The 62,039-nt window shown below is 32.1% G+C and overlaps 8 protein-coding genes across 15 annotated transcripts; 6 read left to right on the plus strand and 2 right to left on the minus strand.

Annotated features, from left to right (window-relative positions):
- Nucleotides 1–11,063: 11,063 nt before the first annotated feature.
- LOC113858599 lies at nt 11,064–16,279 on the plus strand. 4 transcript variants are annotated; one of them, XM_027491301.1, is made up of 3 exons: nt 11,064–11,285; nt 12,204–12,362; nt 13,682–16,279. In XM_027491301.1, exon 3 carries the CDS (start codon nt 14,024–14,026, stop codon nt 15,944–15,946), a length of 1,923 nt encoding a protein of 640 aa, XP_027347102.1. In that variant the 5' UTR covers nt 11,064–11,285; nt 12,204–12,362; nt 13,682–14,023; the 3' UTR covers nt 15,947–16,279. The 4 variants fall into 4 exon arrangements, with proteins under 4 accessions (XP_027347102.1, XP_027347103.1, XP_027347104.1 ...); XM_027491302.1 differs by having other exon boundaries at nt 11,127–11,293; XM_027491303.1 differs by lacking the exon at nt 12,204–12,362 and having other exon boundaries at nt 11,128–11,285.
- A 142-nt stretch (nt 16,280–16,421) lies between these two features.
- Nucleotides 16,422–19,336, plus strand: LOC113858602. 2 transcript variants are annotated; one of them, XM_027491307.1, is made up of 5 exons: nt 16,422–16,629; nt 16,763–17,386; nt 18,652–18,711; nt 18,801–19,254; nt 19,318–19,336. In XM_027491307.1, the coding sequence occupies exons 2-4, from the start codon at nt 16,772–16,774 to the stop codon at nt 19,137–19,139; spliced, it is 1,014 nt and encodes a 337-aa protein (XP_027347108.1). In that variant the 5' UTR covers nt 16,422–16,629; nt 16,763–16,771; the 3' UTR covers nt 19,140–19,254; nt 19,318–19,336. The 2 variants fall into 2 exon arrangements, with proteins under 2 accessions (XP_027347108.1, XP_027347107.1); XM_027491306.1 differs by having other exon boundaries at nt 16,422–17,386.
- A 569-nt stretch (nt 19,337–19,905) lies between these two features.
- Nucleotides 19,906–21,514, plus strand: LOC113858601 (15-cis-phytoene desaturase, chloroplastic/chromoplastic). Its single transcript, XM_027491305.1, has one exon. The coding sequence runs from the start codon at nt 19,932–19,934 to the stop codon at nt 21,360–21,362; it is 1,431 nt and encodes a 476-aa protein (XP_027347106.1). The 5' UTR covers nt 19,906–19,931; the 3' UTR covers nt 21,363–21,514.
- A 411-nt stretch (nt 21,515–21,925) lies between these two features.
- Nucleotides 21,926–29,182, plus strand: LOC113857464 (dynamin-like protein ARC5). Of its 3 annotated transcripts, XM_027489392.1 has the most exons (15): nt 21,961–22,867; nt 23,557–23,690; nt 23,777–23,869; nt 24,017–24,080; nt 24,365–24,413; nt 24,579–24,661; nt 24,932–25,089; nt 25,173–25,233; nt 25,621–25,683; nt 26,095–26,195; nt 27,222–27,279; nt 27,427–27,479; nt 27,588–27,759; nt 28,458–28,622; nt 28,728–28,800. In XM_027489392.1, exons 1-15 carry the CDS (start codon nt 22,013–22,015, stop codon nt 28,791–28,793), a joined length of 2,175 nt encoding a protein of 724 aa, XP_027345193.1. In that variant the 5' UTR covers nt 21,961–22,012; the 3' UTR covers nt 28,794–28,800. The 3 variants fall into 3 exon arrangements, with proteins under 3 accessions (XP_027345192.1, XP_027345191.1, XP_027345193.1); XM_027489391.1 differs by having other exon boundaries at nt 21,926–22,867; nt 27,427–27,759; nt 28,728–29,182; XM_027489390.1 differs by having other exon boundaries at nt 21,955–22,867; nt 23,539–23,690; nt 27,427–27,759; nt 28,728–29,116.
- Nucleotides 29,183–40,877: 11,695 nt separating this feature from the next.
- Nucleotides 40,878–41,739, plus strand: LOC113859604 (NAC domain-containing protein 104-like). Its single transcript, XM_027492333.1, has 3 exons — nt 40,878–41,040; nt 41,202–41,473; nt 41,602–41,739. The coding sequence occupies exons 1-3, from the start codon at nt 40,878–40,880 to the stop codon at nt 41,737–41,739; spliced, it is 573 nt and encodes a 190-aa protein (XP_027348134.1).
- Nucleotides 41,740–46,319: 4,580 nt separating this feature from the next.
- Nucleotides 46,320–49,926, minus strand: LOC113858705 (mitochondrial arginine transporter BAC2). Of its 2 annotated transcripts, XM_027491440.1 has the most exons (7): nt 49,834–49,926; nt 49,632–49,756; nt 49,480–49,555; nt 49,199–49,294; nt 48,333–48,849; nt 47,666–47,801; nt 46,320–46,854 (listed from the first exon to the last, which is right to left on the minus strand). In XM_027491440.1, the coding sequence occupies exons 2-7, from the start codon at nt 49,746–49,748 to the stop codon at nt 46,654–46,656; spliced, it is 1,143 nt and encodes a 380-aa protein (XP_027347241.1). In that variant the 5' UTR covers nt 49,749–49,756; nt 49,834–49,926; the 3' UTR covers nt 46,320–46,653. The 2 variants fall into 2 exon arrangements, with proteins under 2 accessions (XP_027347241.1, XP_027347242.1); XM_027491441.1 differs by lacking the exon at nt 49,834–49,926 and having other exon boundaries at nt 46,411–46,854; nt 49,480–49,544; nt 49,632–49,740.
- A 2,863-nt stretch (nt 49,927–52,789) lies between these two features.
- LOC113858313 (60S ribosomal protein L44) lies at nt 52,790–53,472 on the plus strand. The gene is made up of 2 exons (XM_027490886.1): nt 52,790–52,913; nt 52,986–53,472. Exons 1-2 carry the CDS (start codon nt 52,911–52,913, stop codon nt 53,298–53,300), a joined length of 318 nt encoding a protein of 105 aa, XP_027346687.1. The 5' UTR covers nt 52,790–52,910; the 3' UTR covers nt 53,301–53,472.
- Nucleotides 53,473–53,526: 54 nt separating this feature from the next.
- Nucleotides 53,527–56,075, minus strand: LOC113858312 (putative clathrin assembly protein At1g03050). The gene is made up of 2 exons (XM_027490885.1): nt 55,379–56,075; nt 53,527–54,909 (listed from the first exon to the last, which is right to left on the minus strand). The coding sequence occupies exons 1-2, from the start codon at nt 56,073–56,075 to the stop codon at nt 53,801–53,803; spliced, it is 1,806 nt and encodes a 601-aa protein (XP_027346686.1). The 3' UTR covers nt 53,527–53,800.
- Between the last annotated feature and the right edge of the window lie 5,964 nt (nt 56,076–62,039).

The raw sequence follows: 62,039 nt of genomic DNA on the forward strand, positions 1-62,039 counted from the left end.
ATATATGACTTATTGCTGCCATTATTGTTTTTTAATTCTTTTCATTTTGAATGAAAAAAATCAGTAAAAATGGAATGAATAAAATGGGGCAAAATATCATACAAGATATTTAAATTAAAAAAATTTATATTGCATTGTGATTCAAAATGAAATATAGTTCAAAATTTTTATATTACTTAATAATTATTGTAATACATTAATCGGAATAATTTTTTTTATAATTTTATTTTAATTTATCAACTTTTAATATTTTTTTCTCACTTTAACTTAAAAATAGAAGAGTAAAGTGCAAGCAAATTTATTTATTTTTTTAAAAAGTTTTACGTGCAAAACTTCTTTAAAAACTTTTTAAACAATTTTAATAATTAACTGTAAAAAATATTAAAAAACGACTTATTTTCCTAAAGACTAGAATTTTTCCTTTATTAGATGAAAATTCAATCAAAGCCTAAATTTTATTAATACGGTGAATCTCTTTTCAATGCTTATTTGTATTTTTAATTGTTCTCAACAGTTAATTCTCATTCTCTCAACTTAACTTTTGCTGTAAGAATATATTTATTTCAACTTTTTGCACAAAGTTATTTTTAAGAATACAAACTTGAGAATATAATATTCTCATATTTTGTCATAAGTTCTTTTATTATTATTATTATTCCTAAGCACAGTTGATTCTACAAATATGATTTTCATATTCTTCTTGACTTCTATTATCATGTTGATTGAGTGAGAATATTTTATTTCCATAAAAAGTATTAGAAAGTATCGTACACTTGATCATTAACTTTAATTTCTACCTTTTGTCCTGATTATTTAGATTTTAAAAATCATGTTCAGGAATATTAATTTATTCAGGGTATCATTTCTGATAATAGTTTTATTGAAAATAGTATTTTAAAAAATAATTACAATAAAAGCCACCTAAAATCCAATAAAACTGGTAGTAACTCACTTCATTAAACAAGGAAAACTATCTTTCTGCATCGAGGATCTTTCAAATTTATTATTCTCCCATCTGCCACCTTTGTATGTGAAAAATCAAGAAGACAGGTTAGTATAAGAATATTAAAGTTTAAACTTGTGCAAGGAAAAATGCATTTTAATGAAATTAAAAAATATATTATATTTTATTTTTAATTGAAGATTACATTTTAATATTATATCATTTTGCAATATCTCATTATATTATTGTGAAATTAAGGAAATAATTAATATTGTTGCGTGATTCCTTATTTAATTTATAAAGCTTGGCTAAAACTAATAACAGGACTTCCTTTGTCAGAGATGGTGATTAGTGACTATAATACGCTTAGTAATATAAATATAAAATATGCTCTTAAAGTATAGTAATTATTAGTTACTGGATTTCCTTGCTTATATATGATTAATCGGATGTGTTAGTCCAAAGACATTGAAACAAACCTTGATAAGGTTGAGCTTCCTATAAATAATGTAATTAAACTAAAGTATGCTAGTTCAGTTTCTATAGAATCAAAAAAATTTAATATCATCAACTTGTTTTGTCATATGCCTTCTAAAAAACAAAATTTTCATCAAATTTTGTTTGCATTCGCATCAAGTGCAATTATTTGTTAAAATAATATTTTACTTATATTTTTTAGCACAATACTTTCCAATTACTTCACTTTAAAACATTTTTTGTTTAAAGTAATAAAAAAATCTATCAAATGATTTTAGTTTTAACTTACAAAAATATAATTATATTGTATTATTGTCTTTCTCATTGTTTTAATTTTAATAAAAACGAAGATGTGAAAAAAAATATAAAAACAAAGTTAGTAAATTAAATTAATATTACTAAAAAAATATTAATAACATGCTTGCTAACACATATTTTGTTGTTAGCTAAAATTTATTAAAGATTACAAAAAATTTGTGTTATACTTTTTTCATTCATAATTTATTTTTTTAATCAATAATTAAGAGTGTTTTAGAAAAGTGTGTTACTAACATTTTTCTATTACTAAATTTTATAAAATGATTAGATAAATTGATAATGATAAAAAATTTAAAAGCAAAAATATTTCATAAAGATTGAGGCATTAGCCTGAAGCAATTTTTATTTTTTGATATATATATATATATATAAAGAAATTAAGAGCTTGCTTCTGATGAAATTTAGTGATCGAATTGATAAATTTGCTCTCAAATGAACTTGTCCTTGGATTGGAGTAAGGTGAGAAAAAATGGCTTATGTGAATGCCAAGGGACAATTAGGCTTTTTATATTTTAGTTTTGTCAAGTTTCAGTAAATGAATCCAAGAGGTTCAATGAATAATATAATAAGAACAAAGGCTTGCTTTTGATTAACGCCAAGAGGCAACCCAAGACATACATTGATCATATGCTGACGGTTAACCTAATTTGATTCCTTCGCTATTATCGATTACTTTATCTGACATGACTACATTACATGCATTATTTATTTTCTTTTTCCTCTTTCTTTTCTTCTTTATTAAAAGGGATTAAAATTTTAATTCTATTATATCCTTTTGAATAGTTTAATAATCAATACTAGTGTTTGTAACATCATTTTGCTATCCTTTGCACGATGAATACAAACAAGTTCATATAAATTTATCTGTGATTATATGATAAAGATTCTCATGATAGAGAGTAATTAAGAAGATGTGTTTATCGAATATAACTTCGAAGGGAATGATAGACAAAATCGACGGTGTATTTGCATGGGGAAGATGAATTATATATTTATACGTGTCAAAAGAGTTTCCCTATTTTCTTTAATTTGTCTTAGTTTTACTTTTATTAATTAATATGTGCAAATATTGACTCTTAACTTTACTATTTTACTAATCCATTATTAAATCATATTTATATATTTTAATGTGAATTTTGGTAGTTTATTACACAACTAAGTTATTAATTTTCATGTCAATTTTGTATCATTAGAATATTTAATAAATTTTTATAAAATATGAGATTGACTAATTTAAATATCAAGTTCTTATAAAAAAAATATAAATTTATAAAATTACATACAAAATAAATTTAATACGCAATTTATTATATTACATTATTTAAACAAATATTATATTTTAAAATATAAATAATATTAAATTTTAAATAACATACTCACAAATATTTAAATTGTATCTAATTTAATATATATATATATATATATATAATAAGATAATTTAATTATTTGACTGATAATTTTATATTTTATAAAGAATTATTAAAATGTCTATATATCCAAATTTAATATATTAGCGTCAATTTAGCTTAACTTTTATATATATTATTAAAAAGACACTTGACTATAATTAAAAATATTTAATTTCTTGATCCAATGTTTAAAGAAATGTGGATAATATATATAGTTCTATGAACGTATATTTACTTACATGTGTACTAATACTTAATATAAATTTTGTGATAAATAAAAAAGGATTAAGAACCTCTTTGTATTGTCCAGAGAACTATGTACTCATCAAATTGAAAATTTTTCCCATTCACAATAACTGCCTCAAAAAGTGTGTAAAATCCATTTACATAATTATACAACGTTCTCTAAGAATATGAAGTTGCATAAAAAAAAAAGTTGAGTTAGAATTATGCTGAAAATCAAAAGACGAATTTACAAAGCGTCCAAAATTATCATATTTTTCAATATTGTTTTATATTATGCTAAATTGGTATTTTAGTTTTGAAATATATAGTTGACATAAGTATATATGTTAAAAAAAATTATTGTCAATTTACTCTCCCAATTATAAAAAATGACGATAATTCAATCTTTGATAAATAGCTTCAATACGTAGTCTTCCACCATATAATAAAATTCGACTTTACTTTTTCAAACGAAGAAATTTTGCCTCAACTTATCATGAAAATAACGACTTATATGTAAAAGATAGTTTTATTATCCTATTTTAAGTGAAATGATAAACCAATGTTAATTTTATGTGATCGAAGAATCGAAATAATTCACTTTTTATCTTATTTTTCATTAAAAATACTGTTTTATAATTTATGCTTTTAAAGATAATAATATGATAATTTGATGGATTAATTAATAATGTGAAAGTTTATAATATATATCCATATTAAGTTTAAAAGAATAGTTATGGACAATCGATAAGAAATTGAAAAATGTGTTCATAGTTAATAGTAAACTAATTTGTCCATTCCTTCTCTATACATCATTTTATAAAATATGATAATTTTATATTATATTTTTATCTTTGCACTTATCAACAAAAGGAGACAGAAAAAGTAATGATATAATGCATGGAGTTTGGATATCCCACTATAAAGGGGTGTAATATTTGGCAAAATCGAAGTCCATTAGTTACACTAACTATAATATAAATAATATTTTTAATTTTTATTAATAATTTAATAACTTGATTTACTATTTATGTATATAAAATTTGACTTAACTCATATATATAAAATAAGTGATATACGTTGTTGTATAAAAAAATTGCATGGTTTGAGAAAGAAAAAGAAGAAGAAAATTTGAGTGAAAGTAATAGTTTATTGAGGGAAAGGCGTGGATCTAGATTGAGTCTTGCGCGCATTTCAGATCACAGTTGGGCATGGAAGTACAAGGTAGGTACAAACGACAAAGTTTATTTCATCATCATGACATAGGATTTCATGCGGTTGTTCTCACATTATCATATACCCTTTTTTGTCCACAACCCAAATAGGGAGCCACTGAATCACAATTATTAGAAAATAAATAACTGTTTTTTTCATTTGCATCACAAGATATAAAATAAATACTTAGTTTAGTTTTTAAAATTATAAATTTCAAACCATTTTTTATTTATTTTTTAAATAGTCTTTAATATTTTAAAGTCTCACATTTTAATTAGTTTTTATTATTATGTATTTTAAAAAAGTTTTAAAATTGTCATTTTGCTAAGTAAAATATTAATTTTTATAAAATAATTAACACTTATAATCTGAATAATTAAAATAAATATTTATTCTAAAATAAGATATAAGATAAAAAATTATATATAATATTTTTTATTAAAAATAATATAATTAAATAGATTTTAATTTAAATGTAAACATTATAAAAAAACTAAGTTAGTATTCTATCATAAATTATTACATTAATTATAATGATTTATTTTTACTTTGAAATTATAATAACTAAACTAATTGATAATGAATATTTTAGAGATTATTTTAATAATTTATTAATTATATTTTAATAAAAATAATTTACTATTTATCATTATGTTGAATATTAAAAACCGCATTAACGTCCGGAGAGATTCGTATTGCATAGTGGGGTCCGCGGGTGAGGCTGTGGCGTCACTGATGGATCTCCTTAGAGGCTGTCGCATGGGTGTCACATTTCAATTATTGGCACCTGCGTCAACCACTCCATCGTCGCCACGTGTCAATTGCCTTAGATTTCGACACCCAAATTGGGGCCACCAGCATCTCTAACTTAGTTTGTCGTTTTGGAGAGTGGACCCGTCGGGCATTTACGAGCCGCACACGCGCGTCATACACGCTCGAGACGCAGCGTGCACCGCAAGGGCGGCGTTGCATCTTCTGAGGCTTCAGTCACGTGCTGTTATGGGGATGTTAGGTCCGTTGATTCAGATCTCGTCTTTTCTAGGGAATGTGGAAGCGCCACGTGGCATAGGCTTGCTATAGCGAACTGGCGGTGAAGCTTGGTTTAATCATCCTTGTTTTAGAGAGAGGCTTCCCTTCATCCAATCTTCTCCACCTAATCTCTAAATTATGGTCTCTTCAATGCGACAATCACTTCAATTTTTAATAAATCTACGAAAATAATAAAATGGATTAAATAATTTAATCTCAAACTTTTGTTGAAATACAACGAATTATAATATAATTTAATAACTTTTTTAATCTGTGCTTAATAACACTTGTTGAAAAAATTTTAAAATAATTTTTTATTAAAAATTATCATTTTAATGTTATTTATACTTTAAATTTTATGATATCATATAATTGTTAAATTTATTAATTACATTTTGTAACACATAATTGTATGACCGTTTAAAACTTTATGTTTACACATAAATTAAATTCAATGATTTGTCGATTATTGTTTGCATAAATCTATTTAAGATGAGACATTAGTACGTTTATTTATTTATTTTTATATATTTAATGGAGTTAAAAAAGTAACTCAAAAAATAACAATAAAATTTAACTAATAAATATAGGAAAACAAAGTATTATATCATCCCATTTTTAAAAAAATATAAGTTAAGAAAGTAATACTATAATAAAAGACTATTCTTGTGTGCATATAAGCTTAAATAGTTAAAAAAAAATCAGCATAATAGTTATTTTTCATATATACATACATATATATATACACACACACTATATAAGTTAACTATTTTACAATATTGAATTAAGTTCATAATCTTCTTAACTATATCATATAACTTATGTCTAAAAGAAATATGACAATTAACCAAATGGACAAATAACTTAAAGTTTATTTTCTACCAACATCTTTTTAGATTAAACTTTTTAATAAGTATAAAGCTAAAAAATAAGTATAATGGCTAATTTCTCTAATACACATAATATAAGATAACCCTTCTATAGGATTAAATCAAGTTCTTATCTCCTTAACTATAGGATATAACTTATTGAGAATAAATTAAATTAGATCACAAGATTTGAAAGAAAATAAGACACAACAAGATTTAAATAGGATTAAAAAATTTTATAATTAGGAAAAGATGAATTAAATTATGAAATCTTGGAATAAAAAAATTATCTAGAAGATTGTTTTTAAACCATTTATAGTACCCAAATCAAACCAAATTTAATATTGTTCCATATACTAATGGCTCCTTTTTTTGTTACAAAACAAAATCTATAATGAAACTAACAAATTAATTATCAATATTAAAATTATATTTTGCTAATAATACCTTTACTCAAAGATTATTAGGATTATTTATAACATGCTAATTTTATTTTATTTTATAAGCTAAAAGTTATTTTAATGAATACTCTTGAATCCAAACCCTTCATAAGATTCATCTTTTTACATGACATTAAATGACATTATAGAAGATTTAGCTAGGGTTGCATTATGTGATTTGAAATACTCGTTATGTTAACTTGAATAAAATAATTCTAATAATAAAGAAACTATAAATAAATTTTCAATTAAGTTTTTTATATATTTTATTTATTATATTATAATATAATTCTCTCTTGAAAAAACCTCTGCTACAGTACTACATATTGGAATTCTCAAATAGAAATTCAAATTATCGTACCATCTAATTTTTAATTAATTATTTATAATACTTTTTTATATATAAGTTAGTTTAATTTTGATATATTATTACTACATAAAATATATGTTATTATTTAATAATTAATATAATGTTCCTTTATAAAATAAAAATATCAAGTTAGTCAAAGATAAAGCATTATGCACTTAATCCAATTCTTGAGGAGGAGTTAAATGACCCAATGACTATATTCTCTCATAATGGTTCGTGGAACTGATATAAGATAAAGTCTTTGCTCTCTGAGCATATTTGTGCTTTTATTAGTTAAATCATTCTCTCTTATTATGCAAAAAAACATGATTTTTTTACTAGATTTATAATAATAATAGTATATTTTTCGTCAAATCTGCATATAACTTAATCTCCCATTCTGATTAACACTAGGACCTGCTCCCAAATTTGTTTGATTTGGTCTGGATCCCCCTCCCCCAAATTAGTATTTTCTTTAGAAAATAGTCTATGAGAAACTCCTTATTAATATTGAAAGATATTATCAAAATATGTCTTTATCTGCTGTTTGTTTCAGGTGTAATGATACTGCTGAATATGTCATTCATTCTCTCAGAGATGCTATTTTACCAGACAAATTTGAAATCAGATAATCTTTCTTGATTACTAGGTTTCTTTCTTTAGTAGAGGGTTGTCTACCTGACTATTCCTCAATCTTTAAAAAAATAGTTTTCTCCTTATCCCTATTATTTTGGATAACTGTGTGGAATCTATAGAATAATAGGAACAAAGTATTTTTTCAGGATTCTCTCCTGAATTGTGAGTCATTTTTTTAATAAATAAAAGCCTGAGTTTAACTACCTTATTTTCTATGGCAGATCTAATCATATGCAGGGAGATGATTGGTATGGGGTTGTGAGCTTTACTATATGACAACCTCCCTTTCACCCTCAAACTAAGCTCAATGTTGATGGAACTGTCTTCTATTCTACAAGATTTCCTAATTGTGGTGGGCTTCTCAGGGATAGCCTTGGCAGATTCATTTTTAGCTTCCATAGATCCTTAACGTTGTGCTCTCCCTTAGCTGCTGAACTTTAGGAGGTCTATTAGAGTTTAAAACTTGTCATCTCTAAGAAATTTTAACATGTTTAGATTGAATATGATTCCAAAGAGATTATATCTTTACTTTTGACTATTCAAAGTAGTAACTATTTTTTTTTATTTTGTAATATAGGAGATTAGGAAGTTATTAAAAGGGATTAGATTTATTAGATTTAATCATATATTGAGAGAGGCCAATCAATGTGTCGATTAATTGGCTAAATTTGAGCTGGAGTGTGAAGACTCTCCTTTTGCTTTGAGGAGACCCTTCCCTCTTTAATATCCTTCTTAAGACTAGATTTTTTAAATTTCTGAGTTTCTAGACTGTTAATCTAGTTCTGTGTGTTTCTTTTAAGCGTTTATTAGCAAAAAAATAAAAAAAACATCAATTTAGTTATACACCAATAATAATACACAAAAGTTAAATTATTACTATATGTAAATTTAATTAAAACTGTCATACATAGAAATAAAAAAATGTACCATATTGAAACAATTATAATTAATTTACTATTTATACAATATTTATTCGATATGATTAGTTGATTTCACGTTTGGTGATGTTGCTTAATCAGTTAATGTGTTTGTTTTAAATTTGAAAAATATATATATATATATATATATATATATATATATATAATAAATGAGAAAGGTAACTTATTATTTAATATATTTTTTAATTATATTTACATTATTAGTTAAAATTTATTACAAATCACATAATTTTGTAAATTTTATATTAATTTAATGAATTATATTAATATTTTTTCATAAATTTTAACTAATAATAATGTATTAAAAAATTTGTTGTTATCAATCTTTAAAATAATATATTTATTAATTAAAATTAATAAAAATATACGCCATAAATTTATATTTTAATAATATATTATACATTGAAAATAAATTAATATAATAAAATATTTATTAATTTTAATTTTATATAAATTTTATAATATTTTATTTGATAAAAAATATAAATTAACTATTAAATTAATGAATCTCACGTAGAATGCATGCTAACTTCGTTATGTTGAATATATAAATTCAATTATGAGTTTTTGTCCAGTACTTTAAGCTTCTAAAAGTCTAATTATTAATTTAATAGCTTTCCATGATTAGCCGATTAAAATTAATTTCAACGGGTATGAAGGATTTTTTTTATTATTGAAATTGGTTTAAATGATATATGTTTGAACATTTCAAAGTAAAATTTGAAGTTTAAAATACGTGTATTAAAAAATTTATTTTAAAAGAGTTAGTTTCACTGTATTGTGTATATTCTTAGAGAAATTATGTATAAAAAATAGTTGTGATTTAAATAAAAATGTGAAATTATTTATAAATGAAAAATGTCGAGCAATACTAGTAGAATTATTTTGTATAACTTTTAGTAAAATTTATATAGTGTTTATTATTTAAAATTAGACTTTGTAAATATAGTCATGAGACATACATTGATGGAACTTATATAAATTTAACCTAATAATTAGAAGAATGTTGATCGAGTTTTGAAATGAAAAACAAAATGGCAACCAATGGCTCATTTTGGATTATGAATCTTACGAAGTATTTTGTGCAAGGCTAGCTTCTTCCAAGTTCGAATACATGGCCACCATTGGTCTTGTTCAGTTGTTCTCCACGGCCTGAACAAAACTCAACCAAATAGTTGCATGCATGAAAAGAGTCATGCACTCGTGAGGAGGCGACTCTAACATATGTATTATAGAAGAAAAAGAATGAGAGAAATTAACTAATCAATCCTTATTTTATCAGCTTCTCTATACGTGTGAGAGTATTAGCACAAATTCAGCATCTTCTGGAGAATATTAGCCCAACAATCTGTCTCCAGAAGATTTTTTGAAATCTAAACAGCATTAAAGCTAAATTTTTGGAAATAAGAAATCTCATATAACTAGTAAGATCTTGTTAACCACTATTTTAAAAATATCAATTAAGAAATTTAATATATATATATATTTTACTAACAAATAATGTTATGTTGAAATATATTAAAATTATGAAAATGAATGTTTTTACCCTAGTTGCTCTTAGCATATGTCAAATAATAATAATTTTTTAATTAATATGTTAGAAATATTGATTGAAAAATAATAATAATAATTTACATAAAAAATATTTTAGAAACACATTAAAAAAATGTTAATAGTATTTTTAATAAAATATTTTTATTATGAGATATTGTCTGGCAGAGATAAACCCAAATGAGCTTAGCTAAGCTGCCTGACCCGAAGCCGAAGCTGATGTTGCGTCATCGTGCCAAACTTACACCAAAGTCGTGGATTGGCCGCTTTCATGAAATCGTTGACTTGACTTCACTGGGCATACATCAACGGTCAAAACTATGGTGGCGTGTAGCCACATCTACCGTAGGGGATTAAATCTCCAAAATTTGTTCGACTTTGGTAGACACGAGCATGCCACGACAGCTCCTGCTTCCACTAACCAAAGACAAAACACAAACCCCACGGTGGACAAAAAATTGAAGAGACGAAAACACCCTTCACTCTGTCCGCACAAATCGCTGACCCAGGGACCGTAAAGGAATTCCACACGGTATCCTTTTCGACCAAAAGTGTGCGTGCCCCGCCAGCATGTGACGCTTGTTGCCAAGAAGGGTACTTTTGTCATTCTTAAATCCTCGATATTTTTCTAGCTACGCATTAGTACCAGCCAAAGAAAATATTCATAATTAAAAAAAAATAAAAATAGAGCCGCCCCTGATTTATTTATTAGCTGGGCTTTATTACGTAATGAATTTCTATCTCTCTTTCAGGCTTGTGTTCCTCTTTCCTTCCGTGGTTTTTTCTTCAATATTTCCCGTCTTTCCTTCGTCTTCTTATTCGTTACTGGTTTTGAAGACTTGAAGGGTTTCGAGTGTTTCTCAGATCTGGATTTTTCATCGTCGCGGTATAACTGTAATTCGATTCAGATTTTTTTTGCCCGAATTTCTTGTTTCTTTAATCGAATTGCCCTGTTATTCGTTGATTTATCTGATTCTTATGGCTTTTTCTTCTTAATATGTGGTGAATTGCAACTAGCTGGCTTCTTATGGCCTTTTCTTTGTTATGCTTGCTTTGGTTGATGTTGCTGGTATTTTTAATTGGGGTGTGTGTGTGTGTTGGAATTCAGGATATGGATTTTGAGTTGGGGATTTCTTTGTTTGTGAGAATACAGTATTTTCTGTTACTCTTTTATGCTTTTGGTTGGGGAATTTACTAGATTTGGTCGTGGGGGTTGTGCTCTGTTGTTGTTTGTGTTTCACTGGTAAATTCTGATGGCAGGCTTTTGGGAAAATATGGTAACCTGCGATCTACTAGTGTTAATCTTTGTTTTGTCTTGTTTTCTGATGTGGTGTGGGTGTGATGCAGGCAAGTGGTTATTCTTCCAGTAGATTAGTTTTCTCTGGATGTTCCCTTGGCTTTATTTTTCATTTTTCATTTTTTTAAAGGTGTTTTTCTTCTTTTTAATATCTTTAATTAAGATTATAAACAATGCGCGAATTTGGTGCTTTTTTAATAGGATGTACTGCTTTGTTGCATAGAAGTTGCAAATTTTACTTTGCTATTCCTGATTCTCTTATAGTCATAACGTGTGTATTTTTTAATGTTAATATTTTTGTGAGTGCGATATATGACAAACATGTGTACTGGTTACTGCTTTGTATACCTATCTTATTGTTAAGTTATCCTGATTGAATGGTTGAAACCTTGAAGATATGTAGCATAGCATGCTTTGTTGCTTATCTGCTGAAGATGAGAATTCCTATTTTGCCTTTTCTTCCTAGCTTGAGGCTTGAATAGCTTGTTATGCTCAAATTTCATGCAGGAGCAACTCAACAGATCTTTAGCCTTCTATTGTATGGTTGGAAAGCTGGTTTCTGTGGGAAACATTGCAAATTAAATCATATACTGAAAGGACTTTGTGATTATGAAGTTCCATACAAACAAAATGAGATTGGATCCTAGCCCTATTAAATTGGCGAAGGTCAGAGAACTCCTTATGATGTTTTCAGTTTCACTTTTCCCCCCTTGTTCAAAGCTTTATTTTTATTTATTTTTCTCTTGGTTCTGTTTCAATTAAAAGCTATTTTTCAACATTCTCTTCCAAAAAGATTTGAGGATCTTTCTTCATGAAATGGATAATCTTTGTCTTCTATTTTCTTATCTATTCCCATCTTCTCGGCTTTTATTTTCGACCTGTTGAGTAAAACTTTTCACTGTCAATGTTAGGTATGGCATTTAGATACCCTTTCTAGGTTTATGAAGGTTGAATTCTTGAAAGATGCATAATCAATCTTTGAATCCTGTTTTGTGATGTGTACCTGGTCACTTTTGTGCTCAGCTTACTGAAATGTACTCTACATCTGTTTTGTTTGTTTAGGTTTGATTTTTCATGTAATAATTTCATATTGTTTATGATAATTTTTTTTTTTTGAATTTTTTCAATGATTGGAAAATTTATACTAATATTTAGCATGAATATTGATTTTAAGGGTAACTAGTTTCTAAGTAATCATTTGAGGTAGAGGATGTATCACAATTTCCTAAACTAAAATGAAAAACTCCATCTTTTGCATTCAATTTACATCAAGATAGCAGCCAAAGAAATTTTAGAAATTAGCAGTGACTAGGCTTATGCAGACTATTCAGGCTGCAAATATGAAAAATTGATTTTGTGGGAGAGAACAACATTTATTTCAATAATTTCTTGTCTCCATATTTTTGTTAAAATATTTCATGGAAAAATGTTATTCTCTGCTATTTCTTATGTTTCTATTTATGAGCCTTCACACTGTCATGCTTTATGGATCTATCTTTCTTAAATAGTCAGGAAGCATTCACTTACTATTTTGAGCAGACAGGACAAAGTAGTATGGAAACTTGTCTTTCATGTTGCAATGCCTTAGTGTAATTTAAAATATGTAGCTACAAAACTAAAAATACATGTGTAAGTTTGTTTGAACCCTTGGATAATTCAGACTGTAATTCTTGCTTTGATGAGATACTTGTCATTTGAAATTCTGTGCCAATATGTTTTTAGGTTTTTCTAGGCCTTTACTCACTAATATATTTGTAAATTTGTATCTTTGTATCCTTTTAATGTGTCATTTTATTAAATTGGAATGTTTTTCTGCTTGTGTTTGGGGTGAGATGTGAAAACTTGACATTTCCTTTTCTAATCACTTGAAACCACTGGCAGTATTGTGTTTTATATAGGTGTGTTGTGCTTGTAGGTTAAAAAAAAGAATCTTCCATTAGTATTGATTCATAATTTAAAGACTTATTTCCTTTTCTCTTTGTCAGGGTTAATGAAGCTTGATGATCTATTCACTAGGAGCACAAGAAGCTCCAGGGAACTCTTTACATCAGTATTAAGCAGTCTTATCAAAGGTTTCTTTCCTAGAGACGTTATAAGATATATTTGGTAAAGTAAACTTCTTCGAAAGATTTTGTAAATCTTTGTTCTGGGATATAGTAAAAATGGACAGATCAGATACATCAGGCTTTGTAAGTGGTGGAGGCTGTATATTGGAATATGTTTTTCTGGCCATAAAGTTCTGGTAGTTATGTGAATCTTGTAGTAGTATGTGGTGAACTGTTCTGCAACTTCAACCTACTGTAGCTGTAGTGCACAACATCTGGATAATGGATTTGAACCAGGAAGTTATGCTGTCTCCTCATGATGCTGAACTTAGGAAAAATGACAACTTTGGTGATACTACATTGTGCCTAAATGGCATTGGCTTTGGAGAATCAAATAAGACTAGTTATAGATGTACTCAGAGCAATCTTGGGGTGAAGTTTTCCAATGCTTCTGATGATGGCTGCAGATTGGTTCTGGGATTGGGCCCCACCCCAATGGCATATGGCGATGACTATAACAATGTGGGGTTTAATATGAAGAAAAAGTCAGCCAACCTTTTTACTCAGCACATGCCATCTGAATGTGAATCAATCCTTCAACTTGGTCTTTCTGGTGTAACAAATGAGGCATCAAGCGTGCTGGACTACTACTCAGGTTCAACTGAGAATGATGTGAATATGTCATGTTTCTCAAGCCAAACATCTGTAGAAAATTATTATTCAAGGATTCCTGTTGTGGATGAGGGTTCTACCTCAGCAAAGAAATCAGGTGGGTATATGCCATCACTTCTTTTAGCTCCAAGAATGGATAATGATAAAAGTTTAGTGCAGACACAAGAACTAGTTCTTGGGGCTAAACCTCAATTGTGCCCAGAACCATCCAATGCTGCAAATTACTCACTTGATGTTGCATCGGGGCCCCAGGCCACTGGGATAACTTCAGAGAACCGAGCAAGCAATCCTAAGAGATGCAGGTTTTTTGGCTGTACAAAGGGAGCTCGAGGTGCTTCAGGGCTTTGTATTGGTCATGGGGGTGGACAGAGATGTCAGAAACCAGGATGCAACAAGGGTGCTGAGAGTCGGACTGCTTATTGTAAGGCCCATGGTGGAGGGAAGAGGTGCCAATACTTAGGATGTACTAAAAGTGCTGAGGGGAAGACGGATTATTGCATAGCACATGGTGGGGGTAGGCGATGTGGGTATCCAGGTGGGTGCACAAAAGCTGCACGAGGTAAGTCAGGACTTTGCATTAGACATGGAGGGGGTAAGAGGTGTAGAATAGAAGGCTGCACCCGGAGTGCTGAAGGACAGGCTGGGTTGTGCATCTCTCATGGGGGTGGACGGCGTTGTCAGTACCAAGGATGTACCAAGGGTGCCCAAGGGAGCACTATGTTTTGCAAGGCACATGGTGGTGGGAAGCGGTGCTCGTTTGCAGGGTGTACCAAAGGTGCTGAAGGAAGCACCCCACTGTGCAAGGCACATGGTGGGGGTAAGCGTTGCCTTTTCAATGGCGGTGGCATTTGCCCTAAAAGTGTACATGGAGGCACAAACTTCTGTGTTGCTCATGGTGGTGGAAAGAGGTGTGCTGTGGCAGGTTGCACTAAGAGTGCCCGTGGCCGTACTGACTGTTGTGTTAGGCATGGTGGGGGAAAGCGGTGCAAGTTTGAAGGCTGTGGGAAGAGTGCTCAGGGGAGCACAGATTTCTGCAAGGCCCATGGTGGAGGAAAGCGATGTAGTTGGGGAGATGGAAAGTGTGAGAAATTTGCCAGGGGAAAGAGTGGGCTCTGTGCTGCTCACAGCAGCTTGGTGCAAGAGCGGGAAATGAACAAGGGAAGTCTGATTGCACCGGGACTTTTCCGTGGTCTTGTACCTGCTACTTCCACTGCCTGTAGCAGTTTTGAGAACAATTCTTCCTCAGGCGTCAGTGTTGTGTCTGACTCCTACGATTCTATGGAAACACCAGCAAAAAGACAGCACCTTATACCCAAGGAGGTGTTAGTTCCGCTCTCAATGAAATCACCATCTTATTCAAACTTCTTGCCTGCCAAGAAGTCAGGCCAAGACAGAAACTGCCAAAGCTCGGCTGCTGGCTGCAGTGGTGCTCGGAAAGGCCACAACTTCAGTCTGCCGGAGGGCAGGGTCCATGGTGGCGACCTCATGTTGTATTTTGGAGGGAATCTCCAAAATGCACTTGATGGTATCTGAAATGGGAGGGAGCTGGTGACTCAAGTTGTAGATTCACTTTAGGAATTAGGAGGGACCATGTCAATCATGGACTTGTGCATAAGGGTTTGTGCTGCTGCTTGTTCAATAACTTGTGTATAGTTGGGTGTTGATTATTAGCCATTAGGCTCTTATTGTTTGTAGTGTTTCGTCAGTATGATGGCTTTCATTCTTCAATGTAAGGTGGCAACGTTAAAAGCCCATAGCCATAAACAGCATCGTTCTCTGGCAGTGGATTGTTGCATTTAAATCATTGTATTCTTAAATCTGTACTTTTATTTTGTTTCTTAATAACGCGATGAAAACTGAGAGCCACTTTTCGCATGTAAACATCTGCGTTGCGAATTGAGATGTATAAATTAGAGGTTTCTAGGAGAACAATTCTCATTCTCAGAAAGCGGCACCATTTTCTTCTTCCTCTTCCCTCACCTTTGCATTTTACTCTCTGCAGACGAACTGAAGCCGCATCGAATTGCCACTTGTGTGTAAAAAGCCTCTTCGACCCTGTCTTCTCCGTAACTTTCAACCTTCTCCACATTTTAGAAACAAAATTCCTTTAACGATTTTATTTTCCAGGAAAATTATGTTCTCTGCAATGATTTCAACCGCTTTACTCTTAAATGACATTGAATTAAAAACCGCGCCGAAATCAATAGTTTAATTTGGTGAGAAACGAAACTGGCGTTCAGCTTTCATTCCAAGAAAAGAAAATCGCGATTGGAAAAATCGTTAGCGTCTTGATTAGCAGCAGAAAGTTTTTGGCGTAACCGCTTCGTGTTTTTCGTCTTTGAAATGCAGGAATAGGTGATGGAAAATGCGTGGAGCAACAGCAAGATGAAGGTCCTGAAGCTGAGGACTTTGCACGAAAATGTTCCACCGTTGCAGATCGAGTTGGATGACAGAAGAGGACGCTATCTCCAACCAACGACTATGAGTCCACGATTTCAACCGTACACCGAGAACATCGACGTCGGCTCGCCGTTCGCGCGCTACTTCTTCGCCGGATCTCCACTTTCCGGGAAGGTCGCGCCCGCCGGCGAAGCCTTCACTCCTCCGACGTTTGGCTCCAGCAAGTACAGGACTGCAAAAGTGCAGCCGTACTGCGGCAACAGTTCGGGGAGCAGTAGCTTCGGTTCTCGCGGTAGATTGTCGCCCTCGCCGCTTTCGTCAATTGAGAACTTGGAGATCGCGTCGCTCGTGTCGCCGTCGATGTACAGAACGCCGGTAAAGGGGGACGATGACGTTATCGTGATGGATGATATTCTGGTGAGGCCAATGTCGGGAGGAAAGAACGGAAGGTCATCATCTTCCTCCGGCCGGGGTTCGTCCTCATCGTCGTCGACGTCGAAGAGCGTGTTGAAGACGGAGATTTGCAGGGCGTGGGAGGAAACTGGAAACTGCCGCTACGACTCCAAATGCCAGGTTGGTTCGCGCCATAATTATATTTTAAAGATTCGGATATATTCTCTATGATATCAAATGTATTCGTATATATTCTCTATGATATCATATGTATTTGTATATATATGCGTGTGTGTGTGGATTCCTAGTTTATGAGTGCTTACACGTTGAATGCTCATGCAGGCCTTGTTAGATTAGAGGAGGAATAATTTTGAATTGCTACCTTTTAGAGATCTTTTCATGGGTTGTGATAGGGGATAACAAGACTCCAATAAATATATATATAAAGTCGTTAATAGAAGTTCTTTGGTGCTTTTTCTTTTTTTTTTTTGTTCCGCTGAGAAATTATATATTGGCATCTTTAGCAAAAGTTGCAGTGGCGTTTATATTGGGAATCACTCATTGATTTCAAGATTTTCAGGTATACTAATATCTCTAATAATATCTTAGGTCAGATAAAAAGTGTACGCGTTGGCAGTGATTCCAAGTATGGTTGTGAATAATGAAGTCTTTTTTCTTGTTAGGGGTAATTATTTTTCTGTTGGCTTACAATCAGCGCACATAAACTTTCCCAAACCAATTTGCATTGAAAAAAGTCAAAGGAGATGTTTTGTCCTATCTTAGTGCCCTTCCTTTTGTTTAGTTATTTTAACATCTTGAATATTCTGGCACAGTTGGGCTGCTGCTCAGTTGTAGATATTCCTGTATAGAATAGTTTCTTGGTTCTTTCAAGAAAAAATAGTAGTCTAAATATTTGTCACTGCTGGATACGTGTGGTTAAGCCATATTGCGAGATACTAAGGATTGAAAACGTGTGTAGAGTTTTGATTAATGATTTTGGAGCGACTACGCTCAAATCTTCGATTGCTGTTACGTTCTGTCGTTTCCCCGCTAATTTCATCCTGTTTTTTATTTTATTTTGCATGTGTAAAATTATTTATTAATTGCAGCAAATTTATGTCCATGGACCGAGTCTTTCTAAGAATTGTATGTCCATGGACCATGGACCCCGGTCAATCTGAGGAACAAATTTATCACGCGGGAGGAGAAATTAGGGAGAGAACTATTATTTAAGGAAATTAAGAAGTAGAATAATAAAAGGGTAGCAAAGTACATATTAAGAATTGCATTTTATTGAAAACTTCTACAATATATTCTATTATTTTTGTTAGTTGTACTATAAATAAGAGAAACAAGCTAGTATAGCACGGGTTTCTGATTCAATAATAGGAAATATATTGTCTGTCTTTGGTATTTGATGGCTTGACGGTATCGATATCTTGTAGTTTGCACACGGGAAAGAAGAGCTTCATCCAAGTCGTCCCTCCATGAAGAGCAAATCTGGGGTAACCAATCAAAAGATGCATACAACCATGTCTTTCAATATACTAAACACCTTATCAGTAATTGAGTATTTATTCTCGAGTTTGTGTAGGCCCAGACTAGCAAATCATCTATTAGAGCAGGATCCAGCTTGTACGGCCCAAGCAGTCGAATTGTTCGTCAGCAGGGTGCAGTAGCTGAATATGTCCGTATGACATTGTCCCAACCAACTTCACCTGATCTTCATCATAGCCGAGCCAATTTCAAGACTTTAAATGACTGGTCACCCGTGGATGATGGTATTGAGGTTTTCCTCCCATCAAATGGTTCAGATAAAACTCCATCTAGGGAAGAGGTTAATGCATACATTTCCAGTATTCCCCATGGCGTGACTGCTAAAAGGAGACTACCAGTATTTGCAGCACTTTGCCTGGGGCAACGATCCCCATGAATGATAAAATGTCTCTTCACTGATGGATCTTACTCTGAAAAATTCAAAGCTCTATTTTTCTTCGGCCAATTGAAAATTTTTCCCAATTTTTAAATAAATAAAATCTTGGTTGGATGTATTGGTAAGTATAACTGTGGTGACAGGTAATGACCAGTTGATGCCTAGATTACCGGTGTAGTTACACATACATTTCGGAATAATGGCATGATATTAATAAATAAAAAAAATCGGTATGCTCTGGTTTTTTGATTGAATACCTTTACTTGTGTGTTTTGTGGAGTTATGGACAGTTTAGATCTCCTTCCATGAGGTATGAATTTCAGGTTCAGCATATAGCCAGCATTGGATTCGCTTATGCTTTCGAGCTGCACTGACCTCCCTCCAGTCCTAAAATTAGACAAAAATTGATTAATGCTAAAACTAAGCTACAAGTATCCTACCTTCTGGGTTCATTATATTAGTAGCTATGCAATGCACGTGGAAATAACTTCATCTTAATCTATTTCCCCTTCCAAGCATCCCCTACTCGTGGCAAGGAAAAGGGTGCTTTAACGGATATTATTCTTTTGGGAAATCTATCTATTGTTTGTGATGTTCTCAATCATTAAAAATCATAGTTTTACTACAGGATAATATCTCACTTGTCATTGCACCCTAGTCCACGTAAAAACAAGTGTGCATCGCCATCACCATCTCCACCAAAACCAATCAAAGAGCCACGTCCACCAGAATCGGAGCCCTCCAGTGGCAAAGGCCTTGTGATCATTAATCCAAAACCTTATCCCAACTCCAATGACTATTATCACACTCTCCCTCCCTTGCACAAACCCCTCCTTCCTCTCTTCTACTCCAAAACGATTCAGATTCAATCCCCAATCCTCACCACAACTCTCCCCCACCCCCTCGTCACCTCTCCAAACTCCATCACCCCCCAAAACCGGAGTCATCATCATCGGCGCTGGACTCGCCGGCTTAGCCGCCGCTACCCACCTCAATTCCCACAACATCCCCTTCCTCCTCCTCGAAGCATCCGACGCTGTCGGTGGCCGCGTCCGCACCGACATTGTCGACGGCTTCCTCCTCGACCGCGGCTTTCAAATCTTCATCACTGCCTACCCAGAAGCCCAAAAGCTCCTCAATTACCAATCCTTGAACCTCCGTAAGTTCTATTCTGGAGCTCGAATCTTCTACGATGGCCAATTTCACACCGTCGCCGACCCTCTTCGCCATTTCTGGGACTCCGCCAAATCCCTTACCAACCCAATCGGGTCCCTCGTCGACAAGTTACTAATCGGATCCACCAGAATTCGGGTCCTCACCAAATCCGACGAAGAAATTCTCACTGCAGAGGAGGTCCCCACAATTGACTTACTGAAGAAGCTAGGGTTTTCCGATTCCATCATCGGAAAATTCTTCCGGCCGTTTTTCGGTGGGATCTTCTTCGACCCTGAGCTCGAAACGACGTCGCGGCTGTTCGATTTCATCTTCAAGTGCCTCGCCCTCGGCGACAACACTCTCCCGGAGAAAGGCATATCGGCGATTCCGGAACAGTTGGCGGCGAGGTTGCCGTCCGGTTCGATCTTGCTGAACTCGAAGGCCGTTTCCGTCGACCTTGATGACTCCGAATCGCCGCGTGTGAGGTTGCAGAATGGCGAGGTTTTGAGGAGCGAGCTTGGGGTCATCGTCGCGGTTGAAGAACCCGCGGCGGTTCAGCTATTGGCGGGAAGGAGCGGTCCGCTTCCCAAAAAACCGGCTCGAAGCACTGTTTGTTTGTATTTCTCTGCGAACCGGGGTCAGATACCGGTTAGTGACCCGGTTCTGTTTCTGAATGGGTCGGGTAAAGGAATTGTGAATAACATGTTCTTTGCCACCAATGTGGCACCATCGTATGGCCCACCCGACAAGGGTCTGGTATCAGTATCCCTGATCGGGGTGTTTGAGGGTGTGTCCGATGAAGAGTTAGTGGGTAAGGTGGTCCAGGAGCTTTCGGGTTGGTTTGGGGAGAAAGTGGTTGGGGAATGGAAGCACTTGAGGACTTATCGAATCGGGTTTGCACAGCCCAATCAGTGCCCACCCACGGATCTTAAGAAAAACCAGAGAATCGAGTCGGGTTTGTTCTTGTGCGGCGATTACTTGACCTCAGCTACATTTGATGGTGCTTTGGTCTCTGGGAGGAGGGCAGCAGAATCCCTGCTGAGGGATAGAGCTTTGTCTCCCGTTTAAGAATCTTTTATTTTTATTTATCCACCAGGAAATAAAATTAATCTTGGTATTTTTATCAAACGATTTATATCTTTTTGGATAGATAACGAATTATCGTTAATATTTTATTAGTTGTCTTCTTCATTGTTTATGCATGAGAAATCTAATATATTTGACACAAACAAAAAACTGGAATCCTAGTGTATAATTGAGGAAACCTTCTCATTGCCCAAACAGACAAATTTAATAAAGGAATTATAAAGTATAAAACATTAAAATCAATTGTATAAGCCCATAATTAATAATATAGTAATTATTAAAATAATGTAGATATTTACGTACTACTAATCGAAGAAAACAGAGACAACATTCCCACTTCCCACGTGATTGACGCAGCCGCTATTTTGGTTTCTTTTTGGCCACAATTGTCTGTTGGTGACACATCAGAATCATGGCTCCGTCTTACAAGCAATTTGGAATTTACGGCGCGTAAAAGCAGAACGGGTAAAATCAATTCGTAAAATTGAAAAGAACATAATTGAACACGCTAGGTATAATATTCCCAAAAAAGGGTAAAGTAAAATGAAATTTGAATGAAGATGTGTGGTGGGTGGCACACGAACAGAAGCGAGACAAGGCTTATCTGAATTGGGAAAAGAGCGGGGAAAGAAATGGAGTCAGTGGAGGGAGTAAGAGAGCATGAACACGAAGAGGATGAAGAGCGACAGTGGCGCCTCTACGAAGCCTACAATGAGCTTCACGCACTCGCTCAGGACTTGCAAACGCCGTTCGACGCACCCGCAGTGTTGGTGGTGGGCCACCAAACGGACGGCAAGAGCGCCCTCATGGAGGCCCTAATGGGCTTTCAGTTCAACCACGTGGGCGGGGGCACCAAGACTCGGCGGCCCATAACCCTCCACATGAAATACGACCCACAATGCGAGTCCCCTAACTGTTATCTCGTCTCCGACTCCGACCCTTCTTTCTCCCACCAGAAGTCCCTTCCCCAAATACAGGCTTACATTGAAGCCGAGAACGCGAGGTTGGAGCAGGACTCGAGTCAGTTCTCCGCAAAGGAAATCATAATAAAAGTGGAATACAAGTACTGCCCCAACCTCACCATCATCGACACTCCCGGACTCATCGCTCCTGCTCCCGGTCGCAAGAACCGCGCGTTGCAGGCTCAGGCGCGTGCCGTCGAGTCTCTCGTGCGGGCCAAAATGCAGCACAAGGAGTTCATCATACTCTGCCTCGAGGATTGCAGTGACTGGAGCAACGCCACCACCCGCCGCGTCGTCATGCAGATCGATCCCGAATTGTCGAGGACTGTCATCGTGTCAACTAAACTAGACACCAGGATACCGCAATTCGCTTGTCCTTCGGATGTTGAAGTATTCCTCTCGCCGCCTCCGTGTACGCTTGATGGCTGCATTCTTGGCGACTCTCCCTTCTTCACGTCCGTGCCTTCTGGAAGAGTTGGTTGTGGAACTGGTTATCTTTACAAGTCCAATGATGACTTCAAACAGGTCCTTTACGTTTCATTTTGATTCATACTTAGCTATTTTATTTTAAACGTTGCTCTTGTAATCTTTAGGTTTTTTTATTATTCTGGTTGTTAAGTATGTTGTGCGTTTTCTGTTTTGTTTATTTTGTTTTCCCCCTTTTTTTTTACATTATTTTAAATGCCTTCAGCAAATGATCCAATGTTTAAATGTAAAATAGCGGCCAACAAAATCGATAATGTTTTGTTCGGCAAAGTAATTTGGCCTGCAACGGAGCATCATTGATTGTCTTGTTTGGTTTTCGGCTATAAATCGTTATGTTTAATGATAGTTAATAGTTAGGATTGGTTACTCCTAGACTATTGGTTGTGCTCTGGTGGCAAGCATAGAATCCTTGAAGCATTTTTCCTCTTCTCTGAAAGGAAGTTACTTAGCTTGTCCTTGGTTATTGGGGAATTTCATTGTAGAGGGATGACCCCAAAGTTTGATTACAAATCAGTAATTGACCACAATAATGTCCTCTAAAAATTGAAAAGAAAGTAATAAATAAATTGTTTTAGTTTCATTTTTTTATTTGTTTGTAATAATGCCCTTGGATTATGGATAAGCATTTTGACATTTTGTGCACAAAGGACTGTTTCTTTTGATCTGTGGAAGATGTAATACCCAATGATATATTTCCTTGACCTATGTAGTCGTACTTGTGGATGCAGGCGGTGTGCTTCAGAGAGATTGAAGATGTTGCATCTTTGGAGGAGAAGTTGGGCAGGTCACTGTCGAAGCAAGAAAGGAGTAGAATAGGTGTGAGCAAACTTAGGTTGTTTCTGGAAGAAATGCTACAAAAGAGGTTCTAATATGCTCAAATTTATTTTTTGCTTGTGTGGTTAACTTTTTAAATTCTATGGCTGAATCCCTGAACAATGATGCTGATAGGTATATAAGTAACGTACCACTGATCATTCCACTTCTTGAGAAGGAGCATCGGAGTGTGACAAGGAAGCTGAGTGATATAAATCAAGAATTGAGGTCCGTATTAAACTTAAAATTATTTTTGTTGTACATGATCTGCTTAGGAAGGGGCAAGGATGATGATTTTCTTAAAACTGTTATTTATCTCTGTCTGTCTTCTGTCACTCGTTTTAAACTTTTAATCTTTCTTCAAATTATATACAGCACATTGGATGAAGCCAAACTGAAGGAGAAAGGAAGAACCTTCCACGATATGTTCTTGACCAAGGTTTCTTTGATATAATTCATTTTTTTCTAAGTATCTGATTCTTCTTTATTTGGTAAATTTCCTATGCTGGTGGATATTAGCACTCCTACCAAGGGAAGGGTCATTTAGTCTGAATGTTTAGCTTGTGGGAGTAAAACTATTTTGTCTATCCAATATTCTATATGGACTTGCATATGCATGCTTTTAATTAGTTTTTTCGGCTGAGTCCATACTTTGAGTGCTTGAACCTTGAAGCTATACATGACTAGATTTTCTTCCCTGACACGATATTTTCTACTATTCAGTTGTCATTGTTGCTTAAAGGAACAGTTGTTGCGCCTCCTGATAAGTTTGGTAAATCACCTAGTCACCTTAGCTCTCTTTTGCAGATAAGCATATCGAATGGTAGATAATGCTTAATAATTGAAAAACAAACTTACTATCTTTGGATATCTCCTTCCCGTTGGCAAATGGTCATGATTAAATTGCTTGACCTTTTTTCTTAATGTTTTGTGTCAGGTGAAACACTACAAGATGAGAGAATAAATGGTGGTGCATTTGTAGGTGCTGATGGTGTTCAGTTCCCTCACAAGCTAATACCTGTACGTTTTAGGCTTGCTTTTTCTGTGTACTTGAGACTTCCATTTTTTTAATTGCAGAGGAAAACTGACCTACTTTTTATGTTACTATTTTCCCTTCTTATTAAAAAAATATATAATTATGATTATCTTTTTTCTTTTGGCTGATGATTTCATGTTACTTATTCCTGTTAATTAACACTTGCATGATTTTTATATTTGTGAGGAGGGTGAGACTTTTTTCAGAATCTTGTTACGTGAACATCTGATGGTCTGGCTTATGCTTGTATGTAGAATGCAGGGATGCGTCTTTATGGTGGAGCACAATATCATCGAGCAATGGCTGAATTTCGTTTTGTGGTTGGAGGAATCAAGTGTCCCCCAATTACTCGTGAAGAAATTGTAAATGCTTGCGGAGTTGAAGACATTCATGATGGAACAAACTACTCTAGGTAATTCTGTGTGCTTTACCTTTTCATTCTTGTAATACTACTAATTGTTAAATATTAAAATAATTTTTATTTTGATTGATTAGGACTGCTTGTGTAATTGCTGTTGCAAGGGCTCGTGACACATTTGAACCTTTTCTACATCAGGTGATTAATACTATAAATGTGAACCCTTTCAATTTTTCTTTAATTATTTTAATTCATTATCAATAATTATTGAAATATTCATAATTCTTTTGATACATTCCAATTACAAGTCTGAAATCTTTTATACAGTTTCAAATTCTTGAGTGGTTAAGAACTATTAATTTCTGATGCAAGAGTTGTTTGGCAAGATTGAAGCTTCATTTGCCTTAACTAAGCATCATGAAATATTGGTTAATGTTTGTTAAAAAAATTACATTTGTTTATGCCATTCTTTATTCAGAAACTATGATTTTGATCTATCAAAATTCATTTCTGGAAAAGTTTCACTTTTAACCTTTGCTGTTTTGCATCCCTAACTAATTTCTTAATTCTCTGTTCTTGACACAGTTGGGGTCCAGACTGTTGCATATACTTAAAAGACTGCTTCCAATCTCTGTTTATCTTCTTCAGGTATTCTATTTGCTTTTTTATGTTAGGTATAAATTTAATTGAATCTTACCCTAACAACTTAAGCTGTTGGGAATGTTAGTTCTTGACATGGTATCAAGAGCCTTAATGACCAAGTTGTCTAGAGCTTGATCCTTGCCACCCCTATTCTAAATAAAAGTTGAACTTTAGCACAAGATAGGGGTGGGCCTGTGCATTATCAGTGCTTCAATCCTGAAGGGCCCTTACATGGGGTGTATATGATATACAACTTATTTGGATCTTCACCTAGCAGCTTAAGCTTTTGAGTTTGTTGGTTCTTGGCACTTTTTATGGATCAATTTTTTATGATATTGAAACTATCCTAACAGTTTTGTTGCATTATTAGTTTGTTATTTTACCAAACTTATTTTATTTATGCATTTTGTTTGACAGAAAGATAGTGATTATCTAAGTGGCCATGAGGTGTTCCTTAGGCGTGTTGCCTCTGCCTTCAACAACTTCGCAGAATCTACTGAAAAATCATGCCGTGAAAAGTTAACTACCGCTTGTGCCCATTTGCTATTAGTTTGTTTCCATATGTCAAATGAAATCTTGAGTCCTTTTTCTAATTGAAAACGAAAAGAACAATATTATCATGAACTTAACTTTAGTTTTGCAAGTATTGCATTGGCATCCCAAAGGGTGATGAAATTACCCTGCACTGCCTTCTATTTTTGGAAATTATAATTGCTCCTTTTATGTGTATTTTCAGTTGTGTGGATGGCTGAATGGTAGGGGTGTATGTGTCTAGAAAATAAAAAAACACAAGGCCTATTTGGTGAAAATTCAATGGGGGCTAGTAATTTCTGAAGCTGAGTAGTAGTCAATGTAATTTTGTCGAAGATCAAACCTCAAGGGAGGTTGGCATAATTTGTCCTTCAGTTTTTTTCTTATTAATTTGGTTAATTTTCAACACATTTTTGTAGTAAACCACTAAATATAGCCAAAAATTTTCTCTGTCAAAATATTGACTGCATACTTGCATCAGTTGTTCGGAAACCATTAATGAAATCTAACTCTTGACAATCAAGGTTTTATGACATTCATAATTGTGAGTGAAGGGGAAGAGGGTTGAAATAGATCTTCAAATGTGTCAACAGTTGCTATAATATGTTAGTTTTATAGAAATAGAATCAAATTCTACTAGTGTATGAGGAATATGATGCATGGTTCAGCTTTAAAAGAGAACATCAAGTGTAATATGTAGTATTCTTACATTACATTGTGATTTTATGTTTCTCTCTTCATTTTTTCCATGGCTGTTGTTTTTAGATATTAGGGTGCATTTTTTTTCACTTGATCTTACAAAAATGAATTCATTTTGTACCTAATGTGATGTAGTGATATTATTATTGCACTGAACTTTCCAGTCATGAATCGTATGTATTTCATCTTCACATTCCCATCCATAACTTACCCTTCTTCTTTTTTCATATCATACATGATACCTGTTAAATTAGTTTCCTGGTTGCTTATTTGCTATTTTATAAATTCCTTTATTCCATGCTGCTTTGCTACAGATGTATGGAGGACTTGGTAAGCACCACTCGGTATGTCTCATGGTCTCTTCACAATAAGGTAGGTATACTTGATTTAAGGAGCATTTACAGATTATCCACTTCCTACTTTTAATTTTAGCTATGATCATCCTGAGAGAGCAAATGTGTAAGCTAAATTACCTGGCTCCTTTTATATCTCATTCTGACATCACTATCAACTTTGTAGAGTCGGGCTGGGTTACGTCAGTTCTTAGATTCATTTGGTGGAACAGAACATTCCAATTCTTGTAATAATCCTACAGCAAGTGTTCTATCACAAACAAGTGCAAATGAGAAAGAAGACACAAAGGCACAACCGGATGTAAAACTCAGTCATGTGGCCTCTGGCACTGATTCTAGCACATCCATTCAGACAACGGAGACAAAGCTTGCTGACCTTCTGGATAGTACACTCTGGAATAGGAGGCTTGCACCTTCATCTGAAAGGATTGTTTATGGCTTGGTACAACAGATATTTCATGGCATTAGAGAATATTTCTTGGTTTCCACGGAATTAAAGGTTTGTGATTATTTTTGTTCATTTATGTGCCTTTTTGTGTTTGGTCCGTTAATGCCCTCCTTTCCTGCTTGAAGTGAAAACTTTCTGGAGTAAGCATAGAAATGAAGGTTGATTGTTTGAGTTATATAGATACACAATCTACAATATTTGCTGAAATTATGTGACTGCTTTGAAATATTTTTGGCAAAGAGATCCCCTCTGCTTTTACAACATGACAATGGTACTATAAGAGAAAAGTGATTTGTGTTTGGAAATAATATCACAAAAGTGAGTTTAAAATAATCAATCAATCAATTTTGTTTGGAGTTTAAAGTATAATTACTTGTGACGTAAAAATATTGATATGTTGTGAGTCTCGTGTGGAATCAATTATTGTCAGCAGAAATGCTAAAAATTTCCACTTCTGTCAAAATAATTTCTCCTCATCACAAAATTGATTTTGAAACATTCAAAAAATACTCAAACAAATAGCAAAACTCTGCAAACGAATTCTGTTCCCGCAACTAGGAATCTGAATGTATCTAAAATCTAAATAAACTGTGAAATGGAAAAAAAATGTTTGATGATTCTCTATTATTTCTGTTTGACTCTTAAAATAATTCCAAAAATCATGAGGAAAAATATAAATAATTTAGAATTCTCACCTCTTTATTTTCTTCTATCTTTTATGCACTGCTTATATACCTACTATTTTGTAGTTCAACTGTTTCCTTTTGATGCCCATTGTGGACAAGTTGCCTGCACTTCTTCGGGAAGACTTAGAATCTGCTTTTGAAGATGACCTGGATAATGTTTTTGACATAACCAATCTGCAGCACTCATTGGGGCAGCAAAAGAGAGATACAGAAATTGAACTGAAAAGGGTATTTTAAGATTCATATAACATCATTTTTCTCATGAACAAATTTTCAGAGATGGAAACTTTCTCTTCTTTGTCCTTAATGTACAAATTTTTGGTGGTTTTACAGATCAAGAGGCTCAAAGAGAAATTCAGGATGATACATGAGCAGCTAATTCTACCTCAAACCATGTGAATATTTTCACATGCAATAGGCATGTGATTTAAAGATTTATGATTTTAATTTTCCTATTTTAGTTCTTATCTAATGGATTATCGCAGAAGAAGGATGAATAGATGTTCATTATGAGGATTCTTTGCTGCTGTCAACTAAAAATCTGCTTTTTTCCTGAAGTAGTCTCTAGTCTGTTCCTGTGCAGAATTAGAATATATTATTGTGTGTTTGAACATTCTTTTTTCATTCTTGCAAGTTCCAGATTCAAATGTTTGTTTGTTAAAAGTTTCAAGAATAGTTTTAACAATGTATCTTTAAGTTAAATTAAGCAACACTGGATCAACATATATGCTGTTGAATGAATAATCATGTCATGTATGCTGTTGATTCTGAATTTCCTAAACTAGGTTGTGAAATCGTTCGATTGACCATGTGTCTGTTTCCCACCTCAAAATTGAATATAACATGGAACAGGGTTAATGGTTCTCTACATTTATCAAAAGAAACAAGGATAATAGAATCATGGAATGGACATGATTCTGGATTTTTTTCCCTTGATAAAATTAGAGATATCTTTATCCATACCAATGTGGTTCTTCAATATGCTCTTATTTTCAACAATTTCTATGAAGTCATCAGTGTGACTTCACTAGCCGAGACCACTTCATTATAGCTTTGTAAGACTACAATATTTTGATGAAGACATAATAGAACTTGAAGGACCTGAATCATATGGAAAGTTTTACGGGCATCCGATTATTGGTATTGGACCTTCACAGTGAATGTCAAAGGAAGTGGAAGAAGGACGGCTTCTCTCAGAAGGAACTGGACAATTCTTCTACTACGCCTGTAACAAGGATTGGGATGTGAGAGCAAAGCAATCCAAGACTATAAGCACAAGCACAGCTTCATCGTTGTCATACTCATCTAAACTGGGTTCAATAGCTCTATTGGCCTTTTTCCACAAAGTACTTCCAAAATGAGTGTGCCATACTCATAGATCTTCAAATTCCGAATCTTCTAAAGTCTCTTCCTCATTTCTTAATCCTTCGCAGGACATGAAGAGCTACTAAAATTATCAAGATAAAAAGAGTTGCACTTGCTAAAGTGATGCCTATTGCAAAGTCTTTTTTACCAGCCGACTAGAACTACTTGACCATTAAATGGAATAGCAGATGTATCTAGCTCTGCTGCTTCTCCAATTTTAAAGCTCCAAGCATGTACATTATGCTCAGCTATGGGAAGCAGAAAAACCTGCATACATGTAGTCATTAAATACCAGAGGTAGGTCTATAGAAAAAGATATCAACGGAAAATATCGCTTGGGCGTGCCAAAAAGAAGAAATTGTGACATTCATCAATGTCTCCTTTTCATTGTAATCAACCCATGCTTGAACGGGTTTTCCACTCTTCAGATTGATGGAAATGTTCTTGCTGTGATCTTTTTGGCCATTTCTCGGGAAGTAGTACGCTGCTAGCTTTGATATATTTATGAGGTTGGTGATATCTATTCCCACGTGATTATCATCGATGTCCTCTAGTTCCAAGGTTTTGTACCCTGTCAAACTCTATGGCTAGGAACCGGGTTGAGAATTTTTTAATAATGGTCTCATAAGAATGCAAAACCGTGTCCACCAAGATCTGGGTACATAGGAGCAATGGAAAACACAAAGGCAGTACCTAAGGTTGCATCAGTGGATTTGTTTTTGCTAGATTTAGCTGGAAAAGGTGATGGATAGAATGCATGACCAAGAATTTTTGAGGAATCACTTGTCAAGGTAAGTATGCCATTCGGCCTCACACAAGAAGCTCCATCCATCTTGGTTTAAGCCTGCTCGCAGAAATCCATATTGTACAACATTGATATCCGAGGATACAAATCTCAACAGAGTGAAGTACAGCCAAAAGGATGCCAAATGCATGTATTGCCATATTTGTGAAGTTGGCTTTGGTTTCTTAAAAAGATAAAAATACTGCACTCTTTCAAAAAGGATTATAGTTTCTCTGGAGTTTTGGTGGCACTCATCGTCCCCAGCATAGCAAAAAGAGCCTCTTAATACGGCGTCTGAAATTCTAGACCTTTGGAAGTTAGGATCAAATTTTTTAACTCGGAACGATATTGACGAAGTAAACAGAAAAGAAAAAAAAAATGAAAAGGTTTCAAACATTCTATCCCAGTCTTATTTATAAAAAATAAATACATCAATAAAAATAGTTATATATTATACAAATGATATTTTTATAAGTAAAAGATAAGTACTTCGCTAACACAAATTAATAAATAAAAATATAAAATTAATTTAACAATTAATACATCTGAAAAAAGCCTTTATTTTTTATATTTATGATAAAAAATTTCGTAATTATTTTTTTATAAATAAAATCAAAAGTAGTAATTTGTAATTGAGAAATATCTGTCAAATTAGTATCCAAAAACGTATCTCTCAAAATTAAAAATAAAAAAGCTAACATAAGATTAATAATGCTTTATGATAGTAAGTATTGTAGTAAATGTTAAAAAATAGCTCATATTTGAATGGTGAGAAACGGAACAAATATATCTTACTTGATTAAAAGTGAATGTATGAAGATGAAGATAGAATTAAAATAGCACCTTTAAGTAAAAGATAACAGATGTTTGACCATGAGATCATTTTAGGATACCAGTAAACCATATATGTGAAATTGTTTGAATAAAAAGAGCAGACGAAGACCTTTCGAAAAACAATTAAAATTGTTTCTGAATGTGTCGTTGAAGCTGAAAGCTGCTTATGTATCAGATGTTCATTTATACCAAAATTAGGCAGCAATAATGCAAGTCATCTGCTTGGAGCACGGGCCTATGTTCTTGGAGAGAAACACCTGGCCTCGTAAAAGTTAGGAACCCACCTATGTTAAGTCCTCTTCACCAAAGATCCTCCAGTACCCATCATGTATATATTTTTATTAAATACTAATCATAATAATAATGAGATTTAAACTTATCACATCTTGTAAATTATCTAAATCCTTCATTGTTTATCCAATTGAAATAAGCTTATATTATTATTATTAAGTTAAATGATCCATTTAATTCTTGTAGTTACAAATTAATCTTTATATTTAAAAAGTTACATTTTTATCTTTATAATATATATTTTGGCCTATGTTGTTAAAGATTTTATAATGGTGTTGACTAAAATATAATAAAACACTCTTAAAGAGATTGAAACATAAATTTTATTTTTTTACTATAAAAACTATGATAAACAAGTATTAACTATAAATATTAAATATATTATTAATTAATAATACTTTTTTGTAAATTTGTCTTGAAAAAATTAAAAATAAGATACTAAATATTTTTTTTAAATTTTTATGAAACTAACAAAAATCATATATTTAAGTCAAAGATATTTATGGATCAAGATCATAGATATTTTTTGATATAGAATTTATTGATTTGATAAATTCAGGTTAATTGAGAACATTATAATTATACTTGAAAAATATTAAAAATAAATTGCATATGACAAACGACTTTTTATTTTAGTTGAACAAAAACTAAATATACTTATATATATTTTATAAATAAAAATTGATAAAAACATTACCATAAAAATCAATTAATGAGAATTTGAATTGATATAATAAAAAGTGCTTAATTATATTATGATAGAGAAGTTACCAATTTATTCATGTAATAAAATTAATTATTTAAAATTTTAAGTTACGATATAATTTTATATTTTAAATATATTAAATATTTTATTTTTTATAAAAAATATTTTTTTAAAATTCTATAAAAATTAATATATCATGTAAAAAGTATATTATATATAAATTGAAATAGTTACATATTTAAAATTTATAATAAAATACAAACTTTGATATTGTATTATATATCATGTAAATAGTTACCTATTTAAAAAAATTTTAGTAATCAAGAATAAAAATTTTTTAGACAAGATTGGGTTATAATTCTAATTTTTTTTAACTAAGTTTGTTGTTTTATATTTTTTAAAAGTATAAGTAGTTAACACATATATTTAGTTAATATATTTAATATATTCATAAATTAATTTTTATACTAAAAAAATTTACATTTTAATTTATAAAGATATTTTATATGTCTCGGTGTCTTTCATATTTATATGGATTAGAATAGATACTCGTTTGTAAACAAGTATAATGGTAAGAAATAAATATATACAGGGTAGGATTTTCTCATACTATAAAAACTTTTATATTTGATTTAAATTTTTTATTTAATTTATATATAATGAATTATAATTTATTATTTTACTAACTATTAAATGTAAGTTAAATAAAAAGTTCACATTAAATATAAGATTTTTTATACTTACAATGCTATAAAATTTATATATATATATATATATATATATATATATATATATATATATATTATGATAGTGAAAAGCTGAATATGTGCATGAGGGTGTGTTACCGTTTATATGTCGGCAGTTGCAATATAGAACCATGCACTGTGTATAGTCAAAGAGATAGCAATAGTAAATATTTATAGTAATATGAACAAATTAAGTTGCTGGAGACAAATTATTGCTCCTAATTGCATGATCAAGTTGATATTTGCATGATTACAAAAGAATAATTGAAATCATCTCATATGTTCCAATTTACAACTAAGTTCAAATCACATAGCTGGCAACGATGTATAGCTTTTGGGATACAAATGGGCTACCATAGAAATAAGAGTAATTAGATTTAACATTTAGACCCCACTTTTGCTAACTTTTAAGATTTCTATAGGCCTTGAAAATAATACCCCATCTATACAAAATTCTACTTCTTCCAATTTCTCAATCCCAAAACTCACTTGAAACTTTATTCACACTTTACAATTCTTTCAACGCAGCAATTTAAAAAGAAAAAAAAAGAGATGCTTTTATGTCTTTTATATTCTTGATTAATTCATTTACAAATGCTTCAAGATTATGTTTAGAAGAATGGAAAAGGAGAAAGTAATAAAAATAAATTGAATGACTTAAAAAATGGATTATATTTTAGTATTTTATTTTGTAAATTACATATCTCACTTAAGAACTGTGGAAAATTCGATTAAAAAACTTTGGCATCGCCATTCCAACCATTCTTCTTTCGGTTCTTCGTTTCTACAGCACCTTTACAATTATCTTAAAAGCAACCACAATTGTTGAAGAAATATCTTTGAATAGAAAATTTTAAAAATATAAAAATAATAACAAAAATCATTTAAATTAAAAATAAAGCGTGATAAGAATTATAAATGATAAATATAAAAAATTAAATTTAATAGAAAGAGTTTCAAATTTTTTTCTATTTTACATAAAAATTATCTTGATAAATTTGTGCAGTATTTTAAATTTATTTATTTTTACTACTCAAATACATTATTTGTAAGAATTTTAAAATGTCCATTTCAAACACAACCTAGATTCACTGTAAAACAAATTTATCAAATACAACTTTAAAAGAAAAAAAAACTGACACTGTATTGAGTTTGAATACCTTCTGTGCTAAAATTTAATATCATTATTTTATTTATAAAGTTGGTAGAGCCGAATGCCATGACAAGTTCATAAAGTTGTTTAATTTTTAAATACAAAATCCTTTGTCAAATAATTATACATTGCAGTCAACTAAAGACATCTCTTCTATCAACATTTATCTTTCTTTTCAAATCTCTACATCAGCAATAGAAAAAGGTATTACCTAAAAGATAGGGTAAACTTTCTCACAAGTTTGAAATTATAAAACGCTGTAGTCATAAGTCTCGTAGAAAACCAACTATCATTGACAATGAATCACAATAAAATATAATTAAAAGAATTTAAAAGTAAAATCCTCAAATTTATAAAATGTACTTGGTGGGGTAATTTTAGAATTATAATTGACTGGGTTTGAGTCTTGCAAATAAAAAAATTTATTAGCAAAGTAGTTTTAAATATTGAAAATGTTAACTTGACCTTAAGAGCTGAGAATTAGTAACAAAGAGTGATAAAATTTTACTAAAAAATATCTATATATCATCTTAAAAATGTAAAAAACTAATAAATGTTATTTTTTCCCCAATAAAATGTACTATTTATAGGTGCTTAAAATCATACTAGCAAAGTAGTATTTTAGACATAAAATAGTTGTAAATACTAAAAATACAAAAAATAAAAATAAAAATGCAGAGTGAAGTAAATGATCAATCATAGTGTAACTCTTATAAATGTAATCATAGTGTTTTCTATGAATTTCTTATATTTAGTACTAACGGAGCCACCAACTAATTATAAGAAGCAAATATCATATCGATTAGTATGTTACTACCAATAAAGAAAAGTAATTATACTAAAAATGCAGAGTGAAGTAAATGATCAATCAAACTACTGAATAAACATTGAAAATGTAATGTTAAAATTAGAGTGCGTTAAAATAATTAGTTCATGTTGAATGAATGCTCAAACTATGGCAATTACTCTAGTGAGAGGAGTGAATTAGAAAAATAATAAAAGAGAAGTCAATAATGTTTAGATTTTCGTCGTGCCTTAAACATAAAAAAAATGAAAGGATCTGACATGGTAATTGGATTTCCCACGTGCTTCTACGTTTATATAGATATGAACACAATGGACGGAGAAAAAAAACACAAAATATAAATATTTGATTTTTTGACAAATTGTTTATCTTACGTAGAAAAAAAAATTATAATTCTACTTAAAATTTTAGAAATTTTTTTTAATATATTTTCTTTTCAGATGAAAGGAAAGTGGTGAAAAGCATTTATAAGATATGATATTTATGTCACTCAATATTTCATACAAAGAATGAATAGTATCACTAATGGCCATGTGATATTTTGTGAGGTTATAATATTTTGATGTATGTATGAAAATATATAGTTGTAACTTATAATTGTAGGATTTATTAGTTTTTCATTATTGTTAGACATTCTATTTGAAGAGACATTATTTTGGTTTTATATAAAAATTTCAATTTGTGCTTAAATTTGTGAGCCTTCCTGATGCATTGTGATTCAGACTAAAGGTTAAGTTATGTAAATATTGGCTTGCATGTGATGATACAAAATATGTCAAAGTGACTTGATCTGTTTAAATCAAGAAATTTGCTTCCCTTAAAGTTGCAGTAGCACAAGTGTCTTCCCCGAACAAATTGGCAAAAACATCATGAAAAGAGATTGTGAAAGGCTATTATTTAAAATTATAATATATATATATATATTATGAATATTTTTGCTTTTTAAGTTTTAAGGACTTGTTCTCTAAGAATTACTACAATCTAACAAATTTTGATAAAAACAACATATTTGTAAGTAGAAAAATTACAAAATACTTACATCTCATATTATACTACATCAAATGTTACAAAGTGCATGTTCGAGTGACTCTATCAAAAAATAAGTAAATCATATTTTTTAACAACTATATAAGAAATTATTTAATTTTTTATAGAAAAATAAAAATAAAATATTAATAGTATATCCGAGCTTATATAATCAGGTTTTGTACTACTAAATCTTGTAATATAAGGTATAATCCTAGTGATTTGTACAAAATGAAAAATAAAAAGGAGATGGTCGGTTTAAATGCTTAAACTGAATCAGTGACGATGTTTCAGTGCTAACATCTTTTAGCCCTATTCTGAACATTAATGATAAGTAATTAGAAAATAATCTGTACGAATGGTATGTAATGAAAATTGATATGGGTAGCAGTTTGAGCGCTGTTTTCTTCATTCTCAAGTTAGGGACACGCCCACGAGTAAAACGCATGAGATGCCTTTTTACTTTCATTCATGTCATATCAACCTCTTTTCTTCCTTTGCCGCCTTCCAAATCTATGGTGGATAATAGGCTCTAATTTTCCTATTATTGGACTTGTAACAGATCACCATGTTTCACCTTTGAAAGGTACAAATTAAAGAACAAGCAACCATTGGAGGAAGGGATGTAACAATATAAAAGACCATCTTGGTAAATAGGTGATAAATTTAATGCAAGTAGTAAAAAAAAATACAATTTTTTTTAGCTTTAAGAAAAAGAGTAATGTTAATTCAGACTAGTTTCTATCTTTTTAATGTGCCCCTTGTAACTATGTTATTTTAGTTACATAGGAATTAGAGGCACCTGAATAGGGAAAAGAGAAAGGTGATCTAGTGAAGAATCCAACTTTTACATCAAAACGACCCTCAAATTTCAAAATTTTAATCCGTTGTCAATTGAGCCATTGTGTACCTGTGATGTGCTATTGGTTGTGTAGCCATCACTGCTAAAGTAATTTTCTCAGTCAAATGTCAAAGCACGTCAAGTGGGTCAAATCCACAACCCAAATTTCAGCAATAGATGTAGGTGAAAGATATGAATACACAATCATGGAGTCAATCAAATGAGGGTAGCACTTGGGTTCGCTTTCAATCTAATACCACTGACATTAACACCTCAAGGTGGTGATGAGACATGCACGATCTTCTTCAATTCCCCAATTTTTTTCCCAAGAGCATGCCTGTGTTATTTTCTTCTTGGCTATCAGCAAGTTTTATTAATAGTAGTAGTAACATTAATTAGTCTTGTCTTCATGACAAGGCTGATGAATGACAAAGATGGCCTAACTACTATTTTAAATTACGCTTGCCATTGCTTCTTTTGTCAACAAATATAGCGGGCAGAGACTAAAATTGGTGATCCAAATAACAAAATCATCAAACACACATATTGTGTACTATTGTTGATTTGAATTTGAAATAACTCTTGAATACATTTTTCTACACTTTACTCCTTTAATTCCTTCTTTCTGAGTCGGATCCCCAAAGACATTATATGTTGTTGACACTTCAAAATTGACTAATAATTATAGAAAAATAATCTTCAGTTCAGTTGGAGCCGCTTAAAGTTTCACTATAGTCAGTCATTGTTGCTTAGAGCTATGCTTCAATGCCACCCCATTAAGGTGGAGATTGATGGGAGTTATTTCAACAGAAGAGTTGGCACATTCAGTGATCTTAAAACATAAAGAACATTGAGCCAGCTGTTACTATGTAAATGGTTGTTTCATACCAAAGAAATTGAAAGTTTAAGATTTTGAGTCCTCCCACTTTATTTTTGAAATGTTAAACTGAATGTTGTCCAAAAGGGGGAAAAAGATCTTGGAGAAAAAGACTCTAGTGCTGTTTTCATGTCCGATGATAGTGCAATATTTCACGATTGATTATTCAGTGTAACAACTACTGGTCACAGTAAAATATTGGTATGCATAAATTACTTTATTTAATTTTTCTCCCTACCCTTTGATGTCGGCCAATAATAAGAAAAGGATAAAGGAATAAGATAATATGAGAGCTAAACATGCCTAACTCAGACCCACCACTCAATTACCAAAACACCATCATCTTAGTCAGCAAAATTTGCGTGCTTATTCCATTTGGAGCATTATAATGCTCTTTTAGCACCCTTCCACTCTTGCTAAATGAACCTTGGAACGTATATTTTATGTATAACAGGTAAAAAGAAAAGTTTAGTATAATTGGGATATTTTTGGATGTCTCGATCATGTGGCTAATTACTTCAGGATGTGGCAAAGAAATGGAAATGTACCAAAATTTGCATTATGAATCTGACTGTAACTTGTGATTGCTCCAGCAATTATCCGTTTTGATGTGTCTGTCTCTCTCTCATATAAGGATTGATGTTTTCTTAGCAAAGGTTAGCAAGAAAAAGGAATGGTATATGCTTTCTTGTCCTTGTCCTTGTTTCAATCTTCTTGCAGTCTTTCTCATAAAAACCCCACCATAGAAGCATTTTGTATGTGTTATTTTCCACTTAGGGTGCGTTTGAATGTGAGATTTCGATGTAACAAGGTATGTTTTTATTTTTAAATTATAAATATTATATAATATTTATAAAAATAAGCAAAACTAAGGATTTATGCTAATTTTATTATTATTATTATTATTTTAAAATATCAGATCAAAGAATATTTTATTATAAATTAACAACTTGTCATTATTTTATTTTATTTTTTAAAATCTTAACTCTCAAATATATCTTTAAAATAAATGCTATAGTCATCACTTCAAAACCATAAATGTGGCAACTTTATATTTTTGCTATTTGATTGAAAAATACATATAAAAAATTAGTAATACGCTTTAAAATATATATATATATATATATTTTAATACTAACAAAAAATTATTAAAAACAATTAAATTATGTAATTTCATTCTTTATTTAATAAAATGTATAAATTTTAAATAATAATAAACCGTTGGTTAAAAAAAAAGATTTCTATTCGCATAGAAGGATAAGTTCTAAAAAAATTAACGGTGCTCATGAGCGGTTTCTTTGTGGAGCAAGCACCGACAATGAACTGATTACTAGGATTAGTACAAAGCCAATGGATAGCCATGGGGAATGGGACTAAGAACTAAGTTCATGTTTTTGGTCGGTAAAGAACTAAGTTCATCAGTTTAGGAAAGTTGCATAATGGGCCTTGTGGATAAGATATGCCTTATAAATGGAAGGATGATTCTCAACTCTAGGTCCACTAGAGCCCAGAAATGGGGTATAGATACAGATATAAACATGAAGGTACAAAAGATACAGGATGATAGTGCTTCCACATCCACATATAGTCATATACATGCTTGTGATCTTGAAGGGGGGGGGGGATCATAGAATATACCTAAAATTGGTGCAAGAGTAAGTTTTGAACATAGAACCAAACCTTGGGAATTAAAATTAATTAACATGATATAACACCAAGATTTAGAAACTGTAACTTGAAGTATTTGTTGTTGATGCCTATTAGTTTGGTTGTGATCTCTTGGAAGTTGGTACCAACTTAAAAGGAGATAATGACATGAAAGAAATATCACTGTAAAACCTTGGACTGCAAATAGTAACTCTCTCACATTTATATCTCCCGATATGGTTATAATTGAACTAGATGGTACTATAGAATTTCAGATTAGCCATCAGAAACAGAATAATGTTGTCTACTTTAATGGAAGAATTATAATTGCTGACCTTCTCAATCAGAAGAAAATATATAATAATAGAGCTACAAAATGTAATTTATGGTTGGAAAAGTTATAAGCAAAGTAGTTCGTTCCTAGTAGAGTTTTATATGTTTGTTTCTTTCTTATGCAAGATTTAATAATTGATTAATTATATAAATAATGTGGGGGCTTATTTGGCCCCGCCAATGACCCAAGCAAATCAGTTAAACTCCTGGCCCCTTAAAAATAGTTGATTCACTTGATTGCTTTGTTTCATGTGGAATGTATGTGCAGTTCCCACTGTGCTACTCCTACTAATCCATTGATTACAAAGCAAGGCAAAAGCATATGGGTAGAAAGCAAACAAAAAGACCTTGTATTTAAATCTATAAATCCTATGATAATTGCTAATAATTATGAAGCATATATAGGTACACTCCAACTCCCCAAGAGGTCGGTCACCCCAATTCAATCGGTCCAACACCAAAACCATGTTCCTCTGCCACGTGGACAACACACGTAGATGATATCAGCATGAAGTATGATGATAACCCAAAAGAGAGAATAAATGTCTTTCACATTTTTACTATACACATCATATTACCTTAATACAAAGTGATCAAATTTAAACATAATATCCCATATTTTGTATCTAAAAACAGTAACAACATAATAATGCATATAAGTGTATCATGTACTTAACAACGTTCAAAAAATAAAAACTATCACATGTTTTTCTCCAAAAAGAGAAAAATCAAAGAAACTGTAAAAGAATCAGCCGCATCTTTCTCTCCAACACAATTTTGGAGATCCCGTTTTGGCGAAGTGGTACTACATCACGTTCCGTTACCCGCCGCCTTGGTTGCTTGCTTGATGTTGAGTGCTATGAATGATATAAAAAATTTGATGAAATAGTGAAATGTATGAGTATTGTATCGTATTTGTATGTGATTAACACCAACTTCAGTTTCACGTCATTCTCTTACAAGTCTATTTAGTCCTTCTCTCCCTCCTTTCTTTGCACTACAATTCTATAAATACCACACCATACCTTCATTCTTTCACCCCACTTTTCTTGCTCTATCTGTTCTTGCTCTTATAATGGGAGATAACAATGTCAATCTTCCACCCGGGTTTCGCTTCTATCCCACAGATGAAGAGCTTGTTGTTCATTTTCTTCAAAGAAAAGCATCACTTTTACCTTGCCATCCAGATGTCATTCCTGATCTTGATCTCTACCCATATGACCCTTGGGAACTTCATGGTATGTTATATTTATATATGTGATCCTTTGTTGATTTATGTCTCAATACATACAGAAAATTTCATTCCAATTTGAGTGGTTAGATTGCATGATAAACGGGTAGAAAGTAAATTGAAGTTGGTGTGTCTTAATTAATTATGGGTGGTTGTGCATTGATGCAGGTAGAGCTTTGGCTGAGGGAAAGCAATGGTACTACTATAGCAGAAGGACACAAAATAGGATCACTAGCAATGGTTATTGGATGCCAATGGGAATGGAAGAGGCAGTGGTTACAAGCTCAAGCAACAAAAGAGTTGGCATGAAGAAATATTATGTGTTTCATATGGGAGTAGCACCGGATGGTAACAGAACCAATTGGATAATGCAAGAATATTGTCTATTAGATTCTGGTTCCTCTAGCAGATCATCCAAAAGAAAAGCGCAACCAAAAACAGTTAGTACATATATAGTGCACACATAGTACATCAAAATTTTACCCAAAAATTAAATTTTGAAGTGGAAAGCTAGCTATCTTTGATGATTGATTTTATTTCATTTTTTGTCCCTTGTTGTTTGATTCAGGACCATAGTAAATGGGTGATATGTCGAGTTTATGAGCGGGATAACGATAATGATGATGATGATGGAACAGAGCTCTCTTGTTTGGATGAAGTTTTCTTGTCATTGGATGATCTTGAGGAAATTAGCTTGCCAAATTAGATGATGCAAGTGATGTTAATTAGTTAGCTGCTTATATATCCAAATGGGATATTTAAGCTAATTGTTGTTATCATTATTGTTATTTACCGGTTTTAGTTAAATCCTTAGCAGTTTAGCTGCCATTGTAATCAGCGAAGTTGCTATAGCTAGATTTCTATATAGAAGCTCTTCAAGTGGGGCACTAGGTGAAATTCATGGCCAAACAATATGCAATATGACGTTATGCTTTCAAAGATCCCATTCACTAGCACAGGTCACTCTTGGAAATTCTATGCTCTTAGTCCTTATGCCAACACGTGGATAATATTAATCACATATCTAGTATCCATTCTCAGCCATTAATATAGGAGTCTTTAATCTTGCAAATCCAAGATAAGATATGCAAAGGTCAATTTAATCTTCACTTTAATATATATGTTGCATGAAAGTTTGGTGCACTCAAAAGTTATTTTCATACAACAAAGAAAAAAGTAAGTGAATTTTCTTTTTGGGTAGAGTCAAGAGTGGGTTTGTAGGAGCAAGGATTATGAAATTGAAAGCCATGGGCCTTTCCTAAGTTGGGAGTTGGAATTCTCACGTGCAAGGATAGTGTTGAGAGAATGAGATTTATATTCATAAAATTTGAGGAGAGGAAGAAGATTGTGGAGCCCATTGAGCACTGTAAGGGATGCTTGTAACTGAACATTGGGCAATAGTCCTATTAGGCTTTATAGCTTTTGCCTACTTTGATGGTATTTGTTAGCTAGTTGTCTTGTGTCACAATACCAAGGGACAATTTATTTTCTTTTGTTTGTTTGTTTTTATTGCATATGGGTTCCTGCTGAGGGAAGCATCAAGTCATGTGTGATGCAAGCATTCGCATGCTTTAAAGCACCAACACGAGCACTATATTATATCCTTATATTGTCATCACAAAAGAGTGTGATACACCAGTCCATGATGCTTACCTCATTCATGAGGTTCTTTCTCTTCTCATATATATCCACTAGAACAGACAAGATAATGACTAGGAGCTTTGTAAGTTTTGTGACAAAAAACTTCGCGTACAATGATGGTTTAAAAATGAATCACAAATTGATGTGCCCAACAAAAAAAATTAATCACGAATTTCACAAGTCCATTATTAGTTGGTTATCTTCCTCATTAGCAACTATCTCAAATACAAGATCCGTTAATTAATGGTATGATGAAGCTTTACGTAATATTTGACATGATTTGACACCACGGTTAATGTTAGTAAAATGTTTGGGCCACGAAGAGAATAATAGAATTATAGCCTTTGATGGAAACAGTTTTTAGTTGACCCAATTTTATTTTATTTGTACTTTTAAAGGTATCTTTCAGCCAATTGCAGAAAATTTATTCTTTTTTAAATGTAAAGATTACAGAAATAAGTTTTACTTCTCCCAATAAATTTTGTTTCTATATAATTGATATGATATTCAGAAAACTCTAACGAGCATATTTAAAGAACTAATCTATTTGCTAACTATGGTGGATTTACTTAAGTGTCTAGACTAAAAGCAAATAATTGATGAATTGATATGGTATTTCCGAAAATATTAACGCAGTTCAAATTTGAAATGTACTGTGCACTTCTACATATATTTGTCAAATTTGGATATGGAAGCTTTATTTATAACCTCTTAGAAATTATCTAAATATCTCATGTATATCTAAGATATTTCTAACAGCTAGAATAGTCATATATAAATCTAATATTCGGAATCAATACAAGTTTTTTTCCATGTAAATACGCATATAATTTCAAATAGGAGAGTTACCGAACATATTAAATGAAAATGTTTTGTTTATGTAAGAATGTAAAAATAAATTTTAATTATTAAATTTTATTATGAACGATTAAAATTAAAATACATGAGTCACGTGAATTTTTTAAAAAGTTACATGAATTTTTAGAATTACCATTTAACTTAAAAAACTTTTAATCTTAATCACCTATGTATTGTTATATAATTCTGATTTATTATTTTCATTCTTGTAGGCATTATCACAATAAGCATTTCCACTCTAATGATGAGATTAAGAAAATTTATCATACTAAATGAAATACATTCCTTTAGATTAAGAAAATTTTGAATAAAAAATAAAAGCAATGAATTTTGTCACATATTTTAGTTAAAGTAGAAGTGACTTAACCTCTAATTCAACACTATCCCAAAAGATTAGTCTCACTTGCCAAGAATACTCTCGGAAAGTATAAAGGCAAGCTTTTAGAATATATACTATGTATAGTAATTCTCTAGCTAGTAATTACTTACATGTTTAGCTAATTTGTGAAACAATTAATGGTATTAATTAACAACATCAGCGTTGAAGTCATCTTATCGCAAAGATCCTTTTGGCAAAGGCATGCTTGATAATTGATATGTAGCAAATACCAAATAAGAAGAAAGTAAACAAGTCACTAAGACTACACTAATGGTGAGGGACCTTGGTACTTTATAGTTTATATGATGTTACAGATTCAAACTTTATTATGACCGTTGTAGTAAAAAAAATTATATGAAAGCAAAAGATAAATATACAATTAAAAGAAGGTAATACAAATAACAAAATGCTTTAACAAAATGAATAACCCTCAATAAATATTTTCATATCAAATTTAAAAATTGTTTTTGATAAGAAAAATTTGTGAAAATGAAATTTCAATATTCTGTCAAAATATGTATAAGCTTTATAGCATTAACTTTGTAATTTGCTTTATACTAATTAATTAAAGTAACGTGATAAGTGACATCTCACACAGCTACTAAGAAAAAGGATGAAACTATTCAACCTGTGTATTAAATCCACTAACAAGAGGAAATCGATTAGCTCTCATCATTTTCATTCAGTCTAATAACTTTTATCCTTCAATCTCTCCTACAACAGAGGCCCAGCATATATAGGAACAATATGAATGTCTTTAGCTATCTTCATCAACAACCCCATTCAGCTAGGAAAAATATCTTTGCATATATCAGACCACATTGCTATACAGAGATTGTCTTCCCTTCACTTTCACAATTAGGATAATAATAGGCATAACTACTACTAAAAAGCTGCAACGATACTTCTTCCAAGTCACATCGTAGAAGTGAATTTTCAATTAAAATGGTAATTTCTTTTTCTAAAAAAAATAGTTTAAAATCACATGGCTCATCTCAAAGTGAATTAAAATCTTAAGATAGAATCCAACATCGAAACTTACTACTTAAATGGAAAAAAAAATGGGAGGTTTGTCCTATCTAAGGATGTTTCCCTTCGATCTTCGTGTCCACGAGTTCATTGCTTGAAGAAACTATTCTACCCTCCCTTCATTGTTTCTTATAATAATACTATTTCATTGCTTAATCAGCTCGTAACCACTGAGCCTCCTAATCATCTCACTCGTGCTTGCTTATTAACATACCACATGTGAGTTGAGTGTGAGAGAGAGGTGTGATTTTCGGTGGCAACTTCAAAGAGACCAAAAGTCATCACTTAAGTTAAAAAGCATAATTATACTTTGTGGCTCTCAATCTCACAGAAACTATATGACCCGTTTGGACTTGGAAAGTTGAAAATGCCAAAATCAAATTGGAAGTCATTATGATTGTCTGTCATGAAAACACTCCCAATGGGCCTTTGTCTTCATCTTGTTCGTAAAGTTTTGGTTGTTTGCAACAAAATTTATGTGTATTGAAAGACACAAAGTGGAGGGCAGGTGTTTGAGAAGTACTCATCTATCCCAACCCTCTTGGCCTTTGGCTTGCTTGTTTTCTAGGAATTATATTTTTGCCCCCTTACATTGGCAAAAAGTGCAACCAGCAAGAATGATTGTGAGGCCAATACCTAGGTAGCTTTTGAGTGAAGTTAATTATACCAACCCATCCATGCAACCATCACAAGTCAACTTTAAAGTTCAAAATAAGTCAACCCCACACAAAGGGATTGCTCAAAAGGGAAAAGGCGTTCGAAGGTGAATTTGCTGAGTGAGAATTGAGTGTCCTAAAGGAAGAGAACTTGGGGCGGAAGGGACAAGGTCCTAACATTTAGAGGCACAAAAAGAGGCTACTGTGATTTTGCACTCGAGAACACTAGGAAATTCATACCCAAATAGTAATGAAAGATTGTTATTTACACTATCTTATTTTATTTTTTTCTCCTATTTACACCACCCTTTTTGTTTTTTGGTCCCTTTCAAAGTTTAATTTTTAAAATTATATTTTATATCTTTCAAAAATAAAATTCTAAAAAAGCGTTTAAAAATCACTTCCAGAATTTTGATTTCTAAAAGTGATTTATATTTTCTAAAAATTAAATTCTGAACGAACAGATAATAAGAAGTGGTGCAAAAAGTAATTCGTTGGAATTACCAAAGTACTCCAACATATTGTATAAAACCAAGTTTTGTTGTACACAAAAATTGCTTTGAGAGGGAAAAAAAGATCCGATGTTTGTGTTAAACTGGGTAGGAAGTGTAACTATGCACAACGTGAGGGACAGTAGAAAATTTAAAGAATAACCACATAATTCATAAAACTAATTACTTTTATATTCAAACTCAGAGAAGGTGCAATAATACATAAACATGCAGAAAATATATGTACAAATCTTATTTAATTACCAGTCATTGGAAGGTACAATCTCTTGTATAAGAAATCCAAATTCACATCGCAAATCCCCACAACAAGGATCTTTTATATGTATAGAACAAATGAAGCCTTCTCTCTGTCTGGATTACTATCCGGCTACTGATTCCCACCAGTATCCAATTCAACAGTAGTAAGCATTAAGTAATATCTTCTTTCAGTTTTCCTTTACTGACTAGTACAAAGCAGAACCCCAAATTATGGGACAGTTCTTCTCAGAAGAAAAAATTGTAAACATTAAATGTTAACCAAAAAGAGGGGTACCACTATGTGGCAATTAAGTCAAACTAGAAGCAAGATGATCTGCAACAAACAAATAACTTCCTACAATCATAAATGATGCCAAACCAGAGCGAGCCATCCGCAAACCAATGCCGCGGAACAAAACATTCCTGTCAGATGGATGGATCCCCGTAATTCTTTCAAACTTGTTTCCTGGTCGTTTCCACTTCATAAGCCTCCTCTCCACTGAGACATACTAGAACCAGACAAAGTGTGAAATGATATCAGATCAGTTCCAATTTAGAACACATGAAATAACAATTTTTATTTTACGTAATTGAGATATTATTCAAAGTTTGGCATGACATTGTAAAGTATTAGCACATAAATTTTAAGTAAAAAAGACCGGTATGATCCACAAGTGAGTTGTGAATATGAAGACACAGTTTTCCTAAGCTTACCGACCATTGAGCCAGCTATGTTTAATGTAGTTAGTTTTGGACATTATTCAAGCTTTTTGGCCCACTATCTTTAGTTTTGAAGTTTGATTTTACTAACCAAATACCAGTACTAAACTTTTGGGCAGTAAGTGTAGAAACATAAAAACTTGATGACTATCAGGACAGATAGACTATGCTATTGTTGCTTGTTGGGACTTTAAGAAAAAGGTTTTGATTTTGGACCTAATATGGGAAAGGATAATTTTTACAGCATCTTCGGCATATGGTTTTCTTCTCCTTGGTTGAAATGCAGATATTAAACTTTGAAGAGATATTATGTATTAATGTTGTGTTTGTTTTGTTTAGTTTAAGGATACTATCTTAGCCTTCTTGTCCATCATGTTCCTTCTATCCAAAAAATTATTATTTTTTGGGTCAGCAAAAATAAGCAATTCTTAGTGCAAAGAATATTTCTATAAATACCCAAATCATGATATAGAAAATAATCTAACAGAACCTTTTCCTGTTTCTGATTAAAATTAAGGTGTGACATGTAAGAGTAATCAAAACAAGACCATAATTCACACAATTCTCAAACATTTTAGCAATAACTAGTAACATTCATACCTTTGGCAGCACAGTACATTGTGATCTACTTCTTGTGGTATCAAAACCATGGGAAGCAGCAGCAGCAACTGAAGCTGAGAATCCAGCCGCAAGACTTACGGACAAAGTAGACAATGGGCCAACTTCTTCATTTAATCTGGGTCAGGATAAGCATACTTATACAAAAAGGAAAAAAATAAAATAATTTAATGCATCAAGAATCCAACAACTCCCAGACCTTGTTGTAGATAAAATCAGAGAAAGGATCCCATGAACACCCAATCAAACAAACAATTGAGCACATGTAATTGCCTAATGGTAACGGGTACTTCTGGTGCATATTACTCATTTAATTGGAAGTGCAAGTGCAGAGGATAAGGTATCCATTTAAAAATATCAAACAGAAAATGAAAGACAAGAAAACACATAAACCTACTCCACAGTTCACTGAATAGGGCCTCAGAATAAGCAATTTCTATTGGATATGAAGGTTATTACAACTCAATTAATGTAGTAGAAAATCTAGACAAAATGTTGAACATCATTAGCTGTAGTGTGACCACTCCCCAATAGCCCAATCAGATTTATTTACAAAGCAATTTTTCATAAAGACAAACATTAATAAACACAATAGAACGATGAATGATACAAAAGAAATGTTCATTTAATTAATGAATAGGGAATGAACCTGGGTGGAGGATTCATCCCAGCAGCCTTCCAATCTAGCATTGCTTGGTGCAAAAATTGCCAAGTTGAAAAAAATATGCCACCAAACACGGAATCTCGAACAATTCCAGACCGGAGACCTCTCCATAACGTGCTCCATCCTTCCAAAGATATAATGTCTGATGGTCTCTTGACATTCCAAACTGCTGGTGGCTTACCAGATCCCATCATTGTCCATGGATTCTCTAGCAAAGCACTAGTCATTTTAGTATTTTTGGTGGTTAGGGTGGAGATGAGACCAACATATTGGTTCAAGGATCTCTTGTCTGGATAACAGCCATTAAGTAATCTTGCAATTAAAGGGGTACGAGCCCCCTTTTCCAAAGTAAAGTTAGAACTTGGAACATATGAAGCAGAGGTAACCTGCATACGAAGCTTGATGAGTTCAAATGGAGAGCTTATGATTGTCTCTATGGCACCAGCTACCACGCCAGCCAAAAGAGCCTCAGAAGCGAACAAATAATTATCTTCCCGACCATCTGCCAAAAATATACTTATAAGCACCCAAATCATTCTCCACCAAAAAAAAAGCACTGTAAAATTTTAATTTGCAAATACCAGTCTCTATGGAAAAGTATTGTTTTAAAAAAAAAAAGTTAATGGCCTTGGGGTAAACAATCAAAGGGCATCTCAGAATTAGACGATGCTACCCAATCTACCGTCTTACCTAAACTTAAATCTTGAATTACCAATGTGAAGAGAAACATGTCATAAGCATTTAAAACAAAGTAGTGCTATTTTCTTTTATGACTATTTATGAAACAGATGAAACAAAAAATAATAATCATCAAGCAAAAGGATGCAAAGAAAAACATAGGAATTAATTACCTTTATAAAAGGCCGTCAGGATTTCATAAACCCCAAATCGTGCTCCGAGACCAAAAGTTCTTCCAAGTGCCAACCAGCCAAAACCATTGAACAAACCTAAAATGCTCAAATATTACAACTCTACTTATCCAGCAAAGAAACACAGACAACTATCATCACCCAACATTCCCATCTCAGCTGTGCATATACACATTAAATCTAGTTCCATTCAACACGTAAAGTATTTATCTTGAGCAACTTATTATTCAGTATGCTACACCCCAACAATAAAAGGGCATTACCTGCATTACCAGACCAAGAGAGTACCCTCATCAAAGCCTGGGCAGCATTCAATTCTTTACCGGCACTGGAACCAACCTTTGGAAAGTTTAAAGCAATTGAGAAGACATTGATTATGATACAAAAAGAGAAGGAGGGGTTGAAAAGGTGGAACCTGAGAGAGGACTTTGATAGTGTCAAGAGGGTAAGTGAAAGCTGTGGCTAAAGCCACTGAGGCAGTACTAGCAACCCCATGAACAACGATTGTCTGGTTAAGAGATAACTCCTCCATCTTAACATCTACGTTAAAATCATAAAATTTATTGGAGAAACGTTACTTGCAAACAAATTATTTAAGTTTAGAAATAGAAACCCACCTGAAGGATGTCTGTTCCTGCGAGTTGCTACCGCCGCCGAACAAAGTACTGTCTTCAGGGGTTGCTGTTGCGGTCTCGATTTGGGTATTACTTGGCAGCACCAGACCCAAGCCTACAGCATCTCTTTTTTTTTTTTTTTTTTTCATTTTTCCATTTAATAAAAACGGTGTCGTTTTAGTGTTGTTGTATCTTTAAAATAACAACAAAATTATTCGGGAAAAATTAATCATAGAGGGTAGTCTTTCAAAGTTACATGTACTGTATAAGTTTTTTGTTTTAACATTTTAATTACTATATTAGAAATTTCAAGATTAAACATATAAAACACTAATTCTTCAAATATTATGCTATCAGATTAACTGTTTAATAATTTAATTTATTTTGAGTTATTCTTTCAATAATCTAAAATAAAAGATGAAACGTTAGTCTTATATCCTAATATTACAGATAAATTTTATCGTTATAATTTACGTTTAATATTTTGTATCTTAATTTTAAATTACAGATGTATAAAATTCTTTGTTTATAATTTTTTTATTTTTTATATTTTCATCTCCATCTATAAATTCATTAGTATTTTAGTTTTAAAAAAAAATTCTTAATTTTTTGTTTGTAACTTTTGGTCTGGACATGCTACACGCTAAGTAAAAGTGTTTGTTGTAACAATTATAGATATATTTACATATGAATTCTTTCCAAAAATAATTTTTTTTTTCAAATTTTAAGATATATTATTTGTAAATCTATTTATAATACAAATAATTTTTTTATCGTCCGTAAAATCTATTTAACAGTGCAGCACAGAATTTGTATTTCTCCGGGTTCGAAAAAAAAAATTGCACCTATTTCTCATTATCAAATTCTCTTATTGCATTGCACTTCCTACATGGAAATTGGAATAGACTCTTAAAGGTACCAAAAAAGAAGAAAATGTTAGATACGTGTTTGGAAGCAAAATGGGCAAGAAGATTCCAAAGAGCATTTAGGCATTGCAAGGTTACCATTCTCTGCTTCGTCCTCACCATTGTTGTCATGAGGTGTTCATGTGGTGGATGAAATGTGATCTAATGTTCACGGACATGGCGTTTGAAGTGTCGTGGGACAGGTATAAAGACGATAATTTGGTGATGAATGGGCGGAGTGAATGACGTGATTTATCGCAAGAGGAATTGGATTGGGTTTTGGGGTGTCTTTGCCAAATGGATGGTGGACTGCACTTATCATCAAAGAGAAAATAACAAAAACCTAATGATTCTCTGCTCTGTTTATTCTTTTCAGACTTTAGATATCTCTATTTTCATGAACTTTATACCAAAAGCATTACCGACACAAGCAAAAATGTTATAAAAAAACTAACTAGAGGTATATATGATTCTGTAAATTTTTAGCTTTCATTATTGTGGATCTCAAATGTTGGAAAATGGAATAAAAGAACATTTATAGAACTAATATCATATGGTTTGAAATCTCTTATTTCACGCGTGCCATGAGTGTTTAACTGGGTCCAAGTTTAGTTCAGTGACGAACCTATTCCGTGTCAATTTTTTTCATCGCCGATAAAGCTAAACAGCAAAAGAGACAATAATTTCCCTCATCAAATGATTCTCTTGCTGTTGCCAAAATCTGATTGAATTCCAATTAACAGTGCAGTGAATTTGATTCCCCAAAACAACGGCAAATATTAAACACAATCTTATGTCCTCACATGAAACTGAAAAGCGGAAAAATAGAACTCGAAGTATGGTGAAAACAGAAAAACATCAAAATGAAAGCAGGAATGGAATGGAATAAGGTGGTGCTCAATCAAAATTGAGGAGGAAAAAAGAGTACCTGCAAGACTGGACAAGTGAATCTCTGTTGTGGGATACCAACTCTCTATGATTTTTCTCAAAAAAGAGATCTAGGATTTAGAAGAAGAATAAATCTGGTTTTCAAAATTTCAATCCGATTTTGATTTTTTGGAATCAATTCAGACTTAGATTTTTATTTTTTTGTACTGATTAAATTTTCTGATTCTTTATAAAATTTGGATTTTTAAATCCGGTTGAGCTTAGTTAAAGAAGATGCTGGGAAAATGTTTACACATGAAAGAGGGCTTTTAATATTTTCACCCAAGTAAATTTTATTGGCTAGAAATTATTTTTTTAATTTAAATTTACTTAAACAAAACAGATTTAGATAATTTTCATATAAACCAAAGAAGATGTAGACACAATAATTTGACCAAACAACTCTTACAAAATTTGTTAAGGCTTAATATTTTTAATTCCTATAAAAATAGCACTATGCTTTGTTGCCAAATTGGAAAAGAAATTGAAATAACTAATTATCCATTTGTTGACAAACAAAGAAAATGCATTAGCAACTTTGTTTTCAGGCCTTTATAAATTACCTTAAATTAAAAGTCAAGTAATTTAGCCAATCAGTTTTGTTTATATACAAAAATTACTTATTAACGTTTAGTCCTTACATTTTTAAAATGTAAAAATTTAATCCTTCTCATTAACTATATTTTGTTAAGTGATAAATTTAATATTAAAAAAATTAGTTCATCGTTATCCTCTCAGTTATTTTTTATATTTCATAATTTTAAAATTAATTTTTACAAAAAAATTTCTAAAACTATTTATATTTGTAAAAAAATTATTCTTCAATTTTTATAAAGATTTTTTTATAAAAATAAATTTTTAATAATTTGTTATAAAATTTAATTTTTAAATAATAAAATATAAAAAATAATTATAATATGATGATAGTGAATATTAGTTATTTAACTTATTGATTAATAAAATATAGTTAAATTAACTATAAAGATTAAATTTTTATATTTTGAAAAAAAAATGAATCTTCATAAATTTTATTTTAAAAATTTATCACAAAATATGTTATTTTTATAGGAAAAAAATAATTAAATTTTTTTAATTAGTTAATTTCTAGAATGGCCAACATAGAGAAAGGAGCATTTTTTGACCTGTAAAAGAAAGGAGGATTTCACTAACCCTAATTCCCAGAGGCACTTAGAACCCTTCGACCGTACTTTCTTCTTTGCTTTCTCTCTCATTAGCTTCCCAGGCGAGATGGTAAGTCCCTCATCCCTCCTATTGAGCAATTCCTGATCCATCGCAATGCAGTTTTAACACCGTGTTTTGCAGGTTAACGTTCCGAAAACAAAGAAGACATACTGCAAGAGCAAAGAGTGCAGAAAGCACACACTCCACAAGGTGACGCAATACAAGAAGGGAAAGGATAGCATTGCGGCTCAGGGTAAACGCCGTTATGACCGCAAACAGTCCGGTTACGGTGGACAAACTAAGCCCGTTTTCCACAAGAAGGCCAAAACCACCAAGAAAATTGTGTTGAGGCTCCAATGCCAGGGTTGCAAACATGTCTCCCAACACCCTATCAAGAGGTGCAAGCACTTCGAAATTGGCGGTGACAAGAAAGGAAAAGGAACCTCTCTTTTCTAATCTCTTCGCCCTTTTAATTTTGCAGAATTACTTTCTATTTCACAATTTTAAATTTGCATTTCCATTTTCTTTCAGAACTGTTATAATATCAATAGCTAGTTTTTTTTTTTTTTTTTCCATTTAATTGTTGCAATTTCATCTTATGTATTACTTTATTGGAACCCTAATCGCGCTAGTGAATCCATCCCGCGCTTCATGGACAATATAGCTATTGGTTTTCAAACAATTGGTGTAATTTTTTCTAAATTGAATTGTGATTTGTCGGTTTATTGTCGCGCTGAAACAATTATCTTTGCCCTTGAATTTGGGAAATGAAATGCATTGTGTCGATTGTGAACGCATAAGAATTGAAACCAAACCATAATGCGGTAGATTTTTTTCGTCCTTTGTAAATGTTTTCTTGCTGTTACATTACAGTTTTGTGAGTGATCAACTGGAAGGAGTTAAGAAACGAGCATTTCTACTGGGGTCAGTCCAAACTAGTGAAAGTTATTTTCTATTTAATGATAATATTGCCCATAGTATTGTGGATACTGTCCCATGTAAGTATTATTAGATTGTAGTTTCGTGAGTGCAACTTGTCCTTGCATGCCACCCCTTGCATATTGCTGCCACATTACATGTTCCTCCATTAATAACCTCTGTTTCATCTCCATCTCTGACATTTGCACGTAAGATGGAGGTGCTATGGCCAATGAAGCGGCAAAAGGATCTGCACTTGCTGAACTTGAGCCACTCCCTGATGTTGGTGGTGCTGGCAATGCTAGCATTGCTGGCCTTCCAGCTGACCCTAGTGCTACACTGCTGGCACTTCCACTTGTTCCATAACTTAGTCCTTGTGTAGCTGCATTTGTTGCTGCTTGTTTATACATGCCATCCAACAACAATGTGTCAAAGCCACCACCTAATGAACGCTTTTGGTTTGACCAGTTGCTAGCAGATTGGACCAGTGCTGTTTCCCAATCTGCTGCATCATCATCGAAAGCGTGCCATGGAAGAGCTTGGGTGGCACTTGTAGCTGGTGCAGCGCCATCAAACAATGCCAAGGCTAGTTTGTCCCCGTGTTCTTGACTTGTCTCCATATCGTCTCCTAAATTCAATAGATCACCCTCTGTTTGCACCAATTTTTCTTCCTTTGGTTCTTCTTCCTTTGTTTCTTCGACTACTTCTACCGGTTCTTCATGGAATTCTTCTGGTGGTGGTAGTGCCTTGATTGCATTTGGATCCTCCTCTGGTTCAGCTTCTTCTTCCTCTTCGTTATTTTCCTCTTGGGTCTCAAGTTTCTTGTTTTGTGCTGAGAGGGACTTATCTTTGATGTACTGATCTAAGATCTCAAGCTTTTTCGTTGTGACCCTCTCTATCTCCGGGTACTCGGAAGAGCGTGCTATTCCAATAGTCTTGGACCAGCTGTACAACATGTCTAACTCATCATACTGCTTTCCAACACGACAAAAAATCTCGTACACCTTTATGCATTCTGGTATCTCGAATTCAGTGAAACGATCAATTAAACTACGTAGTATTTCTGTCATGTCATAATATATTTCGAAACTCTCCTTCACAATAGGGTAGAGGGCAACTATCACAATTCGATGTGTCTTTGCTCGCCCTGTTAAATTGAAACAGTCGTGAGATTACCATTTATGCTTGCGGATGTAATTATGTGAGGCACATTCTGTGTTTGCATTAACGGCAAGAGTGCATCGTTACTCATCTTAATCAAAGTTACAAATGGATGCATTGCTAAAAGAGCATTTAGGAGTAACTATAGGAAGAATGTGCATTGATGTACACTTACCAGGATATTTTGTAATGAAAAATAATGAGCTGTTTAATCAAGAACAAAGCTATTCAATTTCAAATTTAGAGTGCAAATATCATTACTATATACCTTCTATTGCGAAATTCCTTAGAATCAAACTAATGAAAATTAAAAATTTTTAAGCCCAACATGAAGAATGTGCATCTTTTATCATGGCATTTTTTAAGATGCATCCTGTTTCTAACTAATAGCAAAGAAAATAATGAAGAATTTTAGGCAATATGGAACACTTTCATTTGTTTTAATAATTACAAACCTGTGGGACGGCAAGCCAAAAAGCGCTCAAGCAGCAATTGCAAATGTTGCATTTTGGAAAATAGTTGCTCGGTCGTCATTTCACTAATTGGTATGGATTTCACAGCGATTTCTCTATCCTTATCTCTTTCTCTTTCTCTTTCTCTATCTTTATCTCTATATCTATCTCTTTCTATAGGTTCATCCTCATCCTCATCATAAGCAAACCTGCTACGCTTTCCACGCTTACTTTGCATCCTGTACTCCAGCCTTTCATCTAGGTATAATGCATAAGTGCGCACAAATGCAGACAAGTCCCATGAGTTAGATTTCGACTTGTCTCGGAAATCAGACATGTTGAGGAGGCGAGTCCCACGCCGAGTTGCGAAGAAAATTTCTTGCTCATAAGCAGGATCACCTTCTGACAACAATCTTTGAATCAAAACAAGTGTTTTCAAAGCCACTGTCCAACTGCTAGTCTTGCTGAGACGCCTTGAGAGGGTGTTTACACATGCACTGATGAATGCCCGAGAGTAACATGTTAAGCTCAGAATCTCCCTAATGTGCCTCTCTTCAGCTGGGTACTCATCATGCCTCGTTGCCTTCACAATGGCCACGTCAAGGTCAGCAAGTGAGGCGCTGCTTCCCACCTTTGCTAGGCCTATACTTGTTTGATCCTTCACTGCTCCAATGGCTCTTCTGAATGTGCTTTGAGACATTATTTATTTTTAAGGTATAGGACTTGCTTCAATTCGGTCTACCCGGGCTATGAAATGTTTTTCCTTTTTTGTTGAATTTGGTTGAATATGACCTTAATAATTATGTCGAAAATTGTTCTTCCTGAAAATTTGTCGAGTCACTTGTTAGAATTTGCACATAGGATACTTTAAGTTATTTGGAGCATGAAAACTTTTCCTCACTGCATAAATTTGCGGCATTATATATATACAACATAAAACAGAAAAGTATATATGCGTTACATGCATGAAGATACTTGCCTGAATAGCGCCGGAGGGCCAATAATTATGAGAAAATTGATAATAGTGGCATAAATCTCAACTGCTTATGGGTATATTTGCATGAAAAGAGAATTAGAAACCCAAGTAGAAAAAGATTTCCGTGATGTTTAGAGGGAAAAGAAAGAGGAAGGATAGATAGTCGTTTCTCTGTGTTCTCTCTTCCCACTTCCTTTCCCTCTGTTCTTCCCTGGGTCAAGCATTATGACCAGGCTCAAATTGGCCAACCATAGCCCGTTTTTGTAGCATGAAAATGTGGGAGCCAAATGAGATGTCATAGCTGTGGTCCACTTTTGTTATCAAACCTTGTTGGTCTATTTTTTATTTTTATTTTTTTGCAATTTCATTATTTAGTTATTGTGCATTGTCCCTTCTTGTTGCTAACAAATAAATAAATAAATGAGATGCCATGACATGAATTCACTAACCTTGAATGCTTAGCTTGCATTTTCTCATGATCCTCTGACTTTTTCAAGAGTATCCTAACCAATTTAAGCTGATTAATTTTCCACCTTATATTTTTTTTTTTCTTCCCACAATCCAATTATATATCATATTAAGTTAATTGTAGAATTGATGATCCCTGTGATCATTGAGCAGATAATGTAACATCTGATATTGATGTCTTTCACAGAATTTTTGTGTGGATAAATTCAAAGTTTCTTGAATGACATAAAATTAGGTTCTTTTAAAGTCCGTCAAGTATCAACTTTCTCGTGAAGCTTTACTATAATTTTAATTTGATATTTTTTTATATTAAATTAAAATTTGAGAATGAGCATATATTCTTTTAAGAATGACTAATGTTATTTTTATTCTTTTAATTTTGAATTTAATTTAAATATATTGACAGTTTAATTTTATTTTTTACACAACCACTCAATTATAAATTGTTATATCGATGAGAATAATTACTTTTATAATAATTGATATAAAGAACATATTTAAAGTGTACTTTAATTAATATACTAAAATAAACTCTTTAAATTTTAAGAATAAAAAAAAACTTTATTTCTTTTATTTATTATTATTTTGTATTTTCCTTCCTCATATACTAAATTAATCATTAATGCACCACAATTTAACATAATTCATTATAATTGTATTGTTTCATTCAACTTTTAGTTTAACAAATTTAAATTTTAAGCTTAAAAAATATGTTAAAAAAAGTAGTTTGTTGAAATATCATACTATACACATATGAGAACATATATGGAATGATGCACGAGACATTAAAATTAAGACATGCACATTAGAGATAAGAGTCGGAGAATAGTTTACCATATTAGATCAGACCATATCTATGTTGAGTAATTATTTTTTTTATGGAAAATTACACAATTGTCATTTTTTCAAGTCCAAAAAGTTTATTTTAACATCAGTAAAGAGGTGAAAATTTATTATTTATCATTGCTATGCACTCTATTTTAAATTAGTTTAGGGTGATGTTTCTAATTTTAAATTAGTTTCATAATTTCCACCATATATAGCAAAACCACATTTTGTTTAAAAAAGAACAAATTAGTTACTTTTCTAAATTAGTTTCTTAATTTCTGCCATGCCTAAACATTTGGTTGTGAAAAAAACAAAATAATAACTTTTAATAGTATATGGTTTGTTGGCTATTTTAGACATGAAATGAAACATTCCATCAAGTCATGGGTATAAAAATGGTCATGGGATGAAAATGTTAAAATCCAAGTTAATTTCAGTCCCTACCACCATTTAACAAAAGCAATCTGAGGATGACTACATCAGTGAGAAGGCTTCTTCCATTTGCCTACGTTGTGGTCATAATTTTATTCATGGGTAAATTAAATTTCATACCCTTAATATTTGATTAAAAATATGTATATATGTACAAAGAAAAAGAAAGAATGAGTTTATACTATGAATTGTACCACTAATATACAACGTATAATTAATATGTGAAGTTAATTGAAATTGAATCAGGATACGAGAAAGAGATGGTTGAGGGTGCTGTCATGGACAGTGCAACTTTGATGGGTGAGTCAAGTGCAATGAAGTGCTGCTTTGACAACCATATAGGGAAGTGCGTTCCGGGTACACCAGACGACGACAATTGTGATGTCGTTTGTAGAAAGCACTGCTCCAAAGGAGGACATTGCAAAGTTCTTAGCAGGAAACCACCAAATCATTTTTGTCATTGTCTCTGTTAATTTTCTTTTACGTCTTTTTAACATTCGTATCTTCCTCAAGACGTAATAAGAAATTTATATACAGTAAATTTACGTTAAAAATAATAAAATTTAACGTATTAATATTATTAAATATAATAATTTTTAATAAAATTTACTATTTCAGTGTTTCTTGATTTCTCTTGAATATATTAAAAGCAATGTTTCTTTTATTGTCTTTCATCAACGACAACTAGGTGCTGCATGGTTTGTAAGATCTGGCCAGAATGTTTTTTTCTTATTCAAATCGTAGAATTTCATTTTCAGCAATCCTACGTTATTTTATTTGTGTTTTTAATGAACTAATCAAAGGCTCACCCAAGATTCTTGGCTTTAATGCCAATAAACTCCTTCACAGTGAGTCAGAAAACAGGGCATAGAATTAAGAATTAAAGGAGAAACTACGTGATCTAATAAGGGCTATAGAAATTAACATTGTGAGGCTTGTAACTTCATAGTGCATAAATATGCTTTATAAGTCCTTTTGCCCTCATTGACAAGGTAACAAAAACTCCAACTTCACGTGTTTCCTTTATTCAAATTTAACAAACTTGAAAATCAGTGAGAATTTAGCATGAAAATCAACGATTATTTTTAAAGTTGGGTGAATCATCTTTGATAAACCCCACATCCCCACGATATACCCGCACCTGTAAATCCTAATCATAATTAATCATGTTCCATTATACTTTAAAATGAAGCTATTCACTGTAGTTAAATAAACAAATAAATATGAGAAAGAATAGCCCTCACAGCATGAAACGAACTATTTGTTCAATTCAAACAATCCCAATACAATTCAAATGTGATTTGAAGTACAGTTATACTCTGAAACCAACAATTGATTAAAAGAACAAATTCAGCATCTCAAATTTCCAAAGAGTTTGTTTCATTGATTCATATATTATTTTGATGAAAAATCAAAATCTTAAAATTTCAAAGATTATTGGGACTAAAAAACAAAAACATGAAAAAAATATAAAGTTTATTTTTTTGTTCCCATCCAGTTTAATCCAGATTTGACTTAAATCGCGTACTTGATGTGGTGTATGAGCTTATCATTGAAATTTTTTTTTTCATATATAATGACTCAAACTTGAGACTTTACTTAAACGATACCTAGTCACTTGCTACTTCAATCAACCTTTATTGGTATAAAGTTTATTTTTATATTTAACCTTAAATTTAAAAATAATTTTTATGTTATTATTTGTTTTAAAATTATTTTACAATTTCTTATTATATCTCTCTATTACACTTATTAATTAATCAATTTTTAATGTATGTTAAAAAAAGACAATAATAAATACATAAATAATAAATATTTATCAAAAACTATATTTAATATTATCAATGCTTCAAATTCTATGATATTCTGTATTTTTTTAATAAGAGATTATTGTACATAAATTTTTATTACATACTTTTAGATACACATTAAAATTAATTAACTAATTTTTATTTAATTTTAACTGAAGGATATAATTAATAAAAATAATTATTGTTATTTTAAACTTTAAAATAATAAATAACTAAAAAAATTTAAAGTGACAAATAAAACAAAAATAGAGAGAACTTTGTAAAAGAAAAAAAACATTTATGATTGTTTCTTAAATATGCCTAAGCATTTATGATTGCTATTCTTAAATATACTCTATTTAATAGCATCATTTAGTAGGTGATATTTAATGTTATTAATTTCTATTTAATTATAGACGATTGTTTAAACTTAAAGGGTGTATTTTTATTAACCTCAATTCTAAGCAACTATTAACAATAAAATATTATTAAAAAATAAATATTTATTAAACTTTTATAACTTTAATAAAACAAATGTGCATTTTTTTAATAAAATTATTATTTTTTAAAATAGTTTACTCTCGTTGACTTTTTTCTTTCACTTTTTAACTTTTTTTTTAAATTAAAAATTTCACTTTCTCATTTTTTAACTTCTTTTGTTTTATACTTTAATCACCTCAATCTCAGCTAAACTATGTTGGGTGAAAAATTGATACTTTAACTTATTTTATTAAAAATTAATATTATAATAATGGGTGAAATTATTTCTTATTATGTAATTTAATTAACACAATTTTGTTGGTAATGCACGAAAACAAACACCCCAGTCCCACCCCTATTTGCCTATAAAAGTGTGACAATCCCAGTTTTGGTCGGCACCAATTAACTAAACTATATTGAAGATGGCTACACCAGCGAGAAGACTTTTCCCCCTTACCTGCTTTGTCGTCATCATCTTATTCTTAGGTAAATTCTACTTAATGCTGTAAGAAAGTTTCGTTCAAATCTTTGCTCTCTGAGAATATGTGTTGTGTGTTGACGACAAGATTTCTCTTTCAATTCTTATGCCATTGTTGCAAGTGACTTTATCAGTCAAACCAACCATATTCAATTAAAAATTGGCTCTTCTGTTAATCGTGTCTTTCAGTGGAGTTTATCCAAATTTCTATGTCTAATAATTACAAAAAGGTAAAACATTTCCAAAGTAAAGTAGTCTATTTCACGGAATAATAAGAAAACAAAACATTATTTTCTTTTTTATGTCAAGCTTATTGTTGTACATACATATGAAGACAGTAATTGTTGTGTGAAGCAGAACCAACATGCGAGAAAGCGAAGGGCGAGGTTGACGTAATGAAGAGTGGTACATTGATCGGTAAAAGTGGGGAAAACTTGCGACTGGGGTGTTGCGCTGACAACGATATAGGGAGGTGCGTGCGAGGTACGAGGGATGACACCATGTGTGTTAACCTTTGCTTAAACAGCGCCTGCTTGAAGGGAGGGGGTTGCGAAATTGTTGGTCAAAAGCAAGTTTGTCGTTGTAATTGTTAATTATCTTCATCAACAACAAATTAATAATTGTAAATCTGGCAAGATTGCTTTGTTTGAATGCTACAATATTGTCTTTTAATTTTGCCGATGTTTAATTTATCTTTTTAAGATTTTCAAGCATTTTACGGAGGATTAAATGCATCCTGTCAAAAGTTTCTAATTATTTTTGTTAAGAAATTATCTAATTACTCGAGTGTCTTGTCAATGAATGCTAATAAATGTCTTAAGAACATCCAAACTTGATTTTTTTAAAAAGTGTTATATTTATTTTACTTTAAATATATTACTGATAAAAAAATATTATTTATTTCTTTTAAGTACTCTTAAGCCATCATTTAATAAGACTTCTTCTTAAATGCTATATTTGTTTATTTTTATTAGAAATGATAATGGGTAAAGTATTTTATGGGTATTTACAAAATTTACTTATAATAAATAGGACATTTACCAATTAAATAAACACGAATATGAGTATAGGAAAATACCTACAAATTTATTTCGTACCAGCACACACATATAAAGAGAGAAGATTTTCTTATACTAATATAAGTCTAGAAACTTTTACTCTCGATTTAAGTCTTTTATTTAACTTATATCTAATAGTCAGTGAATAAATAAA

The sequence above is a fragment of the Abrus precatorius genome, unplaced genomic scaffold (assembly GCF_003935025.1).
Source record: "Abrus precatorius isolate BTA unplaced genomic scaffold, Abrus_2018 Scaffold2, whole genome shotgun sequence".
NCBI lineage: Eukaryota > Viridiplantae > Streptophyta > Magnoliopsida > Fabales > Fabaceae > Abrus > Abrus precatorius.

Coding starts and splice junctions, on each gene's coding strand:
- LOC113857464 (XM_027489390.1), top strand. CDS start 22,013: ATGGAGTCAGTGGAGGGAGTAAGAGAGCATGAACACGAAGAGGATGAA. Junction 25,234..25,620: donor TTGAACCTTTTCTACATCAG/GTGATTAATACT, acceptor TTCTTGACACAG/TTGGGGTCCAGACTGTTGCA. Junction 27,280..27,426: donor CATGGTCTCTTCACAATAAG/GTAGGTATACTT, acceptor TCAACTTTGTAG/AGTCGGGCTGGGTTACGTCA.
- LOC113858312 (XM_027490885.1), bottom strand. CDS start 56,075: ATGTCTCAAAGCACATTCAGAAGAGCCATTGGAGCAGTGAAGGATCAA. Junction 54,910..55,378: donor TTTGGCTTGCCGTCCCACAG/GTTTGTAATTAT, acceptor TCAATTTAACAG/GGCGAGCAAAGACACATCGA.
- LOC113858599 (XM_027491301.1), top strand. CDS start 14,024: ATGGATTTGAACCAGGAAGTTATGCTGTCTCCTCATGATGCTGAACTT.
- LOC113858601 (XM_027491305.1), top strand. CDS start 19,932: ATGACTATTATCACACTCTCCCTCCCTTGCACAAACCCCTCCTTCCTC.
- LOC113858705 (XM_027491440.1), bottom strand. CDS start 49,748: ATGGAGGAGTTATCTCTTAACCAGACAATCGTTGTTCATGGGGTTGCT. Junction 49,295..49,479: donor CTCTTGGTCTGGTAATGCAG/GTAATGCCCTTT, acceptor TGAGCATTTTAG/GTTTGTTCAATGGTTTTGGC. Junction 46,855..47,665: donor AATGTACTGTGCTGCCAAAG/GTATGAATGTTA, acceptor GTCTGGTTCTAG/TATGTCTCAGTGGAGAGGAG.
- LOC113859604 (XM_027492333.1), top strand. CDS start 40,878: ATGGGAGATAACAATGTCAATCTTCCACCCGGGTTTCGCTTCTATCCC. Junction 41,041..41,201: donor TGACCCTTGGGAACTTCATG/GTATGTTATATT, acceptor GCATTGATGCAG/GTAGAGCTTTGGCTGAGGGA. Junction 41,474..41,601: donor GAAAAGCGCAACCAAAAACA/GTTAGTACATAT, acceptor TGTTTGATTCAG/GACCATAGTAAATGGGTGAT.
- LOC113858602 (XM_027491306.1), top strand. CDS start 16,772: ATGGAAAATGCGTGGAGCAACAGCAAGATGAAGGTCCTGAAGCTGAGG. Junction 17,387..18,651: donor GCTACGACTCCAAATGCCAG/GTTGGTTCGCGC, acceptor GATATCTTGTAG/TTTGCACACGGGAAAGAAGA. Junction 18,712..18,800: donor CCATGAAGAGCAAATCTGGG/GTAACCAATCAA, acceptor GAGTTTGTGTAG/GCCCAGACTAGCAAATCATC.